Source organism: Carcharhinus amblyrhynchos, chromosome 7 (assembly GCF_965287045.1).
Source record: "Carcharhinus amblyrhynchos chromosome 7, sCarAmb.v2.hapA, whole genome shotgun sequence".
NCBI lineage: Eukaryota > Metazoa > Chordata > Chondrichthyes > Carcharhiniformes > Carcharhinidae > Carcharhinus > Carcharhinus amblyrhynchos.
Window position 1 is genome coordinate 2892696 of NC_137330.1, and position 72089 is coordinate 2964784.

A 72089-nucleotide genomic window follows, 5' to 3' on the forward strand; every position below is an offset into this window, starting at 1 on the left:
CACTAAGATGAGTGGCAGAACAAAGTGCGCAGAGGATGCTGAAAATCTGCAAACAGATATAGACAGTCTAAATGAGGGGGCAAGGTTCAGGCAGATGGAGTACAATGTTGGCAAAAGTGAGGTCATCGATTTTGGTAGGGATAAAAGTAAATTGACTATTATTTAAATAGTAAAAAAATGCAATATGCTGCTGTGCAGAGGGACATGGGTGTTCTTGTGCAAGAATCACAAGAAGTTGGTTTGCAGGTGGAGCAGGTAATTAAGAAGGCAAATGGAATTTTGACCTTCATTACTATAGGGATGGAGTTTAAAAACAAGCAGGTTATGTTGCAGCTGTATACAGTGCTGGTGAAGCCAACCTGGAGTACTGTGCACAGTTGTGGGCTCCTTACTTATGAAAGGATATACTGGCACTGGAGGGGGTGCAGCAGAGATCACTAGGTTGATTCCAGAATTGAGAGGGTTGGCTCATGAGGAGTGACTGAGTAGACTGGGGCTATACTCATTGGTGTTCACAAGAATGAGGGGAGATCTTATCGAAACATATAAGATTATGAATGGAATAAATAAGATAGAAGCAGGGAAGTTGTTTCTAATGGCAGGTGAAACTAGAACTAGGGGGCATTGCCTCAAAATAAGGGGAAGCAGATTTAGGACTGAGTTGAGGAGGAATGTTTTCACACAAAGGGTTGTGAATCTGTGGAATTCCCTGCCCAGTGAAGCAATTGAGGCTACCTCATTGAATATTTTTAAGGCAAGGATAGATACATTTTCAAACAGTAAAATAATTAAGGGCTATGGTGAGTGGGCAGATGAGTGGAGCTGATTCCATGAAAAGATCAGCCATGAACTTATTGAATGGCAGAGTAGTCTTGAGAGGCCAGATGGCCTGCTCTTGCTCCTAGTTCTTATGTTATGTGATTTAAAACAAAAATTCACAGCTCGGCCAGTATTTATTGCCCATCCCTAATTGTACGAGAACTAAGTGGCTTGCCAGGCCATTTCAGAGGACAGTAAAGAGCCAGTCACATTGTTGTCAATCTGGAGGCACATGTAGGCCAGGCTGATTAAGGATGGATGACTAGTGGGTGGCACAGTTGTTAACACTGCTACTTCACTGTGCCAGGCACCCAGGGTAAATTCTGACCTTGGGTGTCTGTCTGTGTGAAATTTGCCTTCAGTCTGCATATATTTCCTCTAGTTCCTCCAGTTTCCTCTCAGACTCCAAAGGTGTGCAAGTTAGGTTGACTGGCTATGCTAAGTTTCCCCTTTGTCCCAAGATATGTAGGTTACAGTGATTACATGGGTAATTGCATGGAGTTACAGGGATTGAGCCGATGTAAGATGCTCTGTTGGACAGTTGGTGCAAATTGGCCTCCTTTTGTACTGAAGGGGTTCAAAGATATTATGACTTCATTCCCGAATGGATGTCGGTGAATTAGATGAGTCTTTATGACAATTACTTCATAGTCATCATTAGGCCTTTGATTCCAGATTTTGATTGAAATCAAATTTTACCATGGTGGGATTTGAACACAGATTTTCCAACCAAGTAAAATATCACTACCCCACCCAGCATTTCCGTGTGTGATTAATGTATTGTTTATTGAAGTGCAGTGTGGGAGATTGTACTTGATTTAGAAATTGCCATTCTCTAGCAGAGTATTTGGATGCATGATTAACTCAGTCTCCATGTCTATCTCATATTATACGAATGAAATGTATTCTGTATCTGTTAGTATCTTCATGTGTGTTTAAGTATGACATGAACATTTTCCATTCTTTATTTGGCCGAATTCTGAAATTAATGTTTTAATGTTAATCATTAGTACAACATGCAAATTGCAACTTCATTCCAATATTTCATTCTGGTCCCACATGTGAACAAGCATTTAATTTTAAATTTGCCAATCAGTGGTACTGTATGCAAGGGTGAGATAAATTGGACATCTGTCACTCTCCAGTAGGGCAAGTGTTTGTGGAAACAGTTAGGTCTCTCCTGAGTTATGTAAAAATGAGATTCATTCCGATTTAGACAAGCTGTTGATGTGAAATTCATTCTCCCAACCTCTGGCAGTATGCTTAATAGCAGAAGTAGCAAATATATTTTGAATTTTTCACTTTTATAATCTGAATAATTTCAGATTTCCTTCTGAAACTGACAGGCACTGATAGTATTTGTTAGTTTGAAATATTTTCATTATCTATCAATCTGTAATGTACATGTGCATGAGGAAACAGTTCAATATGAATGTGAAATCAACTCCATTTTATTCAGACAAAGGCACCATCTGCAAATATGGAATTATTTCTTGTTCCAAAGCTTTGGTAAAATGTGTGTGTTTGAAAGGGCTCTTCTTCTTGAACTAACAGTTTCTGCAACATTGTGATTCTAAGACTTTTTTTGATATTCTTGCCTTTTGGGATCAATGCTACTGTGGGATGAATGCTGCATCACTGTCAATATGTATTTTAGATGTAATTTATAACAGTGTTTTGAATGGTATGTACATGTGAGTTTGTTTTGGTGCGGTATTATATTTGGCTGTGATTCATTGTCAATTTGTCATTCACTGTATTTGAAAATAAAAGTTATTCTAAATCTCTCAGCACCTAACATGGTGTAAGTGTGTGATAGCCCATCGCCTTCTAATTATTATTATGGTCATGCATATATTTGCAACATTAATTACATAATTTTCACACTTTGGACTCAATAATTTGATCTATACAACCGTTCAAATTTTGTTTTTACTTTTCAGCTTGATGTCTGATAAATATTCTGAAAAAAAAGATTAATCTAAGTAGAAATATTGGCCAAGGCTATTATTTCTATCTGTCTGGTTTTAGATCACAGTTATTGGTGTTGATCACTTGTGAATACTGACCAGTGTGAACTGGCTGTGTACCTGTTTTATGAATATGAGAAAGGGGTTAGTTAGATAAGTAGGCTGCACAGCTGGTTTGTGATACAGAGTGATGCCCTGTGCTGGTCCAATTCCTGAAACCCTTGTCTTCTCAATCTTGCCCCTTGCCCGAGGTGTGGCGATCCACAGGTTAAATCACCACCATTCAGCTATCCTCCTCAAAGGGTGGTTATGTGGTACAATGCAACTTTACTTTTAGCTTCAAAAGGAAGAGGAACACACCCATCTGTCAATGCCAATCAATATATGTTTGTACTACTCTATACATGCATGCGATTTTAATGCAACTCCAGTGGGTTGGACTGCAGTTAAGCCCATGATAGCAGAAGTAATCCCAGTTCTGTTTTTGTACATTTGGCTTTGATAAGGTACCTACAGTTTGAGAGGGGCAGGCTGTAAGGATCTTCTGGCGTGAGATGAGAAATTATCCAACACATTCTGACTGCATAAAGTTTATTGCTCTTAAAACAACTTAAAGAAGAAAAACAACATATTATAAGTTACAGACTGATGTGGATTAAAATATGTTGATGATATTACAATTGAATGAAATATTGTCTAAGATCTGGACAGGACCAAGTGTTAGCGTGAGTGGGTGAAACAACCACTACGGGCTCAGGGTGAAGTCCAATAATGGCACAGCTTTATTTTCTTTTACGTCGATGGAGAAGCGCAGTCAGGACATATAATCGGACTGTCCCAAAAGCGCTCTGCCCGTCCCTCACAGCAGGCTATAGTTATACCTGAACTTTGGTGCAGTACGCAGTTCAAATGCTAATACTTTGTTTACAGTCTTCGACCTTAGCCATCCCGTCTCGATGTTTTCAAGTGTTGAGGAAATTGTTTTAGGTGTGTGTTAATCGTTTTGTCTGATTGGTTATTAATAGCCTAGAATCTCTTAGTTTTGAACCATAGGTGTGTCATCAATCTCAAAAGAGGTTTTGAGGGGCCAGGAATGTTTCCTTAACTATGCTAATTTTAGGTGTTTCCATGGGTTGTTTGACTGTTATAGAAGCGCTGATTTTGATGTGGTGAGAATTTAGTTCCTGTAGGTGCCATCCTGTCCAGCTTCCCTTATGTGCTAGCCCTCATTTGCATTCTAAAAGCATGCTCTTGCCTACTGATTGGTGTCTGTTACTTTGTGATTTTTAGTGGAGAGGCTCCGAGTGTAACTTTAGTCAGCTTCCATTTTGTGTGCCCAATTTCATAAAATTTGTTGTCCAATAACACAAAGGAGGTGCAAAGATTGTAAACATCTGAAAAAAAAAATACAGGGTGGGAGCATTAGGTTTTTCAGTTATCAGCATCCAGACACAATTCAACCTCTGACCTTGTCCCCACTTTGGACTTGCATGCCAGTGCAGTGAGATTGTCATAGTGCTGGTATAAATCTCCCATTGCGGTGTGATTACTTGCAAAATTAGGCATCATGTCCTGCAAGTGGAAGAACCCAGTCTGTTGGAACTGAGGTTAAGGCTGGTGCGCTTAACAGATTGGAGGAATGAAATCAGCTCGGATTTATGGAGGGATTTCCAAATACACAATTTTGGAGATCTCATTGAACAGGATGTTTGAAATGTGTCCCTCCACACTTCTTCGCTGCTGCATGAATTAACAACATTTTGTAAATATTTGACATTTTCAGGGTGAGCCACTGCTCAAATTGTTCACTGCCCAATAGCAACAAGCAGGATGAGATTGAAATGGAAACAAAGTGCAGGGAAATCTTAATCAGTCCGGCAGCATCTGTGGAGAGAGAAACAGAGGTTAACATTTTAAGTCCAATATAAATCTTTACCACAAGGTCCCACATCAGAGGTGTGTGTAACATTACAACACATTGGATTGGCGATAGTAATATTGAGAGAGATAGAAAACTGGTTCACAGACAGGAGACAAGGGATAGGAATGAAAGGGTATATTTCCAATGGTAAGCAGTGACGAGTGGGGGAACCACAGGGATCAGTGCTGGGACCCCAGCTATTCACAATTACCTTAATGATTTAAATGAGAGAACTGAATGTAATATCTCCAAACTTATAGATCACCCAAAGTTGGGTCGACGGGTGAGCTGTGAAGAGGATGCAGAGTTGATTTTGTGCATTTTGGGCAATTACATGGCACATGCAGTACAGCGTGGATCAATGAGAGAATTTCTACTTTGGTAGAGAAAAAAAAACAGGAAGATGGATTATTGAAAGAATGGCTACAGATTTGGAGAAGGGAATGTGCAATGTGACCTTGGTATCCTTGTACACCAATTGCTGAAAGTAAGTATGCAGGTGCAACAGACAGTAAGAAGGCAAATACTATGTTGGCATTCATAGCCAGAGGATTGAGTGTAGGAACAGAGAGAACTTGCAGCAATTATACAGGACATTGGTCAGACACACATGGAATACTGTGTGTGGTTTTAGAATTGTACAGTCATACAGCATAGGAAAGCTTCTTTGGCCCATTGAGTCACCAGTAACTACCACTAAAGTCACACTAATGCCATTTCCAAGCACTTGTCCCATGTGTTGTCGCTGTTATGATATTTCAAGTGCTCATCCAAATACTTTTTAAAGGTTGCAAGTTTTTCGACCTCCACTACCTTCCCAGGCAGTGCATTCAGATTCTCACTGCACAGAAATGTTTCTCTTTCTCAAATTTCCTCTGAATCTCCTGTCCCTCATTCTTGTGATCAACCCCTCAATGAAGGGGAACGGCTGCTTCATATTCCTGTCCATTCCCCACATAATCTGATATACCTCAATCATGGGCTCCCTCAGCCTCCCCTACTCTGACAAAGAATCTGAGCTGATACAGTCTTTCCTTACAGAAAAATGCTCCATGGTGGCACAGTGGTTAGCACTGCTGCCTCACAGTTCCATGGACACAGGTTCGATTACTGGCCGGGGTCACTGTCTGTCTGAGGTTTGCACGTTCTCCCCACACCTGCATGGATTTCCACAAGTTGCTCCAGTTCCCTCTTAAAGTCCAGTAGGCATGATGATTAGGTGCATTGGCCATACTAAATTTACTTTCAGTCTATCCGAACAGGTGCAGGAGTGTGGCAACTAGACATTTTTCACAGTTACTTCATTGCAGTGTTAATACAAGTGTACCTGTGACACTAATAAATTAAGATATTTAAAATATCCTGCTGAATCTTCTTGGTACCCTCTCCAGTACAATCACATCCTTCCTACAGTGAACTGGACAGAGTACTTGAGCTGTGGCCTAAGCAATGCTTTGTACAGCTCCAAAATTACCTCCTTGCTCATCCACACTTAAGCCATGATGGGTAAAAGTAAGCATCTCATCTGCCTTCTTAACTATCCTATTCACCTGCTCTGCCACCTTCACTGATCTGTGAGTACATATCCCAAGATCCCTCTGTTCCTCTAAGCTTTCTAATGTCCTGACATTCATTAAATACTTCATAGTCTTGTTCCTTTTTCCAAAGTGCATCACCTCACACTTAGAGTTAAATGCCATCTGCCACTGCTCTGCCAATTTGATTAACCCATCATATTTTTGTTTTACATATGACCTTCTACTTCACTATAAACCAACCTAGCAATCTTAGTGTCATCTGCAATCTTGCTTATCATTCATCACCCGCGTGTATAACAAACCATAAAGGTCCCAGTACACATCACTGGACACTGGCATCCAGTCACTCCATTAGCTTTCTACACTAGACTTTGAGTCCAATTACTAAGCTTGTTTCAGATCCACCTTGCAAGCTTCCCTGAATTCCACGTGCTTCAACCTTGTCAGTCAGTCTCCCATGTGGGACCTTGTCAAAAGGCTCTGCAAAAATCAATATAAACTACACCAACTGCACTTCCCTGATCCACACACAATCACATATTTGAAAAATTCCAAATTTATTAGGCATGGTGTCCCTCTGGCAAAGCATTGCTGACTATCCCTTATTAACCCATGCCTTTTCAACTGGAGATTATTTTTCTTCTTCAGTAGGTTCTCCAATGGTTTCCCTACCACTGACATGAAACTCAGCAATATGTAATTTCCTGGTTCATCTCTACTACCCTTCTTGAAAAGTGGAACCATATTAGCCATCTTTCTGTCCTCTGGGCCTTCCCCCATGACTAGAGTGGAATTAAACATTTGCATCAGAGCCCCTGCAATTTCCTGCACTGCTTCCCATGCAGCCTGGGATTCAATTCACCTGGGCCTGTACATTTGTACTCGTTTGAGCCCAAAGTCTCCAATACCTCCTCCCCATAGGTTAAACTGCTCCAGATCCTCATTGTCTATTTTCCTGAGTGAAGACCAATTAAAAGTACTCAGTTAACACTCTCCCATTGTCCTGGGCTCTCGCACATAGATTGCCCCATTGGTCTCTAACGAGTCCTAGTCTATTCCTGGTTTGCCTCTAATGTATGTATAGAATATCTTAGGATTCACCCTAATCTTGTTCACAAGTCTTTTTTCATCTTCCCTTTTTGCTCTTCTACTTGTTTTCCCTCTTCCATTTCCTATATTTGACTAGGGCCATAGCTGGATTGCTCCATTTGGGCATGCCTTTCTCTTCTTCCTTATTCAGTCCTGAATTGTCTTAGACATCTGAGGTTCCCTGAGCTTATCGGTCCTAAATTTCCCCCTAAGTGTACACTTTGGACCCGCACTCTACCCATTTCTGTTTTGAATGTCACCCCACTGCTCTGCTGTAAACGTTACCGTAAGGAGCTGTTCCCAGTCAATTTGGCCAGATCCTGCCTTATTTTAATAAAATTTGCCTTACCACAACCCTAATCAGTGTTTTACAGGACATTTTTCCCCTTGTTAAAAAAAAACTTGAACCTGACCATGTTGTGGTCACTATCACTAAAATGATCTGCCACTGCCACATTGCACATTTCTCCATATTCCTTCCCCAGGTCCAGTCTTGCTCTATCACTTCGATATATTGAAAACTCCTCTGAGTACAATTCAAGAGATCTGTCCCCGCTAAACGATTTACAACTATCCTAATTTATGACGGGGGAGTTGAAATCTTGCAGTATACTTACTGGATTATTATTCAAACACACCACAGAGAGCTGTATATATATCTGTTCCTTTATTTCCCACTGAATCTTCTGGGGCTCATAATATGCTCCCAGTAATGTGTCTATCCCCTTAAGTTCTACCACAGGGCTTCATTTGAAGACCCCTGGAAGACATCACATCTCCTTACTGAAGTAATCGACTCTTGTTAAGGCACAAGCCAGAAAGTCCAAGGTGTTTTGTAAAGACCCAACGTTTTACATTTCATTTTGGCACTGGTGAGCATAGTGACCCACTAGAAAGATTTTCTTAAACAAAATTTAAGACACAGTTTGAATAAAACAAAGTAAAACATATCTTTTATCAATTACAGGACTTAATCATGGCACAACATTACTCCTAACAGCTAGCTAACTCTTGTTATTCCAAGTTGAGCAACATCCCACAGACATACACACTTCTTCAGCATTAGATAGCACAAAAAGTAGTAATCTCACATGATACTGGATTTTCAGCTTTTTAGTATTTCTGGACAGCGAAGTACAGCAGTTATTAAAGGATGTAACCTCCAAACTGCAAAATGTTAGAAGTCAACCCAGCCTCCAGCAGCTTCCAAAACAACAACCCAGACAACAAAATCTGCAACTACAGAGAGGGGGAAAAAAAACCTTGCCATTTCTCTCAGCTTCTGTGAAAATACCTGCTTCCCCATCACATGACCATACCTGCAAATCATTCCAATGAATCCCCACTCTGCAAACACCGAGGAAAACAGCATTAGTTTAGATGAAAACTGACATTCCAGCCACTAGAAACAATTACGTTATTGCAACAATGCAGGATGCCAGTAAACACTATGGCACCCACAAAATGCTAAGGATTGCTCAAAACGTCCTGCAGAGAAACAAAACATGATTAAAATACATTTCTTAAGGCACAGTATCATCATACACTACTTACTTAGTAGTGCTACACCACCTCCCTTTTTAAACCCTCCTCTGTATCACTTCAAGATTCTATACCCTGAAATGTTGAGTTGCTAGTCCTACCCTTCCCTCATCCATGTTTCTAGTATGGCAACAATAACAAACTTTCATTGTCTCCTTATTTGAGGAAGGATGTTCTTGTCATAGAAGGAGCACAACAAAAGTTACCAACTGATTCCTGAGATGATGGGACTGATGTATGAAGAGAGAAAATTGAACAGGGATTCTCATAGAAACCTATAATAATTCTAACAGGACGAGACAGGGTAGTTGTAGGAAGAATCGTCCCAATGGCAGCGGAGTTCAGAACAAAAGGTTATAGTTCAAGATAACATTTAAGACTGAAATGTGGAGAAATTTCTTTACCCGGAGAGTGGTGAGCCTGTGAACTTCTCTCCCACAGAAAGCAGCTGGGACCAAAACATTTTTGTGTTTTCAAGGAGTTAGATGTTACTCTTGTGGCTAAAGGGATCACAGTATATGGGGCAAAGGGGGAATAGGTCACAGATAGATGACCAGCCACGATCTTAATGAATGGCAGAGCAGGTTTGAGGGGCTGAATGGCCTACTCATGCTATTTCCAACGTTTCTCAGTCTTCAGAACTTCTTCAGCAAGATTAAAACTGAATGAACAACAGTCAATCAAGTTTTGGGAAAAAAGAAACAAACAGTAGGGATTGCAGAATTGATTTTTTCCCCCTTTGAAAAACTAACATAAGTATGCATATAAAAATACACTCAAATCTATAGTCACAAGCAAATGCACAAATAATCACACGCAGGTGCACATACAAACACAAATACAATACAGAACATAAATATGTACACACAATTACACACAGACACACACAAAATGTATTCACACTTGCAAACATACACACCACAAATTTTCACAGAAAATGTACACATGACACACATGGAAATAGACTTAAATCCACGTTCACACAGTCACACCCACACACAGCTTGAGAGTGGCCTCTCCCCTTCTCCCCCACACCACCTCCTTCCGGATCCAGCCCATCCCCCACCGTGCAAACAAGCAGCCAGACACTTTTTTACATTGACATCTGCTCAGAGCCCTGCTGCAGGCATGCCACACAAAGGATGTGCCGCTTTCAGGATACTTGCTGCTTGCTTCGTTGCTGGGCTCCTGAGGGCTGAAGCTTCATTTGACTACCACCATGAAAGACAGAGCTGGGGTGGGGGAGACTAGACCAGTGAGTTACTCCCATCAATGTCAAGCACTGCCTAGGAGGAATAGCATTTAGAATCACAAAAACCCTACAGTTTAGAAGGAGACCTTTAGGTCCATCAATCCTGCAGCCACAACAATCCCACCCAGTCCCTATCTCTGTAAACTCACGTATTTGCTTTGCTAATCCACATGACACTAAGGGGCAATTTAGCATGGCCTATCAACCTAACCCACACATCTTTGGACTGTGGGCGGAAACCAGAGCATCTGGAAGAAACCCATGCAGGCACTGGGAGAACGTGCAATCTCCACAGTCTACATCCTAGCTAAGAGTGTAACATTACATTCTGCACTGTATGAATGGTACACTTTTTCTGTATAGCATAAAATAAACAACGCTTTTCAATGTATAAAATACATGTGACAATAATAAATCAAATCCAACACAATTCAAATAACATTTGCATCCTGCAGAACATTTAACTTTCAAAATACCCCAAGGCATCCAAGGAATTTGCCTCTTTTATTATTACTATAGAGATTAATCGTTTCAGCAATCATTCAATGTTTCATTGTATGGTTAAATGTAGGAGTTGGCTGTATGAGTATAGGGCATTGAAGGTGGCAGGACTGGGGGAAAAGAACAGTTAATAAAGCATGCAGTATCCTGGGTTTTATTAAGAGGGAATAGAGCACAAGGGCAAGGAGGTTATGCTGAACTTGTACAAGGCACTAGTTATGCCTTGGCTGGAATATTTGATTTGATTTATTATTGTCACATGTATTAACATACAGCAAAAAGTATTGTTTCTTATGCACTACATAGAAAAATCATATTGTTCATGGAGAAGGAAACAAGAGAGTTACAGCCATAGCAAGGGTGTCGAGAAAGATCAATTTAATGCAAGATAAATCAGTTCAGTCTGACAGCAGCAGAGAAGAAGCTGTTCTTGAGTTGGTTGGTAAGTGACCTCAGATTTTTGCATTTCTTTCCCCCAACGAAAGTTGGAAGAGAGAATGTCCGACGTCCTTGATCATGCTGGCTGCTTTTCCGCGGTATCTATCTAAACACTTTTTAAAAGACAACATTGTGCCGGCCTCTACTGCTACCCCGGCAGCTTGTTCCAGACACTGACTACCCTGTGTGTGAAAACAGTTGCCCTTCTGGACACTTTTGTATCTCTCCCCTCTCACATTAAACTGATGCTCTCTAGTATTAGATCCCTAATCTTTGGGAAAAAAGATACTGACCGTCCAGGATTATTGCGGGAACAATAATCTCTCCTTCAATGTCAACAAACAAAGGAGAACGACTTAGGAAACATAAAAGGAGAACATGCCCGTCTACATCAATGGGGATGAAGTAGAAAGGATCGAAAGCTTCATGTTCCCTCCATGCTGACACTATAGTTAAGAAAGCTCACTAATGCCTCTACTTCCTCAGAGGACTAAGGAAATTTGGCACGTCAGCTACGACTCTCACCAACTTTTACAGATGCACCATAGAAAGCATTCTTTCTGGTTGTATCACAGCTTGGTACGGGCTCCTGCTCTGCCCAAGACCACAAGGAACTACAAGAGGTCGTGAACGTAGCCCAATCCATCACACAAACCAGCCTCCCATGCATTGACTCTGTCTACACTTCTCATTGCCTCAGCAAAGCAGCAGCATAATTAAGAACCCCACGGACCCCAGGCATTCTCATTTCCACCTTCTCCATTGGGAAAAAGATACAAAAGTCTGAGGTCACATACCAACCAACTCAAGAACAACTTCTTCCCTGCTGCGGTCAGACATTTGAATGGACCTACCTCACATTAATTTGATCTTTCTGTACACCCTAGGTATGACTGTAACACTACATTTCGCGCTCTCTCGTTTCCTTCTCTATTAACGGTATGCATTGTCTTTAAAGCGTGCAAGAAACAATACTTTTCACTCTATGTTAATACAGGTGACAATAATAAATCAAAGCAAATTTACAATCTTGTGTATTGTTCTATTGCTGAATGGAAGATGGATAGCTTGGACGTAACTAAATTGCCAAATAAGTGTAAGAATTCCTGGACTCAGTTTTATAGCACAGAGAGAAAAATAAAACTGAGACATGCAGTGATGGACCTTTGGCCCATCATGTCTGCACTGACCATCAAGCACCTATCGAGTCTAATGCCATTATCCAGCACTTGCTCCATATTCTTGGAGGCTACATTGTTTCAAGTGCTTATCTGAATGTTTCTTCAGTGTTGTGAGGATACCCGCCTGAAAATTTTCTCTGAAATCCCATTTAAATCTCCTGACCTTTGCCATAAATCTTACTTCCTAGTTATAAAATCACTCTCCTCCCCCCACTAAGGGGAAAATTTCTTTGTCCCTCACATGGACAACATGGTGGCACATGGTCAGCACTGCTGCCTCACAGCGCCAGGGATGCAGGTTCAATGCTGGCCTTTGGTGACTGTGTGTGGAATCTGCACATTCTCCCCATGTCCGTATGGGTTTCCACCGGGTGCTCCAGTTTCCTCCCACATGCCGAAAATCAGCAGGTTAGGTTGACTGGCCATGCTAAAATAACTTCTTAGTGTCAGGAAGATCAACGGGGTAAATTTGTGGGGTTAAAGGGATATGGCGTGGGTAGGATTGTTGTTGGTACAGGCTTGATGGGCCGAATGGCTGCTTTCTATAGGGGTTCTATGATTTTGTACACCTTGGTCAGTGCCCCACTCCTCAACCTTCACTGCTCTGAGGAAAACAACCCCGTCCTAACCAGCCTCTCTTCACAGTTAAGATAACATAATAACATAACATAAGAAATAGGAGCAGGAGTAGGCCATCTGGCCCTTCGAGCCTGCCCCGCCATTCAATAAGATCATGGCTGATCTGTCATGGCTCAGTTCCACTTTCCCGCCCTCTATCCCCTCTCTTATCAAAAACCCATCAACCCGCGTCTTAAAAAAAATTTAGCGAGGCAGCCTCCACCACTTCAACGGGCAGAGAATTCCAGAGATTCACCACCCTTTGAGTGAAGAAGTTCCTCCTCAACTCCGTTCTAAACCGCCCCCCTTTTATCTTGAGGCTGTGCCCCCTAGTCCTACTGTCTTTTTTGAGCGGGAAGAGTCTCTCCACCTCTATCCTATCCATGCCATTCATCATCTTATACGTCTCAATAAGATCTCCCCTCATTCTTCTAAACTGTAATGAGTACAAGCCTAGTTTATTCAGCCTCCCCTCATAGCTCAACCCCCTCAACTCCGGTATCAGCCTAGTAAACCTCCTCTGCACTCCCTCCAAGGCCAAAATATCTTTGCGCAGGTGCGGCGCCCAAAACTGCACACAGTACTCCAGCTGCGGCCTCACCAATGCCCTATACAGCTGCAGCAAGACCTCCCTACTTTTATATTCAATCCCCCTCGCTATGAAAGCCAGCATCCCATTCGCCTTCCTGACCACCTGTTGCACCTGCAAGCTGGGTTTTTGCGATTCATGCACAAGGACCCCGAGGTCCCTCTGCACCGTCGCCTGCTGCAGTTTTTCGCCACGTAAGTAATAGTCCTTCCTACCATTATTCCTACCAAAGTGGACCACCTCACACTTGCCAACATTAAATTCCATTTGCCATTTCCTGGCCCATTCGCCCAGCCTATCTAGATCCTTCTGCAGACTCTCCACACCCTCCGCACAATTTGCCGTTCCCCCAATCTTGGTGTCATCAGCAAATTTCGACACCCTACACTCGGTTCCCTCCTCCAGATCATCTATATAAATGGTAAAAAGCTGAGGCCCCAGCACCGACCCCTGGGGCACTCCACTTCAGCCGAGGCAACATCCTGGTGACCCTTCTCTGCATCCTGGCTAATGCAATCGCACCCTTCCGAGAGGGTGCTCATCATGATTCCTCATGGAAGGCTGAAACAGAAGAGGGAGTCATGCGGGATCCATGGTGAGCTGATAAGATGGATACACAACTGGCTTGTTCATAAAACAGAGAAAAGCAGGGAAGGATGTTTTTCTGACTGGAGAGATGTGACCAGAGGTATTCCTTACAGAACAGTTTTGGAATCCCATTTACATACAAGCACATATATTAACGATCTGGAGGAAAACACAAATGTTTTGATTGGTATGCTTGCGGATGACACAAAAATTGGGGGAGCTATGGACAATGAGGAGGATGACCAGGGGATAAAGCAGGATATAGATAAAATGGAGACTTGGATGGAGAAATGGCAGATGGAATTTAATCCGGACAATTGTAAGGTGATGCATTTTGGAAGGTATAATGGAGGAGGGAAGTATGCAGTAAATGGAAGAACACGTACAAAATTTAAACTAAGCAGGGATCTAGGTGCATAGGTCCACAGTTCAACACAAGTGGCAACAATTGGATAAAGTGGTCAGGAAGGCATATGACATGTTTGCCTTCAATGTTCGAGGAGTAAGTGAATAAAAATTCTCATGTTGTAGCTGTATAGAATTTTAGTTAGGCCACATTTGGAATATTGCCTACAGTTCTGGTTGCTACATTACCAGAAGGTAATGGAGGCTTTGGAAAGGGTGCACAAAAGGCTTTACCAGATGTTGCCCAGTTTGGAAGGCATTAGCTATGAGAAGAGATTTTCACTTGAATGTCAGAAGCTGAGGGGCGACCTGATAGAATTTTACAGAATTATGAGAGACATGGATATTCAGAGTCATTCTCCCAGATTAGAAATGTCACTTACTAGGGTAGATTGGTTTAAATTAAAAGCGGGAAAGTTTAAAGGACATGTGGAAGGCAGATTTTTTTTATATACAGAGGTTGCTACGTCGCTGGAATGTGCTGCCAGAAGAGATGGTAGAAACAAATACCACAGGAAGGCTTAAGAGACATCTTGCTCAATACATGGATAGGCCAGGAATAGAGGGATACACGCTGCATTGAGGCAAAAGGTCATTAGTTTACAAAAGTGGCATGTGTCAACACAGCCTTGGTGGGGTGCAGGGCCTGTTTCAGTGCTGTACTGTCCCTTGTTCAAAACGGCACACTGTACTTTAGCTGTGGCCTAACAAATATTCCATACAGCTACATCATAACCTCACTGCTCTTACATTCTATGCCTCAGCAATAAAGGCAAGTTTCTTATATGCCTTTTTAAACAACTTAACTACCTCTCCTGCTGACTTCAGAGATCATTCAATGTGCAACAAGGTGGCAAAATGGTTAGCAGTGTACCTCACAGCACCAGGGACCTGCGTTTGATTCCCTGCTTAGGTCACTGTCTTGTAGAGTCTGCATGTTCTTCCCATGTCTACATGAGTTTCCTGCTGATGCTCTGGTTTCCTCTCACAGTCCAAAGGACATACTGGTTAAGTGAACTGGCCATGCTAAATTCTCCCTCAGTGTACCTGAACAGGTGCCAGAGTGTGGCATCTAGGAGTATTTTCACAGTAACTACACTGTAGTGTTAATGTAAGCCTAATTGTGACAATAATAAACAAATTAAAAACTCCAAATGTATCCCAAAGTCCCTCTAGTCCTCTATACTTCTTAGTGTCCTACTGTTCGTTGTGTATTCCCTTGTCCTCCCGACATGCTGATGTTGCTTCTGATATAATACCTCAGTGTGCACCTTCTTCTTTTACAATACCTCAGACGTGTTGGGCCAGTTTGCAACTGATACAAATGGTAAGAACCAAACTACTGGGTCTTAGCTGCCACCTACCGGCCAGGCGCAAACAGTACATCTAGATAAGTATGTACCAGCGACCATTTTACATTCAAGTGGCAGAAACTGAGCAGGCAGCTTCATATCAAAATGGCTGCAAAGCATTTAGTTCATCTGTGCAGCTGCAAAACCAAAGGAGGTAAACCCCACATAAACTGGAATATAGTCGTTATCCTAGCTGGCCTTTTTGATTCACTATCAGATGTGGTCACTTTTCACACCTAATCTCAGCTTCTTGCACTTTTGAATGCTAGGAATTTCAGAGCATCATAAGGAGCTTGGAGAGTATCAGGGAATAGTGAGTCAAGTGGTGAAGAATTTCCAACCTCCTTCTATGGCCAAGAAGTGCTAGCATTGGACTCGAACCTGTAGCTGCTGGTCCAGCAGTGGGAATAATACCAGTGCGCTACAAGGCCTCTCTGAAGGCAACAGGACAGGTAGATCAGGGGGTTTAGAAGGAATATCATAGAGTCCCTGTATTGCAGGATACGGCCATTTGAGCCTGCACCAAAACCAATCCCACCCATGCCCTAAACCCCACATATTTACCCTGCTAACTCACTTGATATTAAGGCACAATTTAGCATGACAAATCAACTTAACCTGAATACTTTTGGATTGTGGGAAGAAACCACGCTGCCAGAGAAAAGCCACGCAACAGTGGGAGAACTTCCAAACGCCACACGGTCACCTGAGGCTGGAAGTGAACGCAGGTCCATGAGACAGCAGTGCTAACCTCTCTGCCGCTCTGTCACGTATGGGATATGTGCTATTATAGGGTGAGTCATAGAACACAAGAGCAGGAGGTTATAACGGAGCTGTATAAAACACTGGTTAGGCCACAGCTAAAGTACTATGTGCAATTTTGGTCACCACACTTTAGGAAGGATGTGATTGCACTCTCTCCAGTGCAGAGGAGATTCACCAGGATGTTGCCTGGGCTGGAACATTCCAGCTATGGAGAGAGGATGGTGAGGCTGGGTTTTTTTTTCCTTTGCAGAGAGACGGCTGAAGGGGGAAACCTGATTGAGATGTGCAAAATTACAAAGGGTATGGACATGGTAGATAGGAAGAAACTTTTCCTTTTGTGGAGTGGTCAATAACCAGGGGGCAGAATAGAGGAGCAGGAGGTTTAGAGGGGATTTGAGGAAAAGTGTTTTCACCAAGAGGGTGGCAGGAATCTGGAATTTGCTGCCTGAAAGTGAGTTAGAGGCAGGAGCTCTCACAACAATTAAGAAGCATTTAGATGAGCACTTGAAATGCCACAGCATATACAGCCACGGACCACGTTCTGGAAAATAGCTTTAGGGTGAATCAGTGCCTGATGGTTGGTTCAAACACAATGAGCAGTAGGGCCTCTTTTTCTAATAGAAATCTCTACCAGTATGTTACACTTTCAAACTGAATTTGATGCTTTTGCATCCATATAATTCACAAATTTCAACCATCTTGACAATGATATGTTATCACATCTACTTGGCCCTCCTGTAAAGATAGGATCAGGAGTAGGCCATTCATTCCAATTAACTTCCTTCCCCAGCTGATAGGACATTTAATGCTTTTAAACGCAAACTATCACCATAGCCTTTTACATTACTGTTAATCAGAAATCTATCAATCTCTGCTTCAAACATACTCAGTGACTTAGCTTCCATAACCTTCTGGGGTAGAGTATTCCAAAGCCTCACAATTCTCTGCGTAAAGAAATTCTTTCATCATCCGTCCCCTAAGTGGCATCCCACTTACTTTGAAATTGTGTCCCCTGGTTCTCGACTCCCTCAATCAAAGGGAACATCCCCACTGTCAATTTACATCAGTTTTTTTTTATATGTTTCAAATGAGATAGTCTCTCATTCTTCAAAATTCTAGAGAATACAGGGCATAGTTTCCTCCAGTCTCTCTTCATAAGGTAGTCCCACTCTTCCCAGAACAAGTCTGATGAACCTTTGCTGTACTCCCTCTGTAACAATAGTATCATTTCTGAGATAAGGGGACCAAAACTGCACAAAGTACTCCAGATGACGCCTAACCAAGCTTTGAAACAAGCCTTCACTATTCCTGTATTTAAATCTGTGTGCAATAAAGACCTTGGGTTCTTGTTACTTTGAATGGGGCTGCAGATCAGTACGGATCAAAACTGATAATTTAAACAACCAGAAAAATGCAGAAGGTCACTGAACAACATGGATATGATAGTTGATTCATCATAAAGCAAGAGTGATGCATGACAGAAATGTTAATCTAAGTAATTTGGTGAAAATGCAGTATTACATCAGCACAGTTTAGGATTTCTTCCAAAAAAACTAATATCAAAAGTCACCAGCACTAAACTGTGTGATTTAGAAGCACAAAAACATGGTAAATGTGTCATTTCGGTCTTTGGAGTCATAAGAACATAAGAACATAAGAAATAGGAGCAGGAGTAGGCCATCTAGCCCTTCGAGCCTGCCCCGCCATTCAATAAGATCATGGCTGATCTGTTGTGGCTCAGTTCCACTTTCCTGCCCTCTCCCCATAACCCTTAATCCCCTCTCTTATCAAGAACCCATCAACCCGCTTCTTAAAAATATTTAGCGAGGCAGCCTCCACCACTTCAACGGGCAGAGAATTCCAGAGATTCACCACCCTTTGAGTGAAGAAGTTCCTCCTCAACTCCGTTCTAAACCGCCTCCCCTTTATCTTGAGGCTGTGCCCCCTAGTCCTACTGTCTTTTTTGAGCGGGAAGAGTCTCTCCACCTCTATCCTATCCATCCCATTCATCATCTTATACGTCTCAATGAGATCTCCCCTCATTCTTCTAAACTCTAACGAGTACAAGCCTAGTTTATTCAGCCTCTCCTCATAGCTCAATCCCCTCAACTCCGGTATCAGCCTAGTAAACCTCCTCTGCACTCCCTCCAGGGCCAAAATATCCTTGCGCAGGTGCGGCGCCCAAAACTGCACACAGTACTCCAGCTGCGGCCTCATCAATGCCCTATACAGCTGCAGCAAGACCTCCCTACTTTTATATTCAATCCCCCTCGCTATGAAGGCCAGCATCCCATTCGCCTTCCTGACCACCTGCTGCACCTGCAAGCTGGGTTTTTGCGACTCATGCACAAGGACCCCGAGGTCCCTCTGCACCGTCGCCTGCTGCAGTTTTTCGCCACGTAAGTAATAGTCCTTCCTACCATTCTTCCTACCAAAGTGGACCACCTCACACTTGCCAACATTAAATTCCATTTGCCATTTCCTGGCCCATTCGCCCAGCCTATCTAGATCCTTCTGCAGACTCTCCACACCCTCCGCACAATTTGCCTTTCCCCCAATCTTGGTGTCATCAGCAAATTTCGACACCCTGCACTCGGTTCCCTCCTCCAGATCATCTATATAAATGGTAAATAGCTGAGGCCCCAGCACCGACCCCTGGGGCACCCCACTAGTCACCAACCGCCAATCCGAATAGCACCCATTGACCCCCAGTCTCTGCCTCCTATTTGACAACCAATCCTCTATCCACGCTAACACCCTACCCCCAACTCCATGCCCCCTGACCTTCTGCAATAACCTCTTGTGAGGTACCTTGTCAAACGCCTTCTGAAAATCCAGAAAGACCACATCCACCGGCTCTCCTCTATCCACTGCCCTAGACAGATCCTCATAGAACTCCAGTAAATTTGTCAGACACGACTTCCCTTTAATGAAACCGTGTTGCGCCCGCCCTATCAAGCAATTCCCTTCAAGATGCCTCGCAATTTCCTCCTTAATGACGGATTCTAACATTTTACCTACCACAGACTGTTACTAGAGAGGTGGTGCTCGACAGACTGGAGGGGCTGATTGTGGACAAGTCCCCAGGACCGGATGGAATGCATCCGAGGGTTCTGAAAGAAATGGCGGAGGTTATAGTGGATGCCTTGGTGGTTATTTTCCAGACGTCGCTGGATTCCGGGTAAGTGCCGGAAGATTGGAAAACGGCTAATGTTACGCCGTTGTGCTATTATGTAGGGAATGAAAATTGGAAGATGAGTAGGAGCAGTGTTATTGATTAAGGGAATTACTACAATGTTAGTAATCAATGACAATAATACAGGCAGAAAAAAAACATTGGCTACACCATGGCTGGCAAAATGTTTCAAGTTGGGATGCAAAATTACCAAGTACATTTTATCAATTCAAAGAATCATAGAATGTTTACATTGCAGAACAAGGTAATTCGACCTATCGAGCCTGCATCAACAATAATCCTACCTACACCCCATCCCTGTAGCACATAGTGTCAGGCTGGTTAGCATGGTAAATAAGGGGATATTTAGCATGGCTTGTCCACCTAATGTGTACATCTTTGGACTGTGGGAGGAAATTGGAGCACCCAAAGGAAACTCGCACAACGTGGGGAGAAGGTACAAACTCCACACACACAGACTGTCACCCAAGGCTGGAATTGAACCTGGGTGCCTGGTATTGTGAGGCAGCTGTGCTAACCACTGTGCCACCATGCTGCCTCAGATCAGAGAGAAGATGGTCGAAAATAGCAAAGTTGATTTTAGGGGAGACTTCAGATTCCATATAGATCAGGAAGGAAGCAGCACCCCTAGGGAGACCTGGCACATCAGCAGTCATTCTCTACTCCCATCTCCCAGAGTAATCCAAGGTGTATGACATGCCATGCAGTGGGATTTCCAACAACTGAAGGTTAACCCTCACTGAGGAAATAGCCCTTTGAATTGACAGGATTCTCTTTGCTGCTTTATCCGTTCTCCTTTGGATATCTCAGTTCATGGAACTGTTCTTATAAACCTCTTTTGCAATCTCCACAATGCGTTCACATCCTTCCCACAGTGTGGCACTCAGAACTGTACACAAAATTTCAGCTGAGATCTAACTAGTGTCTTGTTGAAGTTTAGCATAACCCCCTTGCTCTTGTACTTTACTGTTATCATCATCGAATCACTACAGTGCAAAAGGAAGCCATTTGGCCCATTGAATATACATTGACTCTTACAGGCTTACTCCACAATCCCACACATTTAGCCTGGTAATCACCCTAACCTATATATCATTAGGCAGCAAGGATCAATTTAGCATGGCCAATCCACATAACCTGCACATTTTTGGACTGTGGGAGTAAATCACAAACCTGGAGGAAACTTATGCAGACATGGGGAGAATATGCAAACTTCACACAGTTACCAAAGGCCAGAATGGAACCTGAGTCCATGGTGCCTTTTGGCTAAGATCAAGTGTAGTATTAACATGCTGTGCTTGGTTGAAGCCATTGGGTTACATTTTAGCTTCATTTGAAGCAGTTTTTAAAAAGCGGCATCTCGGCCTTTTGGCTAAGATGCAAATGAGATCAAGCCTTGGAGGAGGAGCTATGCCTACTCCAATCAGCTTAGTTCATGTAGATCAAGCTCAGGACAGGAGGTGAGAGCCTTGTCTTGTCAGCTTGGATTGGGAATGTCTTATTTGTTGAGATTCTGAATTGGACTTGATTGAATTGGATTTAAAAAAAAAAATGCCTTTAGTACCCCAAGATGTGTAGCTTTGGGGGATTAGCAGGGAAAGTATGTGGGGTTATGGGGATAGAAGTGAGATGCTCTGCCAGAGAGTTGGTGCAGACTTGGTAGGCTGAATGTTCTCCTTCTACATTGTGAGGACTCTAAGATGTACCCTTTTGAAATTCTAAACTGTCCTCATCATAGTTTACAATACTTCCAAGTTTTGTATCATCCGCTAACTTTCAAATTGTCCCCAACAAAACAAAGATCCAGACCAATACTCACATCTGTGAAGAGAGAACAGAGCAATCATGGCTGGATGACTCTTCGTTGGATTTCAATTGTCAGCTCTGACACAGGGTCATCCAAAATTAAATGTTATTTATTAGTCACAAGTAGGTTACGTTCACACTGCAATAAAGTTATTGTGAAAATCTCCTAGTTTCCACAACCTGGCACCTGCTCGGGTTCACTGAGGGAAAATTTAGCATGGCCAATGCATCTAACCGGCACATCTTTGGACTGTGGGAGGAAACTGGAACACCCTGAGGAAACCCATGTAGACACAGGGAGAATGTGCAGACTCCGCACAGACAGTGACCCAAGCCGGGAATTGAACCCAGGTGCCTGGTGCTGTGAGGCCAGAATGCTAACCACTGTGCCATCCTAGACTGGAAACATTAGTTCTGTTTTGTCTACACAGATGCTGCCAGACCTCCTGAGACTTTCTGGCCTTTTCTGTTTTTGTTTCAGATTCTAACATCTGCAGACATTTGATTTGATCTCAGTGTTCGTCAGTTTGCTTATAAATGGCAAAAAGAGGGAGAGAGGGTAAAGGGACATGCCTCTCACAAAGGTGTACCTGCACTTGGAAACAACGTGTGATTCTAACACTCAATCTCACTGCAGCATTTGTAACAAAGCTGGACCTTCAGGTCATAGTGGGATAGGCTCACTGTGTTGCCCTCTCACCTTCTGTTCTATAAGAGATCACGTACTCACCGTGCCTGAGAAAGAGGTGTCTGTATTGCATTTTGTGCTCTAAGCGGAGGACTGATCATATTTACTCTGGTTTACTGACTTAATCTGTAGTCAGACAAAGTATATCGGAATATGGCCAGGTATAGGATAGAGAAAGATATATTCGTGCCTAATGAAACGGAATATCTGAGGAGAACAAACAGGCAACAGAATCAGTGTTACTGTCTGATTGTAATGCAATGCATTAACATGCATGTTTTCTGCGCAAGGTGTAAGATGATTTATTTTTACAGTGAGTTATCAGAAAACCTTATTAAATGCTGGTATGGCAGGAATTTCATTGGACACAAGTGTTCCTCTTTTAAGGTCAAACCAAATAAACAAATTCAAATTAAATTAGGACAAAATAAAAGGGGCAGTTCCCCAAAAGGAAGGGGGTACAGCCCAAACAAAAACCGAAGCACAAAGGAAACTTTAACAAACATCAACTTAAAATGTGATTATTCGGGTCAATAATGAACCCCATCCCCTGCGGTGTCCAATGAGTGTGGAAGGCGTCAACTGTGCCTGCCGACACCGCACGTTCCCTCTCCAGGGATACCTGGCTGTGAACGTAGCCGCAGTAGAGGGGCACGCAGTCAAGATGGACGGCCCCCTTGATCATCAAGGACCTTATGCACCCTGGACAGACTCTTTTCCACCTTCTTTCATTGGGAAAAAGATATAAAAGTCTGAGGAAGTGTACCAACCAACTCAAAAACAGCGTCTTCCCTGTTGTCATCAGATTTTTGAATGGACCTACCTCATATTAAGTTGATCTACCTCTACACACTAGCTATGACTGTAACACGACTTTCTGCATTCTCCCCTTCACTTCTTTGTGTAGAGTATGTTTTGTCTGTATAGTGTGCAAGAAACAGTACTTTTCATTGTATACTAATATATGACAATAGTAAATCAAATCAAAACCCTGGTTCAATTCCATGCTTATATAGCGTATACAGTGTCTGCACATTCTCTCTTGTTTCTGCGCGAGATTTCTCCGAGTGTTCCAATTTCCTCCCACAGCCTGAAAGACAAGCCAGTTAGGTGCAATGGCCATGCTAAATTCTCCCTCAGCGTACCTGAACAGGTGCTGAAATGTATTTTCACAATAATTTCATTGCAGTGTTAATGTAAGCCTAGTTGTGACACTTAGATATAAAAGATCATTTCCCTTATCAGTCTTCTCTGCGCAATAAGAGTCCAAGTCTATCTATTTTCTCCTTTTAGCTCAAATGCTCCATTCCAAGCAACATCCTGGTGAATCCCTCTAGTTCTATCTCATTCCTCCTGTAGTGAAGTGACCAGAACAGCACATAATACTCCAACTGTGGCCTAACCAGAGCTCCAGTATTAGTTCTTGTTCTTGTAGCCTGCCTCATTCATGGCATTTGGCCTGATGGGGGTGGGAGATTGAAAGCAATTGATTTAGTCTAAAATTATGGTTGGTGCAGGCTCCATAGGCTGAAGAATGCACAGTAGGATTCTATGATAGTATAAATCTAGATTTGCAGATATGTCTAGAGTAACAGTAACTGTGATTAAAAAGGCACATCTGGTTCACTCAGGTCCTTTGGTGGCTACACATGACTCAAGACCCCCCACAATGTGCTTGAATCCCTACCAACCTGGCCGTTGCACCCTATGAAAGAATAAACAAAACAAGTTTGCATTGGGAATGAGACTAGCATTCGTGACTAAACACTACAATTGCAATTTTCTTCACAGAATCCCTACAGTGCAGAAGGAGGCCATTGAGCTCATTGAGCCTGCACTGACAACAGTCCTACCCAGGCTCTATCTCCATAACCCCATGCATTTACCATCCTAGTCCCCCTGACACTAAGGGGCAATTTAGCAAGGTCAATTTTCCAAACTCTATGGGAGGAAACACACACAGATATGGAGTGAACATGCAGACTCCACATGGACAGTGATCCAAGGCTGGAATTGAGCTCTGGTCCCTGGCGCTTTGAGTGCTAAGCACTGTGCCACTCTGGTTATATCTTCATGAGATATAACCAGAGACACTGTCTCTGTACGTAGGGTGTTACAGCACAAAATGGGGCCTTTCAGCACATTGTATCTGTGCCGATAATCAAGCAACAATATAGTCTATTGCGGTGGCACTTAACCTTTTCATGTAAATTATTCTTCAATGTTGAGCCACAATGCCTCTCATTCAGTTGAGCAAAGGTTGCAATGATCTGTGGAACTTATACTGGCTGGTATTCTCCAACCTCATCCACAGCTGACATTCTCCAGACCCACTGCTGTGAATAGAGATTAGCAAAAATGCCAAATTCTCTGCACTCGCTGGTAGTGATGGTAAGTAGTGTGGACATGGGAACATTCTGGGTAGTGTACCACTGAGCCTGGTTTGGTGCATCAGAATTTGAAAAACTGTGTACCCAACAACAAAACAAGTGACATTTCCATACAGTGACCCAGTGATTAGCACTGCTGCCTCATAGAGCTAGGGGCCAGGTTTCGATTCTGGCCTTGGCTGACTGTGCGTGGAATTTGCATGTTCATAGAATCCCTGCAGTAGGAAGGAGGCCATTTGGCTCACCAAATCTCCACCAACAACAATTCCATCCACACTCTATCCCTGTAACCCCACATATTTACCTTGTTAACCACCTGAAACAGCAGGACAGTTTTTAGCATGGCCAATGCACATAACACACACATCTTTGTACTGTGGGAAGAAACTAGAGCACCTGGAGGAAACCCACACAGACATGGAGAGAACGTACACACTCCACATAGTCACACAAGGCTGGAAATGAATCTGGGTCCCTGGCGCTGAGAGACAGCAACACCAACTGCTGTGCCACCCACATTCTCCCCTTGTTTGTGCAAAGTTCCTTTAGGTGCTCTGGTTTCCTCCCACACTCCAAAGATGTGCAGGTTAGACAGATTGGACATGCTAAATTGCACCTTACTGTTCCAGAATGTGGGAGCAGGAGATTTGCAGGGTAAATGCGTGGGGGGACAGGGTAAGGGTCTGGGTAAGATGCTCTGTCAGAGAATCTGTACAGATTCGATGGGATGAATATCTCCTTCTGCACTATAGCATCTTATGACTCAGAAGTAAGCAAAATACTATGGGTGCCATAATTAAACCATAGGACATAGAAAAGCTACAGCACAAACAGGGCCTTCAGCTCACAAGTTGCACCGAACATGTCCCTACCTATTAGGCTTACCTATAATCCTCTAAGTCCCATGTACTTATCCAAAAGTCTCTTAAAAGACCCTATCAACTCTGCCTCCACCACCAGTGCCAGCAGCCAATTCCATGCACCCACTACCCTTTGAGTGAAAACTTACTCCAACACCTCCTCTGTACCTGCTTCCCAGCACTCTAAACCTGTGTCCTCTTGTGGCAGCCATTTCAGCCTTGGGAAAAATCCTCAGAATCCACTCGATCAATACTTCCTAACATCTTGTACACCTCTCGTCCTTCGTCTCTCTAAGGAGAAAAGACCGAGCTCTCTCAACCTATAAGGCATGCCACCTAATCCAGGCAACATCCTTGTAAATCTCCTCTGCACCCTTTCTATGGCTTCCACATCCTTCCGGTAATGAGGTGACCAGAACTGAGCACAGTACTCCAAGTGGGGTCTGACTAGGCTCCTTTTTTTTAAATGTACATTTTAGCAAGGCTTTTGACAAGGTCCCATATAAGAGATTGACTGAGAAAGTGGAAATACAGGGAATTCAGGGAAACTTGATGAGATAGATCCAAAATTGGTTTAGTGAAAGAAACCAAAGGGTAGTGGTAGAAGATTGCTTGCGTGACTGGATACCAGTGTCCATTGATATACCACAAGGTTCAGTGCTATTATTGTTTGTTATATACATAAACAATATAGATACAGCGTGGGGGGAATGATAAGCAATTTTGCAGATGACACCAAGATTGGTTTGGAAGTTCATAGAATCCATGCAGTGCAGAAGGAGGCCATTTGGCCCATTGAGCCTGCACTGACCACAATCCCACCAGGCGCTATTCTTATAACCACATTTGTTTACCCTGCTAGTCTCTCTGACACTAACAGCCACTTTAATATGACCAATCAACCTAACATGCACATCTTTGAACTGTGGGAGAAAACCAGAGCACCCAGTGGAAACCCATGCAGACACAGGGAGAATGTACACACTCCACAGAGGCAGTCACTGGAGGCCAGAATTGAACCCAGGTCCCTAGTACTGTGAAATAGCAGTGCCACCCATCATAGTGAAGATGATGGTCATGGGTTACAAGCAGATGTAGATGGGTTGATCAGATGGGCAGAGCAGTGGTAAATGGCATTTAACCCTGCTAAGTATGACATAATACCACTTTTGGAAGAACAAACACGATGAGGGAATATTTAATGAATGTCAGGACAGCGGAAAGCTCAGAGAAACAGATGGATCTTGGTGTGCTTATAGATCTCAAATTGGCAAAACACGCCAATAAGATAGTCAAGAATAGGAAACTTGCTTTCATCAGTTGTGGCATAGAATAAGTGTGAGGAAGTAATGGAGTTGTAAGGAGGAATGGTTAGGCCACAGTTGGAATACTTGGTGCAATTCTAGTCACCTCACAATAGGAAGGAAGTGACAGCAGCAGATGTGATACAGAGGAGGTTCATCCAGATGTTGCTTTGGATGGAGCATCTGAGCTATAAAGGAGAGACTCAGTAGGGTAGGATTGTTTTCCTTAGTGCAGAGAAGACTGAGGAGGGAAATGATTGAAGTGTATAAAATTATTAAGGCAATGGACAGGGTAGGTAGGTTTAATTGAGCTTTTTTTTGAAAAAGTGTGTGACAAGTAGGCTTACATTAACACTGAAATGAAGTTACTGTGAAAATATCCGAGTCTCTACACTCCAGCGCCTGTTCAGGTACATTGAGGGAGAATTTAGCATGGCCAGAGCACCTGACCAGTACGTTTTTTTGGATTATGAGAGGAAACCAGAGTACTCGGAGGAAATCCTTGCAACACTGGGAGAATATGCAGACTCCACACAAACAATCACCAAAACTAAGAATTGAACCTGTTTCCCTGGTGCTGAGAGTCAGCAATACTAACGACTGTGCCGCCTCTTCTCCTTGGTTGAGGGGTCAATCATGGGGCGGGGGGGGGGGGGGGGGGGGGGGGTATAGATTTAGCTTAAGGGACAGGAGATTCAGGAGGGATTTGAGAAAGAAAGACACTGAGTTGGGAATCTGAAATGCACTGTCTGGGAAGGCAGTGGAAGCCAAAAACATTACACCCTTTAACAAAGTATTTGGACAAGCACTTGAAATATCTCAACATTCAAGTATATGGGATAAATGTAGCGAAATGGGATTAGCGCGACTGCAATGGTAGTTATTTTCGGTGCAGACTCAATCGACCTTTTTGGTGCTCTACAGATACTGAGTTTATCGAAATTTTCTGCTTCTAATAACATTCGGACACATCTGGTTTGTGAAAGTAAGATACAAACTATGCTTCAAAGGACATTATGATCTACTATCTCTGTTAGCTTGCAAGGTAGGTACTGTCCCCCAGCACTGACCAGCCCCCTCCACCCCTTCCCCCGTCACTCACTGCAGCTTCCGGGTCCAGTTCAGCCTGTATTCCGCGGATTTCACCAAAGGCCATACAGCTCACAGGGAAACAAGGCAACTTGCTGCTCTTCACTGGAACTGTTTAACTCCCTCCCTTTGCCTCTCTGATGCGAACTCTCCACACACACACACAAAGTCTACTGGCCGGGGGGTGGGGGGGGGGGGGGGTGGGGGGTGGGGGGGGGGGGTGGGGGGGAGTAAGGGCGCATGCGCCTTTGCTACCAGGCAAGGAGTTAGCACGCAGACGCAGACCCCAGATAATCCAACAACAACAAGCTACTGCATTGGTATCGCGCCAGCAACATCACACATTGGCTCAAAGCGGTTTGCAGGGTTGTCAACAAAGACAACCTGTCCAGAATGCAGAATTAGAAGCGCTGTCAAATATCCTGTTCATAGAAGCAGGTCTTGCGGAGGACAGCCCATGGGTAATCCACTGAACCCACACATATTGGGACAATAAGGGGCAGTTTAGCACGGCCAGTCCACCTAACATGAACCTCTTTGGATTGTGGGAAGAAACTCAGGCAGACACGGGGATAACGTACAAACTCCACACTCCACATATTCACGCAAGACCTGAATTGAACCCCGGTCCCTGGAGCTGTGAGGCAGCAGTGCCACTGCTGCAGCACTGTGCCACTATTGAGGGTCGAGGTACACCGTGATGCTGAAGGAGCAAGACCACGATTTGGGATCAGGATATTCAGAGTCGCGGAAGTGCTTGAAGGGTGGAAGTCAGCTGTCCTTGGCTGACATTTAAGTGAGAACCACATTGCTATGGCTCTGGAGTCACATAAAGGCCAGACCAGGTAAGAACGACAGATTTCCTTTTTCCCATGTGTGAACCCGTTCGTTTTTTAAAAAAATCAATAATGCTATGGTGGGGATTTGGGGGATTTGAACCCAGATCCTCAGAGCATTTGCCAGGGTCAGTGGATTGTAATCCACATGTGGAGATGCCGGCATTGGGCTGGGGTAAATATAATAAGAAGTCTCACAATACCAGGTTAGAGTCTAACAGGTTTATTTGGTAACAAAACCCACTCGCATTTAGAGTGCTGTTCCTTCATCAGGTAAATTGGAATTCTGTTCACAAACATGGTATATAAAGACCTTAAAGGTTGTAGTCCAGTCAGCATGTCACTGGGCTATTATCTTCCCTGTGGGAGATACAAACCAGACAGCTTCCAAACATTTTTATCCCCATTGCTCTTATACGTGAATCATAGAATCCCTACAATTCCTACATAGAACAAGATCGTTCAGTCCATCGAGCCCACCAAAAAAAAAATCCATCCAAACCCGATCCTGTAATCCCACGTATGGTAATCCCCCTAACAGGCAATTTAGCACAGCCAAAAAACTTAACCTGCATATCTTTGGAGTGTGCGAGAAAACCAGAGCACTTGGAGGAAAGCCAAGCAGATACTGGGAGAACATACAAACTCCACAAATGCAGTCATCTAAGACTGCAATTGAAGCCAGCTCCTTGGTGCTGTGAGGCAGTAGTACAAACCACTGTGCCATCATGTTGTCTTCATGATTATTTATCTGTCTTCAGTTCTTCAGCCCTGCAAGTTTGATCTGGGTTTCCTTTGGGTACTCCGGTTTCCTTCTACACTCCAATGATGTATAGGTCAGGTGGATTAATCATGTTAAATTGCCTCTTAGTGGCCTATGATGGGTAGATTCGGTGGTTTAGCTATACTAAATTAGGAGATTAAATGTTAGAATTATCAGGGTAAATATGTACAGTTACAGGGATAGAGCCTGTGGAAAATGCTCTGCCAGAGAGTCTGTGCAGATTTGAAGCACTGAATGGCCCCCATCTTCTAATTTGATTTGATTTATTATTGTCACATGTATTAACATATAGTGAAAAGTATTGTTTCTTGCGTGCTATACAGATAAAACATACCATTCATAGACAAGGAAATGAGAGAATGCAGAATGTAGTGTTACAGTCATAGCATAGGTGTAGAGAAAAATCAACTTAATGCAAGGTAAGTCCATTCAAAAGTTTGACAGCAGCAGAGAGAATCTGTTCTAGAGTTGGTTGGTACGTGACCTCAGACATTTGTATCTTTTTTTCCCAGAGGAAGAAGGTGGAAGAGAGAATGTCCAGGGTGCATAGGTTTCTGAATTATGCTGCTGCTTGACCAAGGCAGTGGGAAGTGTAGACAGAGTCAATTGATGGGAGGCTGATTTGCATGATGGATTGGGCTACATTCACAACATTTTGTAATACCTTGCAGCCTTGGGCAGAGCAGGAGTCATACCAAGCTGTGATACAACCAGAAATAATGCTTTCTATGGTACAATTGTAAAAGTTGGTAAGAGTCATAGCTGATATGCCAAATTTCCTTCGTCTTCTGAGAAAGTAGAGACAATAATGGGTTTTCTTAACTATAGTGTTGGGGGGACTATTGGCCTTTGAAATCCAAAAAAAAACACAAAAGACTCTTTTCAGAGCCACCAGCCATCAAAAGGAGTGGCAATTGGTGTGTTGGGCATCTTTGGTTCCAGTGTACCTGGTGCCTGCTAACTCAGGATCCGATTTTGCAGCTGTTGAACCAGAAAAAAAGTCCTTTTTTTTAATATTGTGAACACAGAACATTTGGGCATATGGGCCTCATTCAGGTGCCCGCCCAGTGATCTGGAAGAAATTATTCCAGATTCCCAGTCAGCATGCAGGGTAAGGGCCTCTTTTTTCTGCTGTAATATTGTTTCATTCATGGGCTGTGGGTTACACTGTGCTTCTGTTGTCCCAGATTGCATATGTGGGTTTGAAATTCATATGGGTAAGGATGGCAGCTTCCCAAAGGGCATTATATTTTGTTGTCCTAATAATCCATTCCATCATTTGCATGGTGGTTTTGAACCTTTGTGTTCTCCAGAGTATTATCATAGGTCTCTGTATTGCACTCCGCTATTGTCTCCCTCTTCCACTCCGGTTATGGAGTTTAATGTATTATTAAAAGATCCCCTTCGGATATTGTGTCTGTGCCACCCAGCATCTATACATTCTAAACCTATTTTCCAACAATTACTCTTACTGCCTTGTTTGACTGTCATTCATTTGGAGGTTGCATATAGAATCTTACAGTACAGATTAAGACCATATGGCCCACCGAGTCTGCAATGACAAAAGATGCGCGTATTAGGAAGATTGGCCATTCAAAATTGCCCCTTGTCCGAAGAACTGGGGGGGGGGGGGGGGGGGGGGGCAGCGGAGAGACCATGACAGCTTGTTGGTGATCTGGACACCTAAAAAACTTGAAGATCTTGACCCTTTCTACTTTGTCCCCATTGATGTAGATAGGGGCATGTTCTTTATGCTTCCTGAAGTCGATGACAATCTCCTTCATTTTGTTGACATTGAGGGAGAGTTTATTGTTGCTGCACCAGTTCATCAGATCCTCTATCTCATTCCTGTACTCTGTCTCGTCATTGTTTGACATCTGACCCACTGTGGTGTTGTCGTCAGTAAATTTGAAAATCAAATTGGCTGGGAATTTGCCACACAGGCATAGATGCAAAAGGAATGTGGTAGGCGGCTGGGAACATAGTCATGTTGAGCTGCACTGGAAGGGTTCCATATAAAAAAAGTCTCACTTGATCAATTGGATTTGATCTCTGGGTGTGTGCCATCCCATAAAAATCTTCCACTGAACAATCTGAAAGCTAGATTTGACAAAGACAGTCAAAAATGTGTTCTGTCACAGGTGCAACAAGGAAATGTTGGATTGTTTGACTCAGAGTCTTGAAGAGATGTAAGCCTAGGAACATACAAGAAGATATAAAATGGGGCTGGTGAGATGTACAGAACAGTGGCAAATAGAATTTAACCCTGAAAGGTATGAGGTGATGCATTTTGGTAGGACTAACAAGGCAAGGGAATACACACTGAATGGCAGGATGCTAGGACAGAGGATCGGAGGGAGCTTGGGGTCTGTCAAGGCAGCAGGACAGATAATAAGTGGTTAAGAAGGCATATGAGACATTTATCTTTATTAGCTGAGAGGTTATGACGGAACCTATGAAACGTTGGTTAGGCCACAGCTAGATACTGTGTGCAGTTCTGGTCAGCTCACTATAGGAAGGATGTGATTGCACTGGAAAGGTGCAGAGGATATTCACCAAGATGTTGCCCCGGCTGAAGAATTTCAGCTATGAGGAGAGGCTGGGTAGGGTGTGAATGTTTTACTTGGAGCAGAGAAGGCTGGGGAGGGACCTGGTTGAGGTTTGCAAAATTGTGAGGAACATAGATATGGTAAATAGGAAGAAATTTTTCCTCATGGAACAGGGGTAAACAAAATGCAGGCATAACTTTGAGCTAAGGGGCAGGAGAACTATACGGGATTTACGGGGAAAGGGGATGGTGGGAATCTGATACCCACTGTCTAAAATGGTGGCAGATGTGGGAATCCTCAAAACCTTAAACAATCACAATGGCACAAGTGCTGTCTCACAGCACCAGGGACCCAGGTTCAATTCTGGCCTTGGGTGGCTCTCTGCAGGAGTTTGCACATTCTCTCTGCGTGGGTGTCTCGGGTGATCTGGTTTCCTCTCACAGTCTGAAAGGCATGCAGTTTATGTGGATTGACCATGCTGGATTGCCCCTTGGTGTTCCTTGAGGTGTAGGTTATGGGATCAGCCAGGTAAATACGTGAGGCTTGGGTGGGATGCTCTTTCGCAGAGTTGGTGTAGACATGATGAGCCAAATGATTTTTTGCACTGTGGGGAACGCCATAACACACAAGGCTACACATGAAAGTACTTGAAATTTGGAGTAGAATATACAGATGTTCAGTGGGAAACTCGGACACAATGGGCCGAAGGGCCTCTTTCTGTGCTGGAAAACCTCATGACTACCTTAGATAAGAGGCAGAATTATCTATTATATAAATTCTACTGGGAGGAGGAAACTTCTAGCTCTTGGGACCACTTTAAGAAATTTTCCCTCTCCTTGTGCTTGTGTGGCCGGCTTCAATGTCGCCTTTCCCCTCCGCCTTTGAGGCGAAGGATTTGAAAACCCTGCCTGGGCACAGCACAGACATCCCGCCCAAAGCCCGGCTAGGAACTGGGGGCGAAGCCTAGCGATTTTTGGGCAAATTGGGTGAAAAAGGAGAGGAGTTGTCGGCGGAGCTGCTCTGGCGGAGAGCTCTGAGCAACATTTGTGCGGGTTTAACTGACCAACACGGAGATAATTCCGGGGGGATTCTGATGCAGGGTGAGGTGTCCAGGCTTGGGCACACGGTAAAGGTCCTTTGGAGTTTCGGGGGGTCCTATTTGAATGGGAATCGGGGGGTTTAAGTGGGAGAGAAACACAGACAGAAGCAGCTCTGGGAGCTGAGAGCTGCCAGTCACCGTTCACGTCCGCTCCTTGTCTTTAACTTGCTCTGTGCTGCCGCCTCTCGCTTCATTCCAGATTTAACTCTCTCTGAACTCCAGACAGTTTTTGGATACAGATCCAGCTATGGCAGACGCTGCAGCAATCGAGACAGCTCCGGCAGCCGCTCCCGTCGCTCCAGCCAAGAGCCCCAAGAAGAAGAAGAAGGCGGCGTCCGCCCGCTCCAAGTCCACGGCTCCCAAACTCAGTGAGCAGATCCGCAAGTTGGTGGCGGCCAACACCGACCGCCGGGGGATGTCCGTGGCGGCCATCAAGAAGGCGCTGGGCAGCAGCGGGCTGAATGTGGAAAAGAACCGCGGCCGCATCAGGCTGGCCATCAGGAAGAGTGTGGAGAAAGGCATCTTGCAGCAAACCAAGGGCACCGGCGCCTCCGGCTCCTTCAGACTCGCCAAACAGGCGACAAACACCAAGGCGGCCAAGAAGGCGAAGAAACCGGCGGCCAAGAAAACCATCGCCAAGAAATCTCCCGCCAAGAAACTGGCTAAGAAAGCTCCCGCCAAGAAATCGGCCAAGAAAGCTCCGGCCAAGAAAGCTGCAGTCAAGAAATCCCCCAAGAAACTGGCCAAGAAAGCCCCTGCCAAGAAGACCCCCGTCAAGAAGGCTGCCCCCGCTCTCAAGAAGGTTGCTCCCAAGAAGGCGAAAGCGGCCAAAGCACCTAAACCCAAGGCTACCAAAGCCGCAAAGGCCAAGAAAACCAGCAAGAAGTAAAGCGACCCCGCAACTTGTTGCAAAAAGTGACAATTCTGAACCCAAAGGCTCTTTTCAGAGCCACTACATCCGCCAAAAAGAGCCGAGATCCCCGAGCGTCCCCTCAAACAGACTAGTTATTACGGATTGTTTAAGATAAATAACATCACTTTTAATCAATAAGCGATTTGATGAACGCCATAATATACATAGCTACGGACCAGGTGCCGGGGAATGGGATCGGAATGTACCGATGTATAATGGCGGGCGCAGACAGGATGGGCCGAACGGCTTCGTTCTGGGTCGCTGACTCGAATCTACAGTTCAGTGTTGGACAGTAGACGAGAACAGGTTCGAAGGGAAAAAATGCACTATTTCAATATATATATCAACAGCGAATAGGGGATATAGGATAGCAAAATTGTTTTTTTTCAATTGTTGGTGTTGCGCGTTGTTACATGATTTTAAATATTGCTCAATTTTCGTGTGCTTTGAAGTACACTTACTATAGAATTGATGGGAGGAACGGGTGAGAACTGTCGATGTTAATCCGAGCTGACTGTGTGAGATTGATGGGATGTGACCTGTCCAAATATAGCGTCCGGCATTTTCCAAAAAGACACTAATTCCTGATTAGAACCGCGAATACTTCGTATGCCTGGAAAATAAATCCTCTCCGTTTCAGAACAAGGATAACATTGGCAGGCTGTTTATCCTGTGAAGGCCTTCCTGGACAGATGATTTTATTGGGAAGTTAAGATTGCCAATATTTTGTAATGTCCTTTCAGATATTAAATGAATAGAATATATATTTGCAACAAAACTAAACCCCTAAAAGGACCCCCTCGTACCGCACAGGGGGGGATGTGGAACACACTAGAACGGTATGTGCCGGAGAATGAATCCGGATGTTCCACACATTAGATGAACCATGTATTTCCTTTAGTGCAGAGACCTCAGGGCGCCAGATATTGGAGAGAAGCAAGCTTACCTCCTCACAATCTGTTACAAATTTCAACAGCCACTTGACAATATTATAAATGTGTGTATGTATATAAAATACTCATCTCCCAGATTTTTTTCTATATTAGATTTCGAACATTCCTCACTATTGCTTATAGATAAAATTATATCGTAATATGTATATTATGCATTTATAACATGCATTTCTGCATGTGTATAATGCGTGTATCGTTAAATGTATATTATATAAATGTATTTGCATTCATATATGTACATTTATTGTATCTATATTGTATACATATCTATAATATACCGTGATATCTATCTAAATTTATACCATGCATTTATACAGTGAACATATCTAAATATATTATTTATATGTACATATTTACGTGTTTTTTTTATATATAAAACACATTGGAAAGGGTTTGCTTTGACCAACACGGTTTGATTTGCAGTGAAATTGGCGGTCTTTTTGGCGGCGAATTTTGAAAATCAGGCGGCCATCCGAGCTCAGCCAATCAGAGCCGGCAGACTGTGGTTGCTATGAGGGTGATTGGATAGGGGCTGTAGCGGGAGCCAATCAGTGGCGGTGGGCGGTGCTTCAGCCGGTTGAAAAAGGGAGGCTGGAAGCCGCTCTGACATTCCGAGTTACTGCGTTTGAAGAGATGGCCCGAACCAAGCAGACAGCGCGCAAGTCAACCGGCGGGAAAGCTCCCCGCAAGCAGCTGGCTACCAAAGCTGCCCGCAAGAGCGCTCCAGCCACGGGCGGAGTGAAGAAGCCTCACCGCTACCGGCCCGGCACTGTGGCTCTGCGAGAGATCCGCCGCTACCAGAAATCCACCGAGCTGCTGATCCGCAAGCTGCCCTTCCAGCGCCTGGTGCGGGAGATCGCTCAGGACTTCAAGACTGACCTGCGCTTCCAGAGCTCGGCCGTCATGGCCCTGCAGGAGGCCAGCGAGGCTTACCTGGTGGGGCTCTTTGAGGACACCAACCTGTGCGCCATTCACGCCAAGCGAGTCACCATCATGCCCAAAGACATCCAGCTGGCCCGCCGCATCCGCGGGGAGCGCGCCTAAACTGACCCGGACCCACTTTCAAACTTTGAATTGCGTGAGGGGAAATAAGAAACCAAAGGCTCTTTTAAGAGCCACTAAGTCCATCAAATGAAGCTGTAATTGGAGTAAGGTTCATGCTTGCTCCTGAGGTTGTTCACTTATTTCACTTTTTTTAAATTCGCAAAATGATTGTTTCGTTGTTTTGTCATTGTAAATTTGATGATGTGGATGTGCTGGCGTTGGACTAGGGTAAACACAGTAAAACTTTTTACTATTGTAAATTTGCGCAGGTGGGGCTGCAGACTTTCAATGGATTTTAATTCGGTCCGATCTCTTAAAACTATAGTACAACGCTTGCAAAAGTCTAAAGTGAGAATTTGATCTACAAACTAATTTTACTAAATTCCTGGGTTGCAGATCACTAAGTGCGCTTTTATTGACCGGAATTGAATGTGGCGATCTTGGATTTGCATGGGTAAAGATCTAATTTTCTTTTTTCACATTTCACCTTCTGCATGTTGGGATTTGATCCCGTATATCCGACAGAGCATTATCCCCTCTTCCACCATCCAGCACCCATACAATCTAATGACATTTTTGCCTTGAGTAGTGCAGAAGGCCATTCGGCCCATCGGGTTTACACCGACTCTCCGACAAAAGTATAATACACACGCCCTCTTTCCTCTCCTTCCCTCCCACCCCCCCGCGCCCCCCTATTTACCCTGCTAATTTCTCTCCACTCCTTTGAACACGAAGGGGCATTATGACACTGCGAATCAATCTAACCTACACATCTTTCGACTGTGGGAGCAAACCCGTTCTACCTCAGTCATACAAGGCTGGAATTAAGAGGCGGGAGTGCTAGCCACGGCACGGGCGCTATGCGGTACAGATTAACAGGCGAACTGACAGCGCATACTCACGCTAGCCTGATACAGTCCACCATACAACGGTGCAAATGAAGGATTGGGGAAAGCAAAGATATTGATTGGCTTAATTCTGCCTCTGTCTGCGACCCTTATCCTATCAGCTTCCATTGCTGTCGCAATCTGAAGTGAACTTTGATATGAACATAAGTTTTGTATGCCTGTGAAGAAATGCCTATGGGCAATATCCTAAGTGCTGAATGCTCAGATTTGGAAAGATATGTGGACGGTACAGTATTTAGCACTGCTGCTGCACAGCCTGGGGTAATAGTGTGCAGTCAATGTCCTCATGTCTGCTTGGGTTTCCTCCCACGGATTTCAGCAATGCGTAATCTAGGCGGATCAGCCGCGCTAAATTGCCGCTTATTGTCCAAGAATTATAGAAATCATAACCCTACAGAACAGAAAGGGGCCATTCGGCTCTTCGAGTATGCACAGGCCACAATCCCACCCAAACTCTACCCCCACATCCGTACATATTTTACCCACTAATCTACACATCTCAGGACACTAAGGACAATTTAAGCATAGCCGATCAACCGAATCCGCACATTTTTGGACTGTGGGGCGAGACGAGAACACCCGGAAAAAACCCAGGCAGACATGAGGCGAATGTGCAAAATCCACACGGACAGTGACCCAAGCTGGGAACTGAACCAAAGTCCCTGGAGCTGTGAAGCAGCAGTGCTGACTACTGTGCTACCGTGCCGCCCATGTGTAATTTCGGGTTGGGGGCAGGTGGGGCGGGGAGTAGGCTGGGCAAGATGCTCTTCTGGAGAGTCAGCGTAGACTCGACAGGTCGAATGACATCCTTCTGCACTTCAGGGATTGTATGCTTCCAAACGGCCTTAGAGGCGACAGGGCTTTTTTTTTTACACAACAGTTCAGAAGACATATCAGATTCTTGCCTTTATTAGTCAAGACATAGAGTGTCAGAGCAGAGGGGTTAGGTTGGAGCTATACAAATTATTGCCAAAGCTACAGCTAGAGTACTGTTCTCAGGGACACACAATGGAAATAAGGCGCTTGCACTAGAGAGGATGCAAAAGAAATTCAATGGGATGTTGTTTGGCTGCAGTATTTCAGCTATAAAGACAGGGTGGGGTTGGTGCTCACAGATTTTGAAGAAGAGTTTATGGCTACAAGAGAATTATCGCTCAAATTGGAACTAATAGATAGATTAGTAGTTAAGAATTGTCTTGTCATGTTTAAGTATGTCAGTTGGCAAATGCTAAGCTATTGTTAGACACAGTTTGGTTTATTGAAAGCTTCCTAGTGTGCCAACATAATCAAACCTAATCCTCACTTACATCAAAACAGAAACATTGGTTTCTAGTGTGGCTTCAGAACATACTTTGGAGGTTTCTGATTTGTACCTTAACTGTCTTTGCTATGTGAATCTGTATTTCGATCCACGGTATTTGTTGTGTGGGTTTTGTGTTGCACTATTCAGTTTCTGGTATAAGAATTTACACATAATATTGCCCTCATCAGTGTCTGATATATTACGCCGTTGTTTAAGAAGGGTGCCAGGCAAAAGGCGGGGAATTATAGGCCGGTTAGTTTAACGTCTGTTGTAGGTAAAATGTTAGAATCCGTCATCAAGGAGGAAATAGCGAGGCATCTTGAGGGGAATTGCTTGATAGAGCAGACGCAGCACGGTTTTGTTAAGGGGAAGTCGTGTCTGACAAATTTACTGGAGTTCTATGAGGATGTGTCTAGGGCGGTGGATAGAGGAGAGCTGGTGGATGTGGTCTTTCTTGATTTTCAGAAGGCATTTGACAAGATACCTCACAAGAGGTTATTGCAGAAGGTCAGGGGACATGGAGTTGGGGGTAGGGTGTTAGCGTGGATAGAGGATTGGTTGTCAAATAGGAGGCAGAGAGTGGGGGTCAATGGGTGCTATTCGGATTGGCGGTTGGTGACTAGTGGAGTGCCCCAGGGGTCGGTGCTGGGGCCTGAGCTATTTACCATTTATATAGATGATCTGGAGGAGGGAAACGAGTGTATGGTGTCGAGTGCAGAGGGACCTCGGGGTCCTTGTGCATGAGTCGCAAAAACCCAGCTTGCAGGTGCAGCAGGTGGTCAGGAAGGCTAATGGGATGCTGGCCTTCATAGCGAGGGGGATTGAATATAAAAGTAGGGAGGTCTTGCTGCGGCTATATAGGGCATTGGTAAGGCCGCAGCTGGAGTACTGTGTGCAGTTTTGGGTGCCGTACTTACGCAAGGATATTTTGGCCTTGGAGGGAGTGCACAGGAGGTTTACTAGGCTGATGCCGGAGTTGAGGGGGTTGAGCTATGAGGAGAGGCTGAATAAACTAGGCTTGTACTCATTAGAGTTTAGAAGAATGAGGGGAGATCTCATTGAGACATATAAGATGATGAATGGGATGGATAGCATAGAGGTGGAGAGACTCTTCCCGCTCAGAAAGGACAGTAGGACTAGGGGGCACAGCCTCAAGATAAAGGGGGGGGGGGCGGTTTAGAACGGAGTTGAGGAAGAACTTCTTCACTCAAAGGGTGGTGAATCTCTGGAATTCTCTGCCCGTTGAAGTGGTGGAGGCTACCTCGCTAAATATTTTTAAGACGCGGGTTGATGGGTTTTTGATAAGAGAGGGGATTAAGGGTTATGGGGAGAGGGCGGGAATGTGGAACTGAGCCACGACAGATCAGCCATGATCTTATTGAATGGCGGGGCAGGCTCGAAGGGCTTGATGGCCAACTCCTGCTCCTATTTCTTATGTTATGTATGGAGATTTGGCTTATTGCCAAATTCGCCATTCTCATTGGCAATGGTGGTGAGGTGTACAAGATCAAACAATATCTGTTTTGTACCTGAGTATACTTCACTTTGGATCTGTCAGGCTCTGCCTTGTGAGTACTGATTCACCAGAATATCTGTGAAATTGTGTTTTGTGGTTGCAATTTTGATTTGTATTGAGGCCCTGCTATGCAGCTGTGAGATTCACACTGTCCTGTCAACATAGAACATAGAACACTGCAGCACAAACAGGCCCTTTGGCCCACGAGTTGCGCCGATCACATCAATACCTACCAATCCATCGACCTATCTATAACCCCAATCCCATTAAATCCCATATACTCATCCAGAAGTCTTTTAAAAGACCCCAGCGAGTTTACCTCCACCACCACTGACGGCAGCCGATTCCATTCACTCACCACCCTCTGAGTGAAAAACTTACCCCTATCATCACTTCTGTACTTGCCTCCCCGCACCTTAAATCTGTGTCCTCTTGTAGCAACCATTTCATCCCGGGGAAATAGCCTCTGAGAATCCACCCTATCTATTCCTCTCAACATTTTATAAACCTCTATCAGGTCGCCTCTCAACCTTCGTCTCTCCAGGGAGAAGAGTTCCAGCTCCCTCAACCTATCTTCATAAGGCATGCCTCCCAATCCAGGCAACATCCTTGTAAATCTCCTCTGTACCCTTTCAATAGCTTCTACGTCCTTCCTATAGTGAGGCGACCAGAACTGCGCACAATACTCCAAGTGGGGCCTGATAAGGGTCTTATAAAGTTGCAGCATTACCTCCCGATTCCTAAACTCAATCCCTCGATTAATGAAGGCCAGTACACCATACGCCTTCTTGACCACATCGTCCACCTGCGAGGCCAATTTAAGAGTCCTGTGGACCTGTACCCCAAGATCCTTCGGCTCTTCAACACTGCTAAGACTCCTGCCCTTGATAGTGTACTCGTTCATCCCATTGGTCCTGCCAAAATGGACGACTACACATTTATCCGCGTTGAAGTCCATCTGCCACTTTTCCGCCCAGTCCTGCATCCTATTTATGTCCTGCTGCAACTTCTGATATCCTTCCAGACCATCCACAACACCACCGACCTTCGTGTCATCGGCGAACTTACTAACCCATCCCTCCACTTCCTCATCTAGGTCATTTATGAAAATGACAAACAACAAGGGTCCTAGAACAGATCCCTGGGGCACTCCACTGGTGACAGACCTCCATGCAGAAAAAGACCCATCCACAACCACTCTCTGCCTTCTGCAGGCAAGCCAGTTCTGGATCCACAAGGCCAAAGCCCCTTGGATCCCATGCCCTCTCACCTTCTCAAGAAGTCTTGCATGGGGGACCTTATCAAACACCTTGCTGAAGTCCATGTACACCACGTCCACTGCACTTCCTTCGTCAATGTGTTCAGTCACATTTTCGAAGAACTCAACTCGGCTCATAAGGCACGACCTGCCCTTGACAAAACCATGCTGACTATTTCTGATCATGCCAAACCTCTCCAAATGCTCGTAAATCTTGTCCCTCAGAAGCCTCTCCATCAGGCTTCTAAGGGACATCTAAGAGTTGGTCGTGGATTTGAAAAAAAACGTAATTAGCAAGTTTTTTTTATGTGTGACATTTGAGTTACACACTCACATAATCAATCTCTTGTAGAGGAGTATCTGGTTTACTTTGCACCTGCTGAACTTCAGAATGTAACTCTGAATCTTGCATTCTGAACTTCCTGACTTTTTTAAATATTAAAAGTAAAATGTACGTCAATTTCTTTATTCATTTTTCTATCCAAACTGTCAGTCTACTTCAACTTTTTTGGTGCTTGTCAGTTTATGTTATGTGAGTGGGGTACTTAGTCTGTAATTCTCACTATATGGAGTGTGGCGTTTATTCCTCTGGTTTGCAAGTGATGATTTCCACTCAGTACCTGTCTATTTTATTCTGGCAAATACTGTGTTTTATTCAGTACCTGTTTTGTTATGTGAGAGCATCTATCAGGCTCTGAAATGTGAGCACTGATTTAAAGAAGAATCACTATAGTGCAGAGGAGGCCATTCGGCCCATTGAGTCTGCATTGACAACAATCCCACCCAGGCCCTATCATCACAACCCCACATATTTATCCGGCTACTCCCTCTAACCTAAGCATCCTGGAACACTGAGGGATAATTTATCAACCTAAGGATGCACAAATCTTGAGTGTGGGAGGAAACTGGAACACCCAAAGGAAAGCCACGCAGAGAATGGGGAATGAGAAAACTCCACCCAGACAGTAATCCAATCTGGAATCAAACCCAGATTCTTGGAGCTGTGAGGCAGCACTGTTAGCCATTGTGCCACCATACCAAATACCTGTGAAGTTTGCAAGTGTGATTTTGATTTGTACCCTGCCCCCACTGCATGGCTATGAATTTCACACTGGTCTGTCTATGTCCACTAGGTGATTGTAAGTTTTAAATTGTCCTCACCAAGTTTCTGTTTTCTAACCTTGAGTGGTGTTCTGACCTTGTCACTCTCTGATGGGAGAGTATTTGGGTTATTTTTGTGCCTGCAAGAGTCCTTTATTTTAGAGTCTTGGACATGATTATGAATTTCACAATGTATCTGAAATGTTTTTATATTCAAGTTCCCATTCTGTGCCAGAGGGTTGTTTTTATTTAGAAGCATTTGCATTCTGAGTATGGGTTTTACCATTTCTCTGTCAGTATCTGGGATGCTTGTGTACTTTCCTTCTGTATTACTCAGTCTGTGGTGCAGTGTGCATTTAGCTCCCACCCCATACATTTTTGGTATAGGAGAGTGGATTTCACAATGTACATCTCATTCGCTGGTGTGTCTTGTTAGATTATACTTTACATCTTTCAACCCCTAGCCGGATCTGAGATTCTATTCTGTACCTGTCAGTTTCTGTTCTGTGAGTATCAATTTGTTCATATTTGTGTGCATGTTATGTTGGTGTTGATATTAATACATCCATGTTAGAATCACAGTGCTGAAGAATTCATTTGGTCCAAGTTTACACCGAATCTCTGAGATTGTTTGTTTTACCCAATCCCACTCACCTACCCTATCCCCGTCACCTCCCACATTCCACCTAATCCACCTAATTTACACGTCTTTGAACGTGGGAGGTAAGAAAGCAGATATGGGAAAATATACAAATCAAATCAGTGGCCCTGCCTTTGTGAGGCAGCAGTGCAGGTGGCACGGTGGTACAATGGTTACCACTGCTGTTGCACAGTCCCAGGACTCAGGTTCGATTCCCTGTTTGGGTCACTATCTGTGTGGAATCTGCACAGTTTCTCCGTGTCTGCGAGAGTTTCCTCTGGGTGCTCAATTTGCCTCCCACAGCCTGAAAAATGTGCTGGTTAGGTGCATTGTCCTTTTCTAAACTCTCCATCAGTGTACCCGAACAGGCACTGGACTGGGCAGTTACTTCATTTCACTGTTAATATAACCCTACTAATAAAAAACACATATTGCTAACCACTGTGCCACCAGTGCCACCTGGTGGTTCAGTTTTGTCAGTGGACGATCAATACACCTTATCGGTCAGTTATATGCATAATACTGCGGATGTTCTTTTCCCTTCTCAGATTTTATTTTTCTCAGCTGTTTGATTGAGTGTGGGGATTTATCACTATCTTGGACCTGAGTATACATTCTATTCAGTACCTGCCCATTTCTGCAACATGATTCTGGGTCTTACAATCTCTGTTTCTGACATGTCCATTAATTATCTACTCAGTTCTTGTGCTTGATTGATGTGAACGAAGGATTTACTTTTATGTCACTTCTGGGAATTTGAGTGTTTTTTTTATTTTTAACCGACAGGCGTACTAAACAGGTCCTTTTCCGAATGGCAGACAGCAGCTAATGAATGTACAAGGCATACATTCTTCAGTGTGATTTGGACAAGTGGAATGAGTTGCCAAGTGCATGGTAGTTGCAATATAGTGTGGGTAAGTGTGAGATTACCTCCTGTAGTAGCAAAATCAGGAAGACAGATTATTTGAATAGCAATAAATTGAGAGGGGAACGTGCAGCGAGATCTGGGGAAACTTTGTACTACAGTGACCAAAAGTAGACTTGTAGATGCAGGAGGTGGTGAAGAAAGTAAGTGTTATGTGGCCTTCGCAATGAGATAATTCAAGGGTAGTCACTCCCTTGAGCCTGCTCTGCTATTCATTTTGATCATGACTGATCATCAAAATCAATACCTCAATCCCATCTTTCTCCCATATCCCTTGATTCCTTTAGCCTCAAGAACTATACCTAATTTTGTCTTGAAATCACATAATCTTTTGGTCTCGATTACTTTTTTGTGATAGCAAATTCTACATGTTTACTGCTCTCTCGGTGAAGAAACTGCTCACCTAAAAGATCTGAATATGAAAAAAAGGAATATATAATGCTAAGAGTTAGTGTCCTAACACAAATCCTTGCAACATCCCACTAGTCGCTGTCTGCCAGTTGGAAAAAAATGTTCATTCATGCCAGCTGTGCCCTATCAGCTGACCATCTTTCTATCCATCTGAGCACACTGCCCTCAATCCCATATACTTTAACATAGTAGTCTGCTATGTTGTCAAAAGCGTTCTGATAAGAACATAAGAACATAAGAAATAGGAGCAGGAGTAGGCCATCTAGCCCTTCGAGCCTGCCCCGCCATTCAATAAGATCATGGCTGATCTGTCGTGGCTCAGTTCCACTTTCCCGCCCTCTCCCCATAACCCTTAATCCCCTCTCTTATCAAGAACCCATCAACCCGCTTCTTAAAAATATTTAGCGAGGCAGCCTCCACCACTTCAACGGGCAGAGAATTCCAGAGATTCACCACCCTTTGAGTGAAGAAGTTCCTCCTCAACTCCGTTCTAAACCGCCTCCCCATTCTCCAGTTCGCCTTGACCATCCCTTCTAGTTAGTTCCTCAAAGAAATTTATTCCATCTGAGTACTAATTAATGCCAGTATACTGGACCACTCGGCTACTTTGAGCTATTGGTCATGCACAAACCAATTGGGAAATGCTTGAGAGAGGAATTAGCTGTTATTATTGCAATTTTCTTCCCAAGAATGGCACGTGGAATTAAATTGTGTGTGAAATCTAACAATGCAAGAAGTATAAATATCTTCCGATCATTTATCAGTAGGCTTATTGTTACAAACATAGATATTTAAACAGAAAACTATGTCTAAACCACTATAAACAATCTGTTTGTCTTCTGCTGAAATTTTATTTTCTTAACCTGGATTACTTTAAAACTTCAACTCACATTTCAACACTTTTATAATGCTCAGAGGAGGTTTGCGATGGACAGTAATACACAGATGGCGGGCTATGACAAGCCTTATATAAGGCTGGTGAACAAAGGCATAAGGGGGAACAAATGGCAATTAACAGTCAAACACAGAAGTACATCTGCAATTAAATGCAGATCAGACCAGTTTTGGGTGGTATTGTGGTATTGTCAAAATGGGTTCCCAGTTTTAAACTTCGCCATTGCAAATGTGATACATCTATTCAATATAAATCTGGAATTTATGTGACCATGAAACCATTGATTTTTTTTTTACTTTTTTCATTTCTCTTTAGGAAAGGAAATCTTCAGTCCATACCTGGTCTGGCCCGTGTGTGACTATAGATCCTTAGCAATATGTTTGAACTCAGTGCTGACCATACAAGGGACAATTTAGAATAGCAATGATTGCTGGCATTTGTGTAAAAAATTTCTGAATGTCAGCAGAGACATCAGTAACAGTAGAGAAGCGTATAAACAAACAACAAAAAAAAATCTAATTAACATTGTACGTTTAATGTTGAAAGTGAGAGAGGAGTGGAAACCTGTTTTGCAGAGAGCTCGGAATCGAAACATTCCAGATGTCAGAAGCCAGAACATTTGTGAAAGCTTGTTGTAATCGAGCTGCAACTGGGTGATTTCAGCAGCCTTGAGCCAGTCTATTTTATAGTGGCATAAAGGGATGGCTCCCTTTTCCATCGTTCAAGAGGTGTTCTGTTTAAATCCATCAAATCGACCATTTCATACGTGTGTCCAAACTGGGGGAAAAAATATGGTCATTGCAATTGGCTAATGTCAGCTGATTTAAATGATTAGTCATTTGTTAACATTTTTGCTACTCATCAAGGAGATGAAGAAGTTGTTGGCAATATCGACATTTACTATCCTGACCTAACTGCCCTTGAGAAGCTTGGTAAAACACCCATTCCTAATGCCAGCGAAAACAACAATTTTGGCTCTCCAGCCGCATCTCCATTTGTTGCAGTGGAACCAGTGAATCCCAATGGCAGACAGGGTCAGAAAATTAAATGTGCCCGCTCATGGAAAGGGTGGGGCTGTAAAATGTGGTGAAAGTGGAGAATCACGCTGTTGGGAAATGCCAAAACTCTAAAACTCCCTAAAACGCAAGGCTGCCACTCGATTCATCACTGTTCAAAATGGAACATGGGGGTACATTCCTGGGATAACCAATGGCTAAAGAAAATATAACTTATTATAATTCTTACATTTTCCGGGACTGTGGTGAGACTCCAGTTGATCGTTGAATCTGCAAAACAGAACAAAAATTACACATCTATTTGTGAATCGACCATTGCTCACTTTCCAAGAAATCCAATCACCACACCCATGACCTCCCAAAGCCACACAATGCGAACTTCAATTACAATTGCAACTCAAAGAACAACACAGCACAGGAAACAGGCCCTTTGGCCCTACAAGCCCACACCACCATTTTAAAATTCTGTGAATGCCTCATTCCAATCTTTCTTTGACCTACGACTTTTGTCTATGCTTTTTGGACTCCACAACAAAGGTGTGCAAATTTAGAGAATTATATGTGTGCCAGATTAAGGAAGGTCTAATTTAGAGACAATTTGTCAACACCAACCAGCCTAAAAGCACGTTTCTGGGGTGTGGGAAGAAACTGGAGCACCTGGAGAAAACCCACGCCAGCACGGGGAGAATGTGTAAACTCCACAGCCACCGATCCAAGTTTGAGATCTCACCCAGGTCTATGTATCTCCACAGCAAACAGTGATCATTGATAGTCACTGAGCTGTCCTGTTGCCCTCAATGGGGGTTACATTTCAGGTTTCCATTTTAGTGCAAAACTGCTTTTTGGATGTTGGTATTCTGGTTACTACAGTCTAGAAGGTCTCTTCCATTGCCTTGAATGTCATGATATGACATGTGCTCATCCAGATACTTTTTAAAGGATGTGATGCAAGCCACCTCTATCACCCTTCGAGGCAGCACATTCAAGACCATCAGTGCCCTTTTTTTAGAAAAAGGTTTTCCTCACTAAACCTCCTGCACTTCAGCCTGAACCCGTGTACCCTATGATTTCTCCTTCGACTGAGCGGAACAGCTGCTCCTTATAAACTCTACCCACGTCCCATGAATTTAGCATGGAGTCAAGACCACAATGGCTGGGGAACTGCCTGCCAGTTGTCGAGGCATTTTGTTTCCTCTTCTGAACCACATTAAACTTGAAGAATGGTGTCAATTGTACAAATTGCCAGGGATACAGTTGTAAACATGCACTGATAACGTTAGCACTATGTTAATAGATAGAGAATAGTGTTCAAAACATGAGAGTGAGGGATATATTGCAAAACAAAATCTTGAGAAATGGAAAATTCTGATTGTATAAACTCTTCCCATTCAAATGCAATTATGAGAGGAGGGCGAATATTGGCGTATTCCTCTAGAGTGAATTATTAGTTACATTCATCTCTGACTATGACCAATCATCTGGAACATTGAATGTTCTAGCACCATCCACTTGTATTCCACATAGAGATATAGGAAGGATGTGATTGCACTGGAAGAGGTGCAGAGCACATTCACCATTGGCTCTGTTTATTTTTGTTCAAGTCGAAAAGACTGAGTTGTGATCTGTTTGAGGTGCAGAAGATCATGGGGGACATGGGCAGAGTATATAAGGATCAGCTGTTCCACTTAGTTGAAGCAGAAATCATAGGGGACATGAGTTCAGGCTGAGGTGCAGGAGGTTTAGTGAGGAAAAGCTTTTTTTTTAAAGGGCACTGATGGTCTCGACTGTGCTGCCTCAAAGGGTCATATAGGTGGCCTGCATCACATCGTTTAAAAAGTATCTGGATGAGCACATGTCATATCATGACATTCAAGGCAATGGACCAAATGCTGGTAAATGGGATTAGATGGAAGGTCAGGTTTTTTAAATGTACCATTGCAGCCGTGTAGGCCCAAGGCACCTCTTCTTCACTGATTCGATGATGTTATAACTGATGACATTAGTGGCAATAAACTCTTGTTTCTACTTTATTCATGATAGCAACAGACATTGGTGAAATCTAGGCTTGTGTTTCTGCCAGTAAAAAAAAACCTTACATTGGTTATGGCTTCATACACAGTATATTCAGTTCAGTGGCTACTCACAGCTAGGTGTCACATTCGAATTGTCTTGCTCCGAAGGTGAAGATTGTCCCCTGGAACCAACAATGCATAGTTTTTATGTTATTTTCTAGTTTGTTCATTTGTACTAGTCTCACAATGAAAGAAAAGGTTACTAATGGAAAATCTAGCGACAAAAATACCAGAAATAGGGGTAGGCCACTAGGCCCTTCAAGCATGTGTAGCCAATCCACACGATCATGGCTGATCTGTGCTGGCCTCAACTGTTTTACTGTGCCATTTCCCCACGACCATCTATTTCTCTGTCTATCAAGTGTTCGTTCACATCTACTGTAAATACTTGTAATGAATCAGCCTTCACTACTTTTTGTGGCTGAGAATTCCAGGGATACACCACCCTCTGCGAGAAACAATTTCTTCTCACCTCAGTTTTAAATGACAGGCTCTTTATCTCGTAGGTCTATCCCATTGTTCGAGACTCTCCCACTGGTGAAACCATCTCACATCTACTCAGTCAAACCCCCTCGGAATCTTATATGTTTGAATAAGATCATCCCTCACTCTTCTGAACTCGAAGAAATACAGACCCAGACTACTTAGTCTGTCTTGAAAGAACAACACGCTTACCCGCGTAGTCAGCCTGATGAATTTCCTTTGGATTGCCTCAAATGCAATTACTTCATTTTTAAGGTAAAGGGAACAAAACTGCACACAATATTTCAAGTGAGGCCTCATCAACAGCCTCTACAATTGCAACACGTGGAAAGATTTTCAATTCATCCATTGAACTAATAATCCAATTTACTTGGTGATAATCTGGGGAACAGATTTCAAGTCCCAGGTTAGATTGATAAATTTGAATTCAATATAAAACTGGAATTAAAATATTTAATGATGATGGTTGTTACAAAAAATGCCACCTGGTTCGCCAGTTCTCTTTAGAGAGGAAATTCTTACCTGGTCTGGCCTGCATGTAACCCCAGACACACAACAATGTGGATGACTCTTAAATGGCCTAGCAAATCGCTTTGTTCAAGGACAATAAGTATTGGGCAATAAATACCATCCCAGCGATGACCACTTCCCCAGAACAAACACAGAAAGTTACCCATGTTTTGCAAATGGTAGTACAAATGGGCTCTGGAAATTCATTCAGAAGGATAACTTGTCTTCATCTCAAGTGAATAAAATACATGCACTTGGATTGAGTGCATTCAACTGGAAGTTGTACACATGTTGTATTAAGACTTGGCCACAACACATTTGATATACTTGTTGATTTTCAGTTGTTAATCTAACTATTATGCCACTATATTTTATTCCACATGTCACCAAGTGCTATCAAATTCTGGATAGCATTTTATTTACATCTCAGAATGCTAATGTGCCATTAAAATTAGTCTAAAATGCTTTGCAATACCACTATTATTGCATTTGGAAGTCATTAATATGAGGGTTTCGCAAACATACAAACATGTGAATTAGGAGCAGGAGTAGGCCACTCGACCCTTCAAGCCTGCACCACCACAAATAAAATCATGACTTATTTAATTGTTATCCCAATGCTATATTGTTGCCTACCCCCGATAAACTTTCACAACTCCATCCAAGGATATCAAGAATCTATCTAGTTCTGCATTAACAATATTAAATGACTGCTTCAACTGCCTTATGAGGAAAAGAGTTCATGTGATGTAAGAACGTCTGAGAGCAAAAATAATAATCTCCTTATATCTCTCCTACCTGGATGACCACTTATTTTTCAACAGTAGCCCCTAGTTTTAAGTCCCCTCACAAAATGTTATGTTTCGCCACATCCATCCCATCAATACGCCTCAGGAAATTAAAGCTTTGATCAAGTTGCCACCTACTCTTCCAAATTCGGTGGATACCAACCTTACCTCTCCAACTTTATCTCATAAGACAACCAACCTATTCCTAGCATTCATCTAGAAAACCTTCTCTGAACTTCTTCTCACACATTTACATTGTTCCTTGACAAAGGAATTCAATGCTGTACACAATATTGCAGATATGGTCTCGTCAATCCCTTGCAGGAATGAGACATAAACTCTCAACATACATAATCAATTCTCCTTAAATAAATGATAAATTCTATTAGCTTTCCCAATCACTTGCTTTACCTGCATACGAACGTTTCGTGATACATGCACTAAGACAATCAGACCCTCCACGCAGCTCAGAACTCTGCAATTTGTGTAAATGAATGCTTCTGCTGTCAAACGAATGTGTCAAAAGAATATATCTTACCTTCTCCCTGAATTGTTTGGTTGTACTATTGAATAAACAGAAAATGAACAGTAGTTAATTCGAATAAAATACTTTGCACACATGTAGGTTTCCAGATGAATTCATATTGAACATAATATTGGAAATATTTGGATTGAACAATGCATTGTGTTAGAAAAAAAAGGCAGTTTTAAGTGATTTAAATTTATGCTGGTATTCATTAGAAATAAAGTATCGTATTAAGTGGTTTAATGTAATGCTTCTGTGCCGGGAAGGGTAAACCATATGGTTAGATATAGGTTGGAAAAGGGTGTTTAGATGTTTGGGTGACTTCCTGAATTCCAGCCGTGATTTTCTTCTACTTAAGGTGGTTGCATCATGAAGAAAAAGTAATAGTAACTGGAGGTCCTTGCAAGGACAGACATGCTTTTAAGGATTTTGTGGCTGGATATATTGCAGTTCAAGGCAGAACACAGGGGAATTATCTCTCAACTCGAAAATCAATCTTCTCTTCAGGAGAAGCTGGACAGGGCAAGAGGGTTGCAATGATGCAAACTTCGGAATGAACAGGTAACAGTGCAGATAACCAGTGAATTGAGACAGAAAGACTTTCTTCAGACGTTTGAGGATAAGAGAACAGATACTAACGTATTGCTCACAATAACTCAAGGCAGGATAAAAAAAAAAAGTGTTCCGAGTTTCAGAGACAATTGCAGTATTTAGATTTGAAATGGGACAGCAGACAATGGCAGTACAGAAAATTATTTTCTTGTTTTCCTAGAGTCTGGGACTTAAAAGTTAAAACAATTGTGGACGGTGTGTACAACATTCCAGACAAAGAAATCCTAATGTGGTTGATGTAAAACCTATGCATGATTTACTGTTGAAAGTGGATTGGCAGCACTGTTTAAAGTGTGTAATTTAGACATGCTGCACCGGAGTTTGGAATGCAAACTACAATGCGAAAACATTGCTGTGAGAGAAGATTTTAAAGTATGTTTGGGATTGGAGTTTGGATATTCACATGTGACAATGATCCAGGTAGATTCTGAAGAGGAAACCACAAGCATTAACTTGGTTTAGGGTGGAGTGCAGGTACCTGGCCAAAGCCAATCTGTATACTTAAAAGGGACTTTGTGTTAAGGGGAGTATTGTCGTTTAAGACTTTTTTTAAAATCCTTGTTAATCTTAAAATCTGTGTGCATTTGCTAAAGCATGCTGGAGGGGGAGAGTAAATGAAGTATTGTTTAATAATCCAACATTTTTTTTATTTATACTAAATGCATTTTTCTTGTTGATAAAACTAATTAGTTGTCCTGTGACTGTACCCTTCAATGTTACATGAGAGTAAAAAAAGCTAGCTTTGTTTTTCCAGGATTCCATTCGAGAATCTTTCTGTGCAATTAAAGCATTGACCGGTTTCCTAACAATTGTGACACTAAATCAAGAGATAGTCACTAGTCATTGATGACCCATTTTAAAAGACAGAGTGGTATAGTTGTGTTGCCCCTGAACTAGTAATGCAAAAATACAATGTAATGCCCTTGGGTCCCAGGTACGACTCCCTCAATGGCATATAGTGGAATTTGAACACAACTGAAATCTGGATTTAGAAGTCTACTGATAAGCATAAAACAATGATCGATTTTTGTAAACAGACATTGCTCACTAATATGCTTTACGGCAGTAAATTATCCCATTCTACCCTACGTATGACTCCAGATCCATAGCAATGCAGTTGACGCTCAAATGTCCTCAGAGTTGTGGACTTTGCTGGCTGGACACACATCTATTGTTTACCCCCAATTGCCCTTGAGAAGGTGGTGGTGAGCTGCTTTCTTGAAGTATTGCAGTGCATGTGGTGTGGGTACACCAGCATTGATGTTAAAGAGGGGTTTTCATGGTTTTGAACCGGCGATGGTGAAGAAACAGCCAATATATCTCCAAGTCAGAATGGCTAAAAGCTTGGAAAGGGACTTCCAGGTGGTCGTTTTTCCAATCTGTTCCCTTCGTCAAAACAACTAGAATTATTACGTCCGTAACTTTTAAAGAATGGGACCTATTCTCTTCAAAACAACATGCATGCTCAGTAGGGGATAGCGATATCGACACTAATTATTTATGTTAATGGCCACATGACTGATAACTTTCCTGCTTGTGATTTATTTATTCAGATTAGTTAGTTTTCTACTTTTCATTTCGTCAATAAATTTGACATTCTAAATTTGCTCATTATCTAATGATGTTTATGCTGCTGCTAAAGGCAAGCAAGAAATTGTTTTCATTTTTGACTAAGGAACAATAGTTAACAAAGTGACAAATTCATCACTTATTTTATTAATGTTTGTTAAACTAATAATAGGATAATGCTTTCGGACATTAACTTGGGACATGTTGTTTCCTTATAACCCTGAAAAGTGTGTAAGCATGTGGTGAGCTACTTCGAAAGGACTAATATGGCAAGTGAGTATACAATGAATTGTAGGACACCAGGGACCAGAAGGACCTTGGGGCGCATGTCTAAGGATCCTTCAAGGCAGAAGGACAGATGGATAAGGTGGTTATAAAGGTATATGGAATGCTAATCTTTATTATCCGAGGCATTTAATACAAGAACAGGGAGATTATGATGGTGCTGTTAAAGGCTCTGCAATCTCATCCCTTGCCTCCCATAGAATCCTAGGATACATTCCATCTGGCCTAGGAGGCTTATCGACCCTCAGATTATTCAAAATTGCTAATACATCTTTCCTTAGAACATCTACTTCCTCCAGCCTATCAGCCTGTACAACGCTCTCATCCTCACAAACATGGCCCCTCTTCTGAGTGAACACTGAAGAAAATTATTCATTCGTCGCCTCTCCTATCTCTCCTGACTCCATGCACAAGTTCCCACTACTGTCCTTGACCAGCCCTCACCACAGCCTGGTCATTCTTTTATTTCTCACATAGGAGTACAAAGTCTTGGGATTTTCCTTGATCTGACCCGCTAAGGACTTCTCATGCCCCCTCCAGCTCTCCTAAGCTTTTTTTTTTTAGCTCATTCTTTGGTACCTTGTAACCCTCAATTGACCCAACTGAACCTTGTTTTTTCATCCTTACATATGATTTATTTTTTTCTGCTTGACAAGACATTCAACCACTTTTGTGAACCATGGTTCCCTCATTTGGCCATTTCCTCCCTGCCTGACAGGGACATACCTATCAAGGACACATAGTATTTGTTCCTTAATTAAGCTCCACTTTTCATTTGTGCCTTTCCCTGACAGTTTCAGTTCCCACCTTATGCTCCCTCATTCTTGCCTAATCACATTATAAATACCCCTCCCCTAATTACAAAGCTTGCCCTGCCGTATGGCCTATCCCTCTCCATTGCAATAATGAAAGACAGTATAGGGAAGAGGTAAGGGATTTGGAGAGGAATTTGATGAAAAAGATTTTTCACCCAGAAGGTTGTGGGAATTGAAAATAGAAAATGAAAGCAGGAGTAAGCCATTTGGCTTTCAAGCCTGGTCTAACATTCGTTTTGATCATGGTTGATAATCAAATTCAATATTCTAATCCGCCTTCCTCCCACATCCCTTGACCCATTGAGCCTCAAGAGCAATATTTCATTGTTTCCAATTTGGAATTCAATGTCTGAAAGTTTGGCCGAGGCGGGAAGCCTCACAACATACAAGACACAATGATATGAGCACTTGAAACATCATCACATTCATGGCAATGGTCCAATGGGATTAGAATAAATAGATAGATTGTGGCCTGCACAGATACAATGGGTCAAAGGGACTCTGTGCTGTAAATGTCTATAAGTCACAATAAGTACCTTCTGTATGATGTTTCATGAGAATAAAAGAAATAGCAAGTTACTGCTATCTATCAGGCAATAGAAAGACATATCTGAATCATCATATATATTGACTACAATTGGTTGCATACCATTTTTAATGGTCTTCATGCGACATATTGAAACAATGATCAACAGAAGGAGAAGAATCAGAAGAATCGGCGATCCCATTATAAGTAAAAAATATATGTCCATTCCACCTGGAACATTACAACAATAATAGGGTCAAACACATCTTGCAAGTAGTCATGTTTTTTGTCATTATTTTAAAATTGACAACTAGTTAATATGTCTTTAAAATACATAGGAAATCACACACTGAGACACTCAAATCATTCATTGCAGATAAGTGGGGTGGGGCAGTATTATTGTCACTAGAGTAGTAATCCAGATACCCGAGGTCATGCTCTGGTGAACCATATTCGGGAAAAAAAATGAATTTGGGGAAAAGTAAAATAAATTGCTAATCATCATTAAAAAAAATCTGGTTCACTATTTCCTTTATGGAAGGAAATCTGCTGTCCTCATCCATCCCGGTTTAGGTATGATTTGGATCTCAGCAATGTGGGTCCTCAGTGCCAACTGAAATTGCGTTGTGTTTCAAGGGCAATTGGGGTGGAAAATAAATGCTATTCCTGGCAGAGATCCCTAAATCGCATAACTGAATATGTGACAAAACAAACGTTCAATACAAATCTGATTCTAATAGAATGAAACTTGCATTTGCTATTTGTCAATGTGGTATCAGGGCATAAGAACAAAAACCGTAATAGTGGAGGTAAACAATGTGGACAATTGAATCTTTCCATCATTCAAAGGGACCATGGTTGATCTGCTGTGATAATTGTATTCTCTACTTTACCCCATACCCCTTGATTTCATTCTGGATCAAAGAGTAATCTGCTCCCCTCAACCTTAGCATAGTTCTGCAGCCCTCTGCAGTAAAGAATTCCACAGATTCACTGTCCTGTGAAACAGGAACATTCTCCTCATCTTTCTCTGAGATTAATACCTCTAGATTTCTGAGATTAATACCTCTAGATCTAGACTCTAACCAAGGAGAAGCGACCCCTTAGTATTGACATTCGCAAGTCCCCAGAGAATACTTTATGTCTCAATAAGGTGGCCTCTCATTCCCCTCAAATCCAAGGTTTGGAGGCCAACATTCTCAACTTCCCCTTCCAAAATATCCGTTCGTCACAAACTAGGGAACTCTCCAGGTTGTCTCTAAAACTAGAATATCTTTCTATAGATGGGGGGATCATAAACGTTCACGGTATTCCAGGTCTGGTCTAACTAGGGCCTTGCATAGTTTTAACAAGGTTTATATGTTTTCAACAGATTCAATTATTTTTTAAAAGAAGACAATGATCTGTTCGTCTTCCCTATTACTTTTTAAACTTGCATGCTAGCTTGTTTTCAGATTTATTCTTGAATATCCCCAAATCCTCCTATGCTGCAAATTTCTGCAGCCTTTCTCCACTTAATAATACCCGGCTTCCTTTTCCCTTCCTACCAAAGTGCAGAACTTCACATATTCCTGCATTGTGCTAATTCTACCAAGTTTTGCCCACGCACATTACCTGGGTATATTCCTCTGCATAACATTTGTGCCATCCCCACCATTGGAGTTCCTACCTTTTTCCTGGTATCCTTCCATATGTACCTGCTTATTCCATGCTTGGCTGTTAAATTATTAATGCATCATGCAACAGTCAGCACGGCGAGGAAACACAGTTTGCAACGCTTTCAAGCATTCAGTAATATTTCTCAAAGGCACATTTAATAATACAAGTTTCCGTTATGTCATCAATCTCCTTACCTGACAGGGCAAGGGTTTGTGGATTACATGCCTCTGATTCTAACCTTCTTCCATCAATATTTAATTCATATCGACATGTATAATATTGTGACTTGTTCTGTAAGCGAGGTACAGTCAGTTGAATGGTAGCAAAACTTTGTCCGTCTGTTACTTGAGAAAAATTAGTCTGCTTTTGAGAATTTACAAAGAAATGGAATTTCACTGAAGTGTGGGATTTCGGCACTGTGCAGTTGACAGTAATATTCTGGCCATTTTCAGTGGCAGGACCTTGTGCTTCCAACAAACAGATTGGTTTTAACGGATGGGCTGAAAAATGCAAAATGAAATATTAAGCCTGATTATTAGACAACAATATGCATGAACATGATCTGGTAGCAAATCTATAAAATGTATGTTATCATTTTGATCTTTTCTATTTCGGTTACTCATGTACTTTGTTTTTGCTTGATTTATTTCACTATGAAACTACATGCATATCAATAAAACGTTATTGTTGAGATAGATTGAGACAAAAGGTATAAATTGGCTGTGACAGGCTGGAGTTGTGTCTCTTGGAGCAAAAAAAACTCTGTGGGGGTGGAGACTGCTTGTGGGTCGTGGGGGAGGAGAAGTGAGGGCGGGGGCGAATGGTGGGATGAACGTCGGGCACCTGATCGAGGTACACAAGTAGCTAGGATAGATAGGAATACAAGCTTATGTTGGTAGAGTTGTCAATGAGCAGCGGCATATAAAGTAAAGGGAAAGAAGATTTACAGGAGATTTGATGCAAGTCGTATTTACCCAGTGTGTGGTGGGGATGTGGAACTCCCTGTCAACCCACAAGTATGGGAGAGGCGGCAAACTTTACAACATTTAAGATACGTTCAGATGCGCACTTGGAACGCCATATCATACAATCCTACTGACCAATTGCTGACAATGGGATCAGTACAGATTCTAGTTTGATGCAGCCATGATGGCCGAAGGGCCTCCTTCCGTGTTGTAAACTTTTATAATGTACGCCCTTAAAATATCTCTGCTCTGGATCCAGTCAGACTCTTTGTGCTCAAAATCGTTTATCAAGAGACATTCTTGCAGCATAATCTACCAATTTGCTCATGCCGATACAAACATGATTTCTACTTAAGATTAAGTAATATTATTTGTTTCAGAAACAAAACGCTGTTTTTTCTGTTGGTCGAATTGTTGCTGTCCATATGTATTTTGTACTTTTTTAACGTTCCAAATGTTCAAATATAGTTGAAATTCAAGGGATTAAGGGAAGGCGGATCTAAAGAAAAATGCTGGTCCAACTAATAGACATAAAGTTTGACAATCCCCTGGACCAGGTGGACTGTATCCGAACATCCTCGACGAAGTGGTTGTAGATTTATTAGAGACGTTGGTAATTACGAGCGCGAAATTGCTGGGATCCAGTATTAAGGTTACCACAAAATAAATCAATATTGTAATCCGTCTCACATGTTGCTCTGCGCTGACATATAGATATATAAAGTGGTACATTTCCCGCCAACGCCTTCCGTGACAGTGTCGACAGGAGGGACTGAAAGTTTGAAGGAAGGGATTTTCCTTTCTCAGATTGGGTAGGAGGGTGTGGGGCATGGAAAGCAATTTTTCTTTTGCATTATATTTCGTATTGGATACATAGCATTCTTTTATTGACATAATGTAAACACAAGACAATGATGCTTATACAATATATTTGAGAGAAAATATTTACTGTACGAAAAAATTCGCCCAGATAAAGAAGAAGGACCTCAATGCACTCAGACGTAATGAATACTAATATTCAATGAGGTGTAAATACAAGGTAATTAACTAGAATTAATTGTGTAAATAATAGCAATAATTGATCAATTAGTTCAAATGAATAAGCAAATCTATTCTACTTTGAAAGCCAAGTATAATTTGCTCAGAGAGAAAAAAAACATTTTTTGGGGGGTTGAAAGAAGCGTTTTGCTTTGTAAATACAACACAAAGGAAAATCCACCTACTTATTACATTCAAGACCATAGGGTCACTGTTGTTGGAATGAAGCAATCGACCTGAGGCCTCTGTGGTATACATGCATCTGTAATATTCTACACCAAGGTTCAACGTTGCTGTGATGTTAAAAATCGCTGAATCTGCACCCGTCATGGTCGTATTTGCTACCACTGCAAATGAGTTGTTCAACTTGTACAGATAAAATATCTTTTCTGAAAATATCTTGTCTGATTCTTGAGGTGGAGCTTTGCAAGTCAATAATAACAATTCTCCCCTTAAAATTACAGTGAAATCCTGATTAACCGAAAGTGTTGGTGTTATTGGATGATCTGAAATGGAATAAATTAACAACGTTCATTAGTGGGTAGTTTTACGATAATCTCCTATCGTTAGCTAAACCAAATGAATTGGGGTGCCAGTGAGAAAAAAAAAATCATTCTTTGCGTATTATTTAGTTGGGATCAAAAGTATTAATGATCTCTCTTTCGTATTTTGTTATTGTATTGATTCACTAAGAAAACAAATAGTTTTCGAACTGATAGAAAATGCAACTTTAAAGATGCAGCAGAATGGATGTGGAGAATATCGATTTTGCATCTGAGAAAAGTAAAACAAAATATCTGTACACAGCTGGAGAAAAGTGCTATTGTCGCCCAAACATGCAAATCACCCAAGCTAGTGGGCTGATCCAAAAAGAAAACATTCTAGAGGCTAATATACTGTTAACGTAGCTGAGATGCCTGGAGAAATAGATTCTCTCCAGTTGCACCAAACCTTAGCAGCCTCAAATAAAATTATTATTGTGAGCAAAATGAATACATTCTGGGGCAATTAAGTCAATTACATGCGCATAGCAATGTGAGAATGGATGCCTATATGTTACATGTGTCGTGGTTCCCCAAGACGACAACTTATTTAACCCGATTGAAACAGAGAGTCTGAGTTGTAATCTTCCAAGCAGTAGACTTTATTTTCCAGTACAAGAGAATAAAGCCGGGAGGTCCGGAACACTCCACAGAGCCCTCGGCTTACAGTCTTTTTATGCACATTTCAGCTCCATATCTCAAGATTCTTATCTCGCTTTTACAATGCGACCTCGTTTAGCCACCATTGTTTCTGTACTGACCCCTTATTTACCTTGCATGAGATTGGTCACCCATTGTTACGTCTCTTTTCCTCTCGAAACCATGGCAGTTACATCCTTTGCCCTTATCTTTACGACTCTGCTTGTACAACAATAGTGGTTTAGCTGACTTAGGCCGAATGTGAAGAAAAACATGCTCACTTTATTCTTTCCTGCTTGTTACGATCATATATTAAGCTGGACAGCTGTATAGTACCCATTGTCTCCCCAAGTAACTGCTGTTTGCGTTTGCTAATAAGTAACTGCTATACTACTTCTCTGGGTCTCCTGCTCTGATCACATTTGCTACACTTGATTATGTTAGGTTACTTACTTATCAACTATACTTGATTACCCATCCCAATTCTACTTCAAGGAAGACACTCTAATACTATCCGTGATTCCATACTTCATACCCAGTTTAGGTACAATTATTCAGTACAAATTCTCTGAGTACAAACATGCTTACATACTGAGTACAAATTTCCTTACACATGCACATGAAAACATTGTGTGAAACTGTATTGATCTTTTTTTCTCCGTGTTCCTACATGATGTAGCTAAATGTGAAAACAAAAGTCAAAGGAGACAATTAGTCTGGAAGAATCGAGCAATGAAATGATGACAAGTCTAAAATTGTTCATTTGTAATGATGCTAAGGTCAAGCGATTTTAAAGGTTAAGAACATAAGAAATAGGCGCAAGAGTAGGCCATCTAGCCCCTCGAGCCTGCCCCACCATTCAATAAGATCATGGCTGATCAGTCGTGTCTCAGTTCCACATTTCCGCCCTCGCCCCATAACCCTTAACCCCTTTGCCAATCAAAAAACTATCAACCCGCGTCTTAAAAATATTTAGCGAGGCAGCCTCCACCACTTCAACAGGCAGAGAATTCCAGAGATTCACCACCCTTTGAGTGAAGAAGTTCCTCCTCAACTCCGTTCTAAACCGCCACCCCCCCCCCCCCCCTTTATCTTGAGGCTGTGCCCTCTAGTCCTACTGTCCTTTCTGAGCGGGAAGAGCCTCTCCACCTCTACCCTATCCATCCCATTCATCATCTTATATGTCTCAATGAGATCTCCCCTCATTCTTCTCAACTCTAACGAGTACAAGCCTAGTTTATTCAGCCTCTCCTCATAGTTCAACCCCCTCAACTCCGGTATCAGCCTAGTAAACCTCCTCTGCACTCCCTCCAAGGCCAAAATATCCTTGCGTAAGTGCGGCGACCAAAACTGCACACAGTACTCCAGCTGCGGCCTCACCAGTGCCCTATATAGCTGCAGCAAGACCTCCCTACTCTTATTATCAATCCCCCTCGCTATGAAGGCCAGCATCCCATTTGCTTTCCTGACCACCTGCTGCACCTGCAGGCTGGGTTTTTGCGACTCATGCACAAGGACCCCGACGTCCCTCTGCACCGTCGCATGCTGCAGTATTTCGCCATGTAAGTAATAGTCCTTCCTACCATTATTCCTACCAAAGTGGACCACCTCGCACTTGCAACATTAAATTTAATTTGCCAGTTCCTGGCCCATTCGCCCAGCCTATCTAGATCCTTCTGCAGACTCGCCACACCCTCCACGCAATTTGCAGTTCCATCAATCTTGCTGTCATCAGCAAATTTCGACACCGTACACTCGGTTCCCTCCTCCAGATCATCTATATAAATGGTAAATAGCTGAGGCCCCAGCACCGACCCCTGGGGCACTCCACTAGTCACCAACCGCCAATCCGAATAGCACCCATTGACTTCCACTCTCTGCCTCCTATTTGACAGCCAATCCTCTATCCACGCTAACACCCTACCCCCAACTCCATGCCCCCTGACCTTCTGTAATAACCTCTTGTGAGGCACCTCGTCAAACGCCTTCTGAAAATCAAGAAACACCACATCCACTGGCTCTCCTCTACCCACCGCCCTAGACGCATCCTCATAGAACTCCAATAAATTTGACAGACATGACTTCCCCTGAACAAAACGTGCTGCGTCTGCTCTATCAAACAATTCCCCTCAAGATGCCTCGCAATTTTCTCCTTGATCACGAATTCTAACATTTTACCTACAACAGACGTTAAACTAACCGGCCTATAATTCCCTGCCTTTTGCCTGCCACCCTTCTTAAACAATGGCGTAACATTAGCCGTTTTCCAATCTTCCCTCACTTCCCCAGAATCCAGCGACGTTTGGAAAATAATCATCAAGGCATCCACTATCACCTCCGCCATGTCTTTCAGAACCCTTGGATGCATTCCATCCGGTCCTGGGGACTTGTCCACAATCAGTCCCTCCAGTCTATCGAGCACCGCCTCTCTAGTAACAATAATGTCATTCAGGCCCTCCACTCCTGCCATCTTTCCATCGCTAACACCCGGCAAATTATTCACGTCCTCCTACGTGAAGACCAAAACAAAAAAGTTATTCAAGGCCTCAGCCATTTCCCCATCCCCTACCACTAAGTCCCCCCTCTCATTCTCTCAGGGTCCAACGTTCACCCTAGCCAGCCACTTCCTTTTTATATGTTTATAAAAACTCTTGCTATCCTTTTTTATATTAAGCGCTAGCCGAGCTTCATAGTTTATCCTTCCCTCCTTTATCAACTTCTTTGTCATTCTTTGTTGGCATTTAAACCTCTCCCAATCTACTTCTCGCCCACTACTCTTAGCTACTCTAAACGCATCCACTTTTAATTTAACACTTTCCTTTACCTCCTTCGTTATCCATGGCTTATTATCTTTCCTCCTACGATCCTTTTTAACCATCGGAATAAATCTCTGCTGAGCACCAAGAAAGATCTCCTTAAAGATCCTCCACTGTTCCTCAGCAGACCTACCTTCCAACGCGCTCCCCCAATCAACATTAGCCAATTCCTCTCTCATCCTACCGTACTCCCCTCTGTTCAAACAAAGGACACATGTCTGGGAACCCACTTTCTCCTCCTCCATCTGCATCAGAAACTCCACCATACAATGATCACTCTTCCCAAGAGGATCCTTCATGACAAGGTCCCTAATTTTACCCGCCTCATTACATAACACCAGATCCAAGATAGCTTGCTCCCTCGTCAGTTCCATCACACACTGTTCAAGGAAACTATCCCGGCAGCGTTCCAAGAACTCCTCCTCAAGCCCAGCGCATCCAACATGGGTCGACCAATCAATATGTAGATTGAAATCCCCCATAATTATTGCCGTTCCATTCCTGCACGCCGCATTTATTTGCGCGTTAACAGCCCGCCCCACCTCCAGATCTTTATTTGGGGGTTAGGAAGTAAAGTTTAAATATATTCATTAATAAACATAGAGGATCTTAATTGTTTGAATGCTTAAATTGCAATGGGGCTGAAAATGATTGTGCAACTTTTAAAGGCACTTGAAGAAACCAGATGTGGTGAGAGGGGAGGTGGGGGCGTTGTTAAATTTAATTTGTACTCCAAAATGGGGGTATAAGGTTCGATTCTTCAAGGGGGCAATCGGTCTACGTTGTGAATGATATTTCATCGCAAAACATGATTAGGAAGTTACGGTTTGAAGTTCAACTCACCTATTACAGGAAAGTGCATGGTTGGACTGTTTTCGGAGACTATGAGACGCCCTTGTATGACCCTTTGATAAGCACACCAGTAATCTTCCGTTTTCCTGGCCACCAGTCGGAAAATGATCACATTGGATCCACTGTTAATGTTCTGCTGACGGATGGAATGGCCATCACTGCCTTGGTACAAATAAACCTGGCTTCTTGCAGATTGAACTCCAGTCTCACAGATAATGTTGATTGTCTCGCCTTTCAAAAAAATGCTTTCAGGCTCATTCAATCGGATGGATGGCTTTGGTGGACGATCTGATTTAGAGAGAAAAAAAAATGCCAAACAAATAAAACCAAGTTTCTCTTTAAATGCAAACGAGTATTTGGGATTGATAGAAAGGGGACTATGAGTTGATAGTTTCTTCTTAATTTGATTTTTTTTTTCAATTACCAATTACAGTGACCGAGATTGTGTCACTCTGCGCAGAATATTTCCATTCGCCCGACACCCTTATCCAACAGGTACAGGTAAAATCAACAGAAGCTATTAGCTGTCTTGCGAATGTGGCGAAAGGGCTGTTCACGTCCGCTTGCTGACTGTAAGTTTCCTCTCCATTAAGGTGAAGATCGAACCTGTAAGCTGAGGCTTGAAAATCGACACTGCAATAAATGGTTACCAATTCCCCTCTCACAAATATATTTTCCCACGGGTTGAGAGAGATTGTCGGCTTCCGGGGCCGGTCTGTCAGGGAGAAAAACATTGAAAAGGTTATCTGCAACACTGGGGAGGACTTCATATTGAAAGAAAGGAAATCCAATTGTAAGAAAACCCATGCAGTTGTCACATTGAATAGATATAAATACTGCCTCTTACCGATCACTTCGATACTGATCAAGTCACTGTGCTCCGATTTTAGCAACTGACCCTTTACTCGTGTTACACAAACGCATGTAAAAGTCGCAGAGGCTGTTGAAACAATTTTAAAGTTGGCAAAATGATAATTGACGTCGCTTTTAACGGAATCCTGGTCCATTATTTCATCGTTTCTGTGCAGGTATATCTGGTGGCAGGAATATGCAGAACTTACAGCACAGGTAAAGTCGGCGAACTCTCCTTTAATTAAAATGGCGAATAGGTTGTTCATCACAATTGACGGTGATTTCGGGCGACCTGTGAAATGTGCACAGAAAATAGTCGTTGAGCATCTTAGGATCCCTGCGTGTGGAAGAGGCCATTAGGCCCATCGAGTCTGCACCAATTCTCTGTGACAGGGTATTTTGCCCCGGTCATCTGCCCCACCCGATCCCTGTTATCAATGCAATCCACCTAACCTGCAAATCTTTGACACTACGGGAGAATGCAGCATTGCTGATCCATCTAATCTGCACACCTTTGGTTACTAAGGGGTAATTTTGCATAGACAGTCTACCTAATCCACGCATCTTGAAACACTAAGAGGCAATTTAGTATGGCCAATCCACTCGACATGCACATCTATTGTTACTAACGGGGAATTTAGCATGGTCAATCCAACGAACCTACAGCTCTTGGGACACCAAGGGGCAACTTAGCATGGCTAATCTACCTGTCTGCAAACCACTGGTTACTAACGGACAATTTACCATTACCAATCCAACAAATGTCCGCATTTTTGGACAGTAAGTGGCAATTTAACATGTCCAATCTGCCTAAACTGAACATCTTTGAACGTTGGAGGAAACTGGAGCACCCAGAGGAATCCACGCAGACACGGGGAGAACATGCCAACTCCACACACACACACACAGCCACGGAAGGTCACTTGAGTGGAATTTGCCATTTGATTTCAGAGTGAAAACTGTATGCATTTGGAAAGGTAAGGGAGAGAAGAATTTTGTTACAATTAATCTTTTTCATGTTAAGTATGTTTTGCTTTTCAGTATAAACCTGTTCCTGTCCTTTGAAACAATTCCTCCACATTTTCCAAAGCAAATCTCACCGTTTTCAAAGCCAGTGTTCCAATCTGGGACCTCCTCATTCAATAGTTACACCACCTATGTTGATAACGTGTTACACCTACGTTGGATTCAACTGTTAATCATTTAATTATGATGTTCACACTGGCAAAATTGAAAATGAGCAGTGAGTCACTAAAAAAAAACACAGGCTTTGGCTGCAGCAAATATTTTGGAATTTGGCTGGTCAAGTGCCATAAGCATTTGCTTGAAATCAACTCATAATTTCATTCTCAGCAAATACTGACAAGTCTGCTAAAATTTCAGTTAGTTTGGCATGCATTTTTCGATTTCATAATTTTTCATATCCTTACCCATTGCTGTAACAATCACAGGGTCACTCTGCAATAAGGGTTCCCTCCTTGGAGGCTCCAAAAGTGAGTATCTACAGATGTAACTTGCAGTATGAGTTATGTCAATTCCGACTTGGAAATAACATTGATCACCAGTAGTTCGAGCACTAACCAGAGATTGATTTTGATCAAGTGAGTACACAGAAACCCATGCTGATGAACACCCAGAATGAAGGGTACATGTGATTGTGACCTCTTCGCCCTGAATGAATCCTGCCAACGATGGAGTCTTTGTGATTACTGGTTTCAGTTGACCTTCACAAATATGCAAAAAGGAACATAATTAAACCAATGTTAAATCAACATCGCATTCCATTGTTGTCATATAGAAACACAGAAAGTGGATATGATATGACCAAAGACGTGTGCACTATAATGGTTCCTTATATGAGCACAATGTGTCGCACCTTTTCAATAGACAGGACAATCACCTTGTGTTTTGTTTTTCAACGAAGTTGTTTTTTTTTAAAGAAACAATGTTTTATTGGTTTTCTACGATCTCCAAATCCCTAGACCCAGGGATCGATTCCTCTCTCAATCTGGACCAAAACTTCCTAACCCACAGACCACAATCAGTAAGGATAGGCAACAACACATCCCCCACGATCATCCTCAACACTGGTGCGCTACAAAGCTGTGTTTTCAGCCCCCCACTATAATCCTTATACATCTATGACTGTGTAGCCAAATTCACTTCGAACTCGATTTTCAACTTTTCTGATGACATAATGGGTCGGATCTCAAACAACGATACGAGACAAAGTACAGGAATGTGATTAAGAATCTCATGAACTAGTACGACAACAATAATCTCTCCCTCAACATCAACAAAAATGAAAGAGATTGTCCTCGACTACAGGAGAATATGCCCCTGTCCACATCAACGGAGACAAAGTAGAAATGGTCCAAAGCTTCAAGTTTGCAAATGGTCTGATCAACAACAGCCTGTCCTCGTCTCCCCATGCCGACAGTATAGTTAAGAAAGTCGACCAATGTCTCTACTTTCTCAGGTGACTAAGAAAATTTTGCATGACAGCTACTGCTCTCACGACTTCTACAGATGCACCATAGAAAACATTATTTCTGATTCTATCAGAGATTGGTACGGCTCCTGCTGTACCCAAGACTGCAAGGAATTACAAAAAATTGCAAATGTAGCCCAAACTATCACGCAAACCAACTTTCCATCCATTGACTCTGCATATATTTCCCGTTGCGTTAGCAAAGCAGCCAGCATAATTAAGGATCCCACACACCCCGGACATACCCTCTTTCACCTTCTTCCGTTGGAAGAATGTGGACAAGTCCCCAGGACCGGATGGAATGCATCCAAGGGTCCTGAAAGAAAGGGCGGAGGTGATAATGGATGCCTTGGTGGTTATTTTCCGAACGTCGCTGGATTCCGGGGAAGTGCGGGAAGATTGGAAAACGGCTAATGTTACGCCGTTGTTTAAGAAGGGTGGCAGGCAAAAGGCAGGGAATTATAGGCCGGTTAGTTTAACGTCTGTTGTAGGTAAAATGTTATAATCCGTCATCAAGGAGAAAATAGAGAGACATCTTGAGGGGAATTGTTCGTTAGAGCAGACGCAGCACGGTTTCGTTAAGGGGAAGTCGTGTCTGACAAATTTATTGGAGTTCTATGAGGATGTGTCTAGGGCGGTGGATAGAGGAGAGCCAATGGATGTGGTATTTCTTGATTTTCAGAAGGCGTTTGACAAGGTACCTCACAAGAGGTTATTGCAGAAGGTCAGGGGGCATGGAGTTGGGGGTAGGGTGTTAGCGTGGATAGAGGATTGGTTGTCAAATAGGAGGCAGAGAGTGGGGGTTAATGGGTGCTATTCGGATTGGCGGTTGGTGACTAGTGGAGTGCCTCAGGGGTCGGTGCTGGGGCGTCAGCTATTTACCGTTTATATAGATGATCTGGAGGAGGGAAACGAGTGTATGGTGTCGAAATTTGCTGATGACACCAAGATTGGTGGAACGGCAAATTGTGCGGAGGGTGTGGAGAGTCTGCAGAAGGATCTAAATAGGCTGGGCGAATGGGCCAGGAACTGGCAAATGGAATTTAATGTTGGCAAATGTGAGGTTGTCCACTTCGGTAGGAATAATGGTAGGAAGGACTATTACTTAAGTGGCGAAAAACTGCAGCAGGCGACGGTGCAGAGGGACCTCGGGGTCCTTGTGCATGAGTCGCAAAAAAAACAGCTTACAGGTGCAGCAGGTGGTCAGGAAGGCGAATGGGATGCTGGCCTTCATAGCGAGGGGGATTGAATATAAAAGTAGGGAGGTCTTGCTGCAGCTGTATAGGGCACTGGTGAGGCCGCAGCTGGAGTACTGTGTGCAGTTTTGGTCGCCGCACTTACGCAAGGGTATTTTGGCCTTGGAGGGAGTGCAGAGGAGGTTTACTAGGCTGATTCCGGAGTTGAGGGGGTTGAGCTATGAGGAGAGGCTGATTAAACTAGGCTTGTAGTTTAGAAGAATGAGGGGAGATCTCATTGAGACATGTAAGATGATGAATGGGATGGATAGGATAGAGGTGGAGAGACTCTTCCCGCTCGGAAAGGACAGTCGGACTAGGCGGCACAGCCTCAAGATAAAGGTGGGGGGGGGGAGCGGTTTAGAACGGAGTTGAGGAGGAACTTCTTCACTCAAAGGGTGGTGAATCCCTGGAATTCTCTGCCCGTTGAAGTGGTGGAGGCTACCTCGCTAATATTTTTAAGACGCGGGTTGATGTGTTTTTGATAAGCGAGGGGATTAAGCGTTCTGGGGAGAGGACGGGAATGTGGAACCGAGCCACGACAGATCAGCCATGATCTTATTGAGTGGCGGGGCAGGCTCGAACGGCTAGATGGCCTACTGCTGCTCCTATTTCTTATGTTCTTATGTTCTCATGAACAATAAACAAAAATCTGAGGTCACGTACCAACTGCCTCGAGAACAGCTTCTTCCCTGCTGCCATCGGACTTTTGAATGGACCTACCTCGTATAAATTGGTCTTTCTTGACACGCCAGCTATAACTGTAACATTAAATTCTGCACTCTCTTGTTTCCTTCTCCATGAACAGTGTGCTTTGTATAGCGCAAGTAACAACACTTTTCACTCTATGTTTATACATGTGACAATAATAAATCAAGTTAAGTTAAAATGGAGTCAGCAATTGAATGTCATGTACATGTGAAGGAGCTGAAACACGATTGAATTTGATATGGAACACTATGCAAGTGACATGGAATTTTGTGGCGTTTAGGCGTGGTGCTACCTCGAACTATGTAGGGGTATGTGACAAACGTTTTCTCTATGAAGTTATCGTTATGTGAGAAAGTTTGAGAAAGGACATTTGAGAGGCGATTTATATATTCAAATACAAGGTCAGCATTGAAAAGTTGAAAATGCATCATAATATATATTTCTTTTTTAACAGAGGGAAAAAGCTTAGTATGAAGTGGTATATGCACGAAAGCGATGTTTGAAATCAATCAGTTCTCTGTCATTAACACAAACAAGTGTTCGCTTTTACTAAAGGTACTCCCTACTGTTAGGAATGTTATACCAATTACATGGTGAAAGCATCGAGTTAAATAATATCAATGAAGCAACAGCAGTAAGCCAGATATGACTATAGTTTGAAGATAGAACTTGATGTAAACTTGATTATGCTATTTGTAATAAGTAAACATGGTTTCCAATCAACATTTTGGGTTTGACAACTGGAGGTTTGTAAAAAGACATTGACGTGATGATGAACGTATTTACCAACCTTTAGGAAGAACAAGGCAAGTTCCAATCAAAAGCACTAAAGTAAATAGAGAGAGAGAAAAAAAACAACAGCTAAACTCATGTGAATCATAGCAACACAGCAACAGCAATAATGCACATGCAATGGAGATAAATTTATTCATGTCATGAAGGAATTAATAGTACATCCCAAATTTGTCGCAAAATGCAAAACATTTCAGAGTTGAACACATTAATGTGGGATTGGAGTCGCCGGATAATAATTTAATTCCTTAACTTATGTTATAGAACCAGATTTCTTTTTGCAAAAAATGAGTATAAACACTTAAACTTGTAATCCAGATGTGCGATATATATTGCACATTTCATACGTTATAAATTTCATGTTACTGGATCAATTCCAAAACCGCAAAATGACCTCAAAAATTAAGAAAATGGGCTTGGAGGTAAATTACAGCAATCGGCCGGGAAATGGTAAAAAAAAGAGGATTATCTGCTCGGTATCATAACCTCTAATTGAAGCAATCGCTGGACGATAAATTTTAAGGACTTACGCAAGAAGACTTCATATTTATTCAAATCCATCTTTACGGAAATCTCTGATGGGAAAGATAGTAAGAAGGAATATAAAATAAAAGCATTGTTTTTTCAATAATCACATAGAATAGCCCTGGGACGCATATTGATTAACTTGTGAAGCAAGTTCCACTAAAAGTATCCCCAACCCGTGGCTTCAGCCTGACGAAAGCTTATGAACACAATGAATAATTCTCAAGCTTGAGAACTAACTGGTTAGGCGGCAGCTGAATTATCGGTTCTGCTTCTTTACGTCAGATTTAGGGAGAATTCCAAAGTATTGCAAAAGCTGACGCGGTGTCTCCAGAACTGATACCGGAAATCAATATTTTTAGTTATATGTGAATGCTTGTTGAGTCTGTTTTTGTTCTTGCAAAGTTGAATGGACTGATCTAATGGAGAGGAAGATTATACTGGAGCTATATAAAACGTTGGTTAGACCACAGCAAGCGTTTTGCAGGCAGTTCTGGAATCCATTTTATAGGAAGGATGCGATATTAATGGAAACGGTGCAAAGGGGATTTACCAGGATATCGAGATAAGATAGATGGGGGTTATTTTCCTTGGAGTAGAGGAGATTGGGGAGGACACAAATGCAATAGGCAGGACGAAACCTATCTTTTGGTGAAGGGAGGATGACTTGGGGTCATTGATTTAAGTTAAGGAGCAGGAGATTTAACGGGGATGTGAGTAAAAGAAATGTCCCATAAGTGGTGATGGATGTCTGGAAATGCGGTGGAGGCATAGACCCTGATAATATTTAAGAAGCATCTAGATGTGCATTTGCGATACCACACGTAAAATCTATGGACCAAAAGCTGGAAAGTTGGATTAGAACCGTTGGATGGCTTGCCTTTGATCGGGTCAGATGTGATGGGCTGAAGGATCCTTTTCTGTGCTGTAAACTTTTATGACTCTATAAATCTATGATATCGGCATTGTAGATAGAATAGACGGTAAGAAGCAATTTTCAGTAAAATGGTAAGTAATAGCCAGAGGACAGTGATACAACAATTCTCTGGCAAAAATAAAAATGAGAAGCAACAACATGAAACAAAAAAAAGTTTATATCACATTGCATGCACGACCGGTGGAAGAAAATTACATTCGCTTTGAAAAACAGGAATGAAAATAAGAAAAAAAAATCTACTTTGGGCAGCCAAGGTGAAACTGGTAGTGGATGAAGGGAACATCTTACTAAAGGATGCCACAGGGAAGAGGACTTCCATCAGTTCTATTAGGTTGTATGTATACACAGAATGTCGCCACCATTATCATTAGATTTTGAATATCAATTGATGTTGCTTAGCCTGAAAAGAAAATGGCTGATAAATTAAGCGGGGCACTAACTTCCAATGCGGAAATTAATCTGGCCAGATATCCTCGAGAGCTCCATTGTCCTTCTCTTAAAGCAGAGATGTATATATTCATTTGCATCTCAGCACAAGGAAGTAAATAGCATATTAAATCATTGCTCAGCATTCACTAAGGAGACAATCTGTCCTGACTGACAGTGAAAAGTCTGACAACGCGCATATCGACGCAAACTGACTGACAGTGACAGACACTGGCAGAAAAAAAATACACATTATTAATAAAATCATTCTCGCATCAAGTCAGTTCAGTAGACAGTGATTTATAGTTTGGTAGGAAAAATAATGGAGGTGAATATTATTAAGTGGAGTGGTTATCCTATATAAGTCACAAAAACACTGGCATGTATATTCAGCAGGTAATCGGGGAAGCCAATGCCATTTTCTTTATTTCACTGAAAACAGTCCATAGGAATTCGGAGAATCTTGCTAAAACTCTACAACCATCGAAACATAGAAATTAGAAGTGGGAATTGGCCATTCGCCCCTTCTAGCCTGCTCCACCATTTATCTTGATCATGGCTGATTATCGAATTCAATACACTGATCTCTCTTGACTTCCATGTCCCTTGATTCCTTTAGCCCCAAGAGCTATATCGAATTTCTTCTTGAAATCAGACAATGTTTAAATCTCCATTGCATCCTGTGGTAGTGAATTACACAAATTCACCACTCTCTGGGTGAAGACATTTCTCCTCACCTTAGTTCTAAAGGGTTTGCCTTTAGTCTCAAACTATGACCACTAGTTCTGGGCTCCTCCACCATAGGGGACATTCCTTCTGAATCTACCCTGTCTAAACCTGTTTGAATTTTATACGTTTCATGAGATCCACTCTCACGCTACTAAACGCCAGTGAATATAACGCAACCGGCATAACCTCGCCCCATATTACAACCTGCCACTGCAGGAATCAGCCTGATAAACCTTCGCTCTTCTCCGTCAAAAACAGGGACATCCTTCTTCAGGTAAGGACACACAAACTGCACAAAATGCTACAGGTGTGGCCTCACCGACGCCCTATACAATTGCAGCAAAATATCCCTACCCCTAAACTGAATTCCTCTCTCCATGAAGGTACTCTTTCTTTCAGTGACTGATGCATGAGGATTTCAAGGTCTCGTTGAGTATCCCCCTCTTTCAAGTTACCAAATCCAAGTAATAATCTGTCTTTATTATTGTCACCAAAATGGAAAACCTCACACTTATCCACAGTATAATGAATCTGCCTTGGAGGTGCCTACGCACTCAGCCTGTCCAAATCGCACTCAAGCATCTCTGCATCCTCCTCACAATTCACCCTCCCACTCATCTTTGTTTCATCTGCAAATTTGGA

At 42.7% G+C, this 72089-nt stretch overlaps 2 protein-coding genes and 1 long non-coding RNA gene across 3 annotated transcripts; 2 read left to right on the forward strand and 1 right to left on the reverse strand.

Moving 5' to 3' along the window:
- Positions 1 to 3363: 3363 nt before the first annotated feature.
- LOC145345372 (uncharacterized) lies at positions 3364 to 28077 on the reverse strand. The gene is made up of 2 exons (XR_013887051.1): positions 27915 to 28077; positions 3364 to 4673 (listed from the first exon to the last, which is right to left on the reverse strand). It is a non-coding gene; the product is annotated as an uncharacterized LOC145345372 (long non-coding RNA).
- Positions 28078 to 28572: 495 nt separating this feature from the next.
- Positions 28573 to 35250, forward strand: LOC145345373 (histone H1.3-like). Its single transcript, XM_080193192.1, has 2 exons — positions 28573 to 28746; positions 33369 to 35250. The coding sequence occupies exon 2, from the start codon at positions 33417 to 33419 to the stop codon at positions 34056 to 34058; it is 642 nt and encodes a 213-aa protein (XP_080049318.1). The 5' UTR covers positions 28573 to 28746; positions 33369 to 33416; the 3' UTR covers positions 34059 to 35250.
- Positions 35251 to 35664: 414 nt separating this feature from the next.
- LOC145345374 (histone H3) lies at positions 35665 to 36131 on the forward strand. Its single transcript, XM_080193193.1, has one exon. It carries the CDS (start codon positions 35669 to 35671, stop codon positions 36077 to 36079), a length of 411 nt encoding a protein of 136 aa, XP_080049319.1. The 5' UTR covers positions 35665 to 35668; the 3' UTR covers positions 36080 to 36131.
- Positions 36132 to 72089: the final 35958 nt, after the last annotated feature.

Bases quoted from the DNA above. Each gene is read 5' to 3' on its own strand.
- LOC145345373 (XM_080193192.1), top strand. From the start codon at position 33,417: ATGGCAGACGCTGCAGCAATCGAGACAGCTCCGGCAGCCGCTCCCGTC.
- LOC145345374 (XM_080193193.1), top strand. From the start codon at position 35,669: ATGGCCCGAACCAAGCAGACAGCGCGCAAGTCAACCGGCGGGAAAGCT.